The sequence below is a fragment of the Punica granatum genome, unplaced genomic scaffold, assembly GCF_007655135.1.
Source record: "Punica granatum isolate Tunisia-2019 unplaced genomic scaffold, ASM765513v2 Contig00397, whole genome shotgun sequence".
NCBI classification, from domain to species: domain Eukaryota; kingdom Viridiplantae; phylum Streptophyta; class Magnoliopsida; order Myrtales; family Lythraceae; genus Punica; species Punica granatum.
The window spans coordinates 1-72,089 of NW_022204314.1; the positions used below are offsets into that span (position 1 = coordinate 1).

Sequence of the window (72,089 nt, forward strand, 5' to 3'; positions counted from 1 at the left end):
CCAAATTGGGTTTCCCTGAGTCTAGTGGAGTTTCGCCCCTTAATGGGCTTCACTGGGCCATCATGGCTCATCAGGGGACGAGTCCAAAACCCAGTCCTTAACACTTCCCCCCTACTCGGACCATGCTTCGTGCGTGCATGAGGATAAGATCGCCACGCATCCCAATTTGGATTGCGGGTCATGCGCCACAACAAACACAAAGCCACCGCGCGACCCTATGTTGGATCGAGTTCATATCACCATTTGATTAGAGATCGGTCCATGTCACAAACAAAGACGCCCCTAGCCGTCAGATCAAAGCTATGATAAAATCCTTAGTTGTTTGATTACGTGACACTTTGGCTTCGCGGCTATCGGAGTAGTAATGATGATAACTGATGTCATCACATAGCCTTAGCCGAGCGGACCTGCCAGCTTCCGAGGCCTATAAATACCACTGTCTCAACACTGCATTCTTACTTGCAATCATACACTAAAGCTCTGCTGATTTACCTTCTCTCTCTATCTCTACAGAAATCATCATTTTCTTCTTCAACCCTGCTTCTTCATCAGCCCGAATAGCCAGAGTCAACCCTCGAGAAACATTGGCAACGTCTTCACCAACATCGATGCTATGGGACTTCCACGCCCAGGGGTGGAGGTAGGAATGTCATTGAAGTTGACCAGATCATCAAAGACGAGTTCGTGAGGGCCGTCACCGAGGGCTTCGTTTTACGCCGAAAACCACTAGTTCCCTGAACCTCATGAGAAGCCCGATCAAGCCCGTCCAGGGGAGATCATGATCTGGCTTGACCACATCTATGCCAGGCTCCACTTTCTGCTTTAACAAGATATGGTGGACTTGTGCAAGGTGTATATGATCGCTCCCACCCTTCTCTATTCTAACGCGTGGAGGATCTAGTTATGTTTATACCTTTGTTAGCACTCCGTTTTGATCCACCGATTCAAGGAGAGAATATCGACAGCGATCCTGACTATAACCTAGAAACCATAACAGAAGAAGACCCAGCAAACCTCGGGTTACTATTCACAGCCGGGTCAGTAGGGGCAACTAGAGGATCCTGGGACATCACTACAGAGAATACCCCAGGGTTTCCATGAAGATAACAAAAAGGAACCGGAGAGGCCAGACAATCATCCGATCCTAGGTTAGCAGTAGCCATCCGACCCGGGACATTGCTACAGCACTATTCATCGCCAGCTCGTCGGGCCATCAGAAGGTATCCAACATAGGACTTTAAAAATCCCTTATGGTGCCAAACTGATGAATATCACATCCGAGCACATTTTGAAAATCATCTGCTCGAGCTGGGGCACTCTCGAGTATTCGTAGACGACCTTTCTAGCGAGACTCTCGAGATACCCACTCAATAACAAATCAAGGACACCTGATGACAGGTCTAGCCATACATAGGGATTATCAGGACCATGGAATAGACTTTAGACTGTTCTCCGGAAATCATTCAAGTCTCCCGAGTGGGTCGAGAGTTGATAAAGGGGCCTATTTCAATGCAAATCTCAAATTGGAGGCCTGCTCGATATAATCTCAATATTTGAAATTAGGCTTGGGTGATCTTACGAACCTCAAGGACCAGGAAGATTATGCCTGATCACACTGCGCAAGTCATTCAGGTCTCTCGAGCGCCTTTCAATATAAAAGGGGCCCCTTTCAGGCGGATTCATGCGCGAGAGCTCGTTTGGCGAAATATTGACCCTCGGGGTCAGCACCAATTAATCCCAGCAACCCCAAGGGCCAGAGAGATTATTATAATTCGGACTGCACAAATAATCTAGGTTTCTCAAGTGACTCCATAAGGGTCTCAAACGTCGCCAGACCAACTTTTGGGATCCGTTTCAACAAATGAAGAATACAACGATCTCCGGGCACATCGACACTCTTGGAAATAGTGATAAAAACTTCGATTGCAAATCCTTAGGATGTCTTTGGTTCCTGATTTGTGACAGAGGTCACGGAGCCAATCCTTCCGCCCAAACGACAGAGCATATCAAAACGACCAATGCATAACGCAGACACGCGAATGGTCGACAGAAACGGTTAACTTTGCTCCGATCACCCGAATCGGGCAAAACCGACTCCCAAGCCTTCGGGCCATTAGGTCATCCACTTAGGCAAAATATGTCAATACTGGGCTCGTCGAAATGCTCTCTTAGCGTACATCAATAATGCGTCGTCCATTCGAGTTACAAAACTCGAATGCACAATGACCGAGATCCGGGCTTTTCCGACTATCCTTGAAAACCTAGTGGGACCCGCGATTACACCCCCATGGTCGGCCTACCCCCCCCAATTTATTTTTTATTGTAAATCTTCCCCCTACAAATTTTTTATTCAAACTAGTCCTCTACTTTAATATTGGGGTTTTTACCTAAATGGTCAATGGTTTGTCCGTTTTGTCAAATCTATCATAAGCTTTTTTTTTGTCAAATCCATCCCATGGTTTACTTTTTGCATCAAATCTATCCCGGCGTTATCTTTCCCGTCAACATCTAACGGCTGTGCTGACGTGGCACGTGGAGAGATAGTGGGCCACACTTGCCACGTAGGCGCTACGTCAGCACAGCCGTTAGATGTCGACGGAAAAGATAACGCCGGGATAAATTTAATGCAAAAAGTAAACTAGACGATAGATTTGACAAAAAAAATACATAGAATAGATTGACAAAACGGGCAAACTACGGGCCATTTTAGGTAAATACCCCCTTTAATATTTTAGTACCATTTCCATCTCTTTCTTCCATCAAATTCTATAAAACATGGATCTAGGTCCCCTTGCCCCAATCATTTATTGTGGCTGGCCACCCTCAGATCACCATCAACTTTCACTAATCTTCTCATAATCTTGCTTAGTTTGCTCATTAGTCCACCTATACAAGCTTAAGTACATGACATCTTAATCACTTCTTCTCTCTTCCAACCTCTCTCAAGTCTTTCTCACTCTTAAAACTCTCTCGGCTTCTTCAAAACCCTGGTTGTCCAACCATATATAGTAGTAGCCCAGAACAAGCGAGAGCAAGGCCAATTTTGCCGGAAAATCATTCGATTTTCCGGCGATCACCCCGACTTAACCAAGCCTTAAACAAACTACATACCCCTTGTTTTCGGTCTCTTGAGTCCATTGGTATTGTTAGCTTCTCCATTTGAGGTCTCCTTGCCACCGTTCCAGCTACTACCAGATTTGGGTCTCCAAGCACTTCTCGGTTTCCTGGTGACATCCCAACTTCCACGACTAAGGAGAGTCGTGCCAACAACTTTTGACCGGTCACTCACGATCCTCACTCGCCCCATGACAAGGAGGTCATGTCCCGAGAGCCGTCCCACTAAGCAAAGCCACCCAAGCTCCCCTTTCATCTTCTCGAGTCTATTCTTCTCTTTCCCGGTTTCTCTGTTATAGGCAGGTCAGCCAAGGACTTGGCTTGTAGAGCGCCGCCCCCAGCCCTCATTGTGGGTCCTTCAGCCATCTCGAACCATCGTGCCAAACCCTTGGAATCGCTCCTAGCAGCTTGGCCAACTCCTCCAACCTACAGCCACCTAAGGCCTTCTCGGGTCCAGTCGGGCACCCGACCTCTCCTTGGCACTTCCACGAAACCAGGAAGCTTCTTTCACATCTCGAGGTGTAAGTGTAACCCTCTTCGACTTAGAGGTGCTAGCATATTTAGTTTTCGAAGTCTTGTTGGGTGATAAGGCGGTCCCCGACTGATTTCATGCACGTTACCGTTTGATATGTTATTAGATCAGTTACATATCTATTTAATGTGGTGTATTATACGCTAGCATGACGGGAAAAGATTAAAGTCGGGGCCAAGAAGAACGTCAAGGCTCGGGAAAGCCATGAGTTGACTCTCGACCACACCCTAGAGGAGGTGGTCGAGAGCCCTCACGGCTCCGTCGAGCCCAAAACCGCCTCCTCGTCCTCGATTCTAGTTCTGTGTTACTCATTTGTTTTCGTGCGTTGTGCTGCGCAGCGCGTTTTATCGATTCCGTCAAATATCATGTTTATTATACTTAGGTGATTGCATGTGTTTTCCCGAGATCATGGCAACTCTGACTTTGTAAATGCTTGTTATTGTCGTATTTGATGTTTGATGCATGCAAAACACGATTGAAATTGAGGCGAGAAGGCTACATGAGACCCGAGGCTGGTCAAGTGGCCTCTCGGCCATTCCTAAGAGGAAGTGTTCGAGGGTCCTTGACATATCTCGGGTCAAGTGTCGGCCTCCCCTTCCTAATTGAAATTCATTTCGGATTGTATGTAATCTTGCTTTCTCGTCCCGACACTAATTTATGATTAATCACACTTTTTAAAGCATTAATACAAAGTAACTTGCATGGATTTGTGTATTTGGGACCGTCTCGGGCCCACAAGGGTCCCAGGGTGTTTTGGCCATCATTGATCGGGCCCTCTTGGCCTTAAAGGACCCGATCCTGTCCTCGTGTCACGAGTCGTTTCCTTTAATTAAAACGATTGGGTATTAGGATTCTATTAAGGTGATCAACTCATGATTGATCTAAAGGTACAAAACCCAAAAATCTAAAGCATTCGGCAAATTTTACTTAGTTTAATTTATTTCACACACGGGGCAATCAGGATGTTCCAGTTGGCTAATTAATCAACTTGACTTTCTAATAAGTTGCACGAACCGACCAATAATCTATAATCGCATTGACGGTTAATGAATTGATGGCCACGCCCTTTTAACTCACATTTTCACAAAAGCACTGAGGCACGTTAAATGCGTAGCATGAACATCTGGGGAGCACTTGTGTGTCTTGACTCAAGTTTGGGCCCGATATGAGACGGCTCGAGTCGGGATGCATGAGTTCTTCTTAAACCACTTCCAGGAAGAGCGACAGGTTTCTTGTCTCTTTCGGGGTCCTCGCGACCCCGATGGGTCTAAGGGATCGGTCGACACCAGCTACTGACTTTCGATACTCCGTGTCACGTAGTCTTGACTTTTCGTACACACACACACGCACACACATTTTTCTGGTTCAAGGGCATGACCACCGGTTCATGATCCGTCGACATCTTAGGTGTTAGGATGATCGAAACATGCCTAATGAGGAAATAGACGGGCGCCTGTCTAGGTGCGGTTATCACCCGTCTTACCTTCCCTTTCTTGTCTACATGTTTCCGTCACCCTAGTTTAGATTCGGACGCTTAGGGAATTAGACTAGAGTCATGAGTGGGGACAGCTCGCAAAGGTTGTCTGATCCCTCATGGGACATGTGCTAAGACCTTGGCACCCTGTGGTGTTTCGCGCCCCCATTTCCCTAAGTTAGTGCTTAGAATGGGTTAAAACACAAAAAAATAGATTAACTTCTAGCTCGGCATAATCCAAACATGGGGAAAACAGATGGGACAAAACATCATGTATTAGGTCTTGGACAAAATATATTCTTTATCATTAAATGTTGTCCCCTAGTGTCGTAAAACAGAACAAACATAAAATCAACTCACATATTCGAGACTTGACTACGAACATCATGTCTGTCAAGTCCTTTAATCGGTCGAATGCTACATGTCCTCATAGGGGGGCCCTTGGCCAATTTTCACCATGCACGTTCGTTTTTTTTTGTCTCTATTTAGGATAGAAATGTGTTTGCCACTCAACCCCGGTTCATAACTTTGATAAACCATGTAAAATCGGTAATAACACACACTTGTCAGTTTTTCATCTGTTTTTATCGGTTTATATCTGTTTTCTTCTATCTTCTTGTGGGATGACCCCGATACCTTAGGATACAATATATACAGGGTCCAACACCCCCACCACCGAGTGGTGCGACTTGAGTGCGGCATGGGGTTTAACTTGAGTCATCGATTTGATCCGTAGTAGTGTCCGAGGAGGAGGACGATTCGGATCGAGTCGCGTGAAAAAGGAGCTAGACAATCACCTGGGAGCTCGACAGTTCCTGTGGACATCTCGAGGACTATTTGGTTATCCTAGGGATCGCTAGTTGGGTCGAACTCGACCTCCGGCTCTCACGAGATCACATAGCCTTAATTTCGGTTTCGGTCTTTCCAAATACACGGTGAGCATGAGTAGAATATTAGCCATCGATCATGGTCCATTTGTTATAATTTTGTATTTATTTGAGAGTACAGTGTAAAGACATTTATTTGTACATTCATTCATGTAATGACCCCGGTCAACGAGTGAATGGCTTGAGAGCCTGAACTAGTCGAGTCGGCTTATGGGTCCTTGAGACTAACAGACCACACGAGTCACGAGCCCGGTCCACGAGGCGAACTGGCTATCATGGCTCGGTTAGCCGAGACTCAAGGACGATGGACCGAAATTACGACCTTCATCCCTATTCATTCTTCGAATACTTAAGAAATTGGCATCCAGCTCGGATCGAATCCAAGAATTGGGCAAAAAGCAGAAAGCCTCCAATTTTTATTGATAATCCAAAGACAACTTTCCTTAGCCCTATGGCTTACAAAGTTTAAATAGGGTTTTTAAAAAAAAACTAAATCGCACAAAAAGAAATAAACTTTCCTGAATTTGCAAAACACCCAATAATAATAAAATGCTCATTTGAGGCCATAAACGATGAAATTCGCCTTAAATCTCGTCTTTTCATAGCCTTAAGCTATGAGTTTTGCTCCGGATGCCGTTTCCCTCAAGACAGGGTCATCAGAACCTATTTTTCTCGAGATACCGATTTGCCACGTCTCTCTGCCGCATCACCAGCCTTACTATTTGTGGGTTCACCCTAGAATTCGCTTGGCTTCTTGTCAAAACCATTCTTGCAGCCTTTGTATCCTAAAACACGAACAAGAACTGGCAAAAGCTAAACTTTTCACACGATTCCCACAAACGGCGCCAATGTTATGGACCTTTGATTTGAGTTAAACCCACATGCAAATCTCGTACTCTCGTACTACCTGCACAAAGGGGAAGATCGGGGTGGTGGCTTGATTTCCCTCTCCAACACTCAAGTTAACTATTTTACGAGAGCAGTAGTACATCAATTATAGATGATGAACATGCCTCAATATTTATAGATGATCATAAAGATACCCGTTATCTTATTTAATTTGATTCCTGGTATTTTTTGGCCAAGAAGAATTAAAGGGACAGTTGAGGTTGAGAATTCAATAGAAATAAGAGAGAAAGGGAGGAAAAAGAGGGAGTTGGGTGACTGGATAATAAATTTACTTAAGTGAAATTACTAATTTGTCCTAAATTTAGGGGCCGTAATTAATTAGATGCAATGAGTTATTGATAATATCAGAAAGCGAAAGTCAGACAAAGAGTCTCATCTCTGACTTTATATATTAGTATAGATGAGACATTCGTTGTTATAAGACATTATTGTTCATATGATTATTTGTTATTTGGATACCTATAATATTATATAGAGTCGATATGATAAAGTATTTATATATATTTTTTGATAAAGAGGAGTGTCCAACTTTCACCTTGTCAATCTTCGTGGCCTCACTCGAACACTCTATAGTCGGACCACAATGGCTATGTAAGTTTTTTATTTCAGTGTGCATCATGGTATCCAGAAACCCAATAGGCCCCAATTTGTCCAGTTCGAGCCAAATCAACCACAAAGGTCAGCCCACATCGGCTATGTAAGTTGTTCAATATGGAGCATACTCTTGAGGTCCGACAAAAGTCGCCCTGTTGGACCACCTAACCAATCTTATTGGTTTAAGATAAGGCTTTTTTTTTTAATAGTTCACAGGAAGGATTCATGAGTTTAGTATAGTGAAATATAAATTTTAATATCTAATAATGGGCTACGGGTAGTCCCATAAGTATCAAACTTGGAACCTCTTGGTTATCGGATGAGAGTGTGCGATAGTGCGTTGTATCCTCTTTCATATATAAGGCATTTGTCAAGTAATAAGATTAAAGAAATTATAAAATCTTTCCTTAAAATAAATAATCAATGCAAATTTTGTCATGCAAACTTGTGACTAATGCGAGTTGTCTATTAATAAGTATCAAATCTAAAATCTTACTTAAAGTAAAGAGGTGTCGTCGAATTACCCGAACCAATCCAAATCGATAAAGATTGCTTTCTAATGATGCTCTAAGTATCAATATTTTTAAAAATATGCCTAATCATGTTGAATTTTCAAAGTCCAGTTTGATCCCTGAGCTAATTTAGGATATAAATAACCAATATGGGAAATTGCGTAGAGCTCGTACTAATTTTTCGGTGAAAGATTCACAGTATATTGGGGAAATCGCAATCGCATGATAGAGAATTTTTCTAGAGTTAAATGCACCTTATCTCCCAACCTATGATGAGAGTTTGGATTTGTCCCCTGACCTTTAAATTTTTGCAGAACACCTCCCGACGTTATCGGAAAATAAGCAAGATGCCCCCTCAAATCAATTTCCGATCAAAATTCCGGCAATAAAAAAAGCACTTGCCACTCACATGTCAAGTAGCTGCGACCCATCTCCCAGCGGCCATGGTCTCCTCTCCCCGACGGTCTCCTACCAGGCTCCAGTGTAGACAGCGGCGACCCATCTCCCTGAGGCGACCCATTTTCCTATTCAATATGCTGAATTTGTCCTATTTCCCCCTTTCAATCTGCGATTTGATGTAATCGTTATGCAATTCAATTGTTTTCTGTTTTCCGAAACCCGACGGACATTGGAGTTTTATTATTTCCCACGAGTTCCGTTTCTTATCAAATCCGAACATGGATCAAACAACTTCTGCTCCATTTCGGGGTAGCAGAAAATGGGGAATTGTTGTTGTGTTATTTAAGAATTAATTATTCTCACTGCGTTGCTATCTCTGTGCAGGACAAAGTATGAGGAACGAGCAAGAAATGGTGGTGTGAGACAATTTTACCTTTTTATTTTGACATGTAAGTGGATGTGCTCTTTTTTTTTGTTGGAATTTTGATCGGAAATTGGTTGAGGGGGCATCTTGTTTATTTTCCAGTAAGGTCGGGAGGCATTCTTCAAAAATTTGAAGGTGAGGGGGCAAACCCAAACTCTCCTTACAGGTCGGGAGGTAAAGTGCATTTAACTCATTTTTCTACCATCCAAAATTATGATTGGCTACCAACAATGGTTAGTTCAAGTGGTTCGATATTTATTTTCCTTAAATAAGGTTTCGGATTCGATTCTTGTGGAATTGAAAAATTTCTTGATTGAGAGAATTTTACCCCTTAATAGGCAGATCCGGCTCGAACTGGATTAATTGGGGCCTATTAAATTTCCTAATACCATAGTACACACCAAAAAAATTATGACTTGCTATACGTACGCATTGCTAATGATGTGCTTAATAAATCGTTCTGCTATTTGCTGTAATTCTATCGATGTATTCTCTCTACGCTCTATGAAGATGTAAAATTATCAAAGAACTTCTGAATAAGAACTATTACTAAATAATTAAAGATTTTTCATTTCCGGATCATCTTAAAGAGGACCTTTTCAAATGCACTCTACATTCCAATGCTTTTTCTAAAAAAAAAAAAGATCTGAATGATCATATTGACTTTTCAAAGGTCAGTTTGATCACTAAGCAAGCCAATTTAGTATATAAATACCCACACAACATGGGAAACTGCGGAAGAGCTCATAGTAACTTAAGTGTGGGGGGGAAAACAAAAATGGTGAGGGCTCCATGCTGTTGGAGGAAGGGACTAAAGAAGGGTCCATGGACTGCAGAGGAAGACGAGATCTTAAGATCCTTCATCAAAAAACACGGCCATGGCAACTGGAGGGCCCTGCCAAAGCATGCCGGTAATAATAGTTATAACTAACACTAATAAAGCGTTCATATGTATGTTCAAACTAAAATATCTTTCACTAGACGTTGGCTATAAATAATTTTGTTAATATCATGCCAAGTAAATAGTTCCACTCAACTAGTCATTAACAATGAAGATCGAGATATATTTATAACTTGAATGAATCAAACCCGCAAGTACAAACCTTTTAGAATTGCCATATTGTTGCTTGCTCAACAGGTTTTCTAAAATCTGTCTCTTCCAGTCTGTAAAAAAGCTGTCATTATACTTTCTAAATTGAAATTTTCTAGGTCTCCTAAGATGTGGGAAGAGCTGCCGGCTCCGATGGACAAACTACTTGCGGCCCGATGTCAAGAGAGGAAACTTCACTAAAGAAGAAGAGGAAACCATTATCAAGCTGCATGCCTCACTCGGAAATAAGTAATTCATTGCTCATATCATTAATTTCTTTTCTGAATTATAAAGCTAATTATGCATTAACCCTAGCTCTCTCTCTTTGGTTACAAACGAAGTATATAAAGTTAAAAAGGAATAGACAAAGAAGACAAAGGAATATCAGGAACTTTACTAGTAAGAATCAAAGCCAGGATCTCTTCGTTCTGGATTGAGATCGGTGTCACTGCACCAACCTTTTTTCTCTGTTCTCTATTTTCTCTCTCTGTTATTTTCGGTTACAAAGAAGTGTCCATTGGTTTAGTACAAGAAAATAAAAATCAAATAACTAATAAAAGAGTATGGATACGATAACCGAACATGACATTTTTTTATTGAGAGGCGAGGGCATGCGCCATTATCCTACGCCGTCTTTCTCTCTCTATTTTCTCTTTGATTACAAAATGACCATTGAAACATCATAAATACGAGGAAAGTTGTTCTTCTTGTGTGTCTTCAAAAAATCTACTCTGTCGCCTTCTCCGCAGCCACGTTGATTGCAAGAACCTTTCCAAATAAATTCACTAAGCCGACATGAATCACTGTATTTGAATTGGTCAGCAGTAGAATACACTTTTGAAAGTGTATAGGAGCCTTTTTTTTTTTCTTTTGTGAGCTGGGACAGGAGCCCCTTTTTTATTTTTTATTTTTTTATTTTTTTCGGGTTATAAGGGAGGCCGTGAGTCTAGTATAGTATAGGAGCCCAATTTTTGCGCTAAAAGCTTTTCCCATAACTTCGACTAATCATTATATACACTTGGTCAGTCGTTGAATTAACTTGGATGGTGGGATAAAATTATCACTTAGATGTAGTTTCATGATATAGATAGCTTACAACAGATGTTACTCGAAGTAACCACATTTTCCTTTTTCGATGATCAGCGAAACTTGTTTTTCTTATTCTCCTCGAGCACAAAAACTTAAACAAGACTCCTTAGGAACATCAAAGACATCTTCAAATATAACACTCTGGTCACTGTTTTGTTTTACTGATCTAACAGCACGTATGAATTCGTCTTATCCGACAAGAATATAAACGAGCATCGAGTTCAACATTGCTAAATTTATATCTTATCAAATTAGAATAAATCTTCTAGGTGAACCATCGTCCATCAGTAGGAACATGTTATATATGTGTATAAAGTTACAGAAATCATAAGATAGAGTTTAAAGCCAGCGGTCCTATATAATCCGTTGATAACCTGTGCCTGCATGCATGCACGCACATAAAGGTTAGAGCCACCACGAAAAGGATTTTTTTAGCTATGCATGGGTTGATCATGTTAGTCTGCTTATAGATCGTTCATGACGGTGTCTCATTTGCTTTAACTTAGGTGGTCACTCATCGCATCACATTTGCCGGGCCGCACGGATAATGAAGTAAAGAATATGTGGCACACCCGCCTGAAAAAAAGAGTCCTCAACTTGAAAGAACACCGACCTGATGGCAGCAATATATCCATTCCCTCAGAGGAGCAATCTCAAGAGCCATCAAACTGGGGATCTCCTCCCCCACCGGGATTCGAAGTTGGGAGTACGAACACTGTTCAAGTTCATGACTACCCAATATTCTCCCCCCAGCATGCACTAGAATTCAACGTTGAGAGTACAAGTACTGTTCAAGTTCCTGATTATTCAATATTCTCCCCCCAGCATTCTTACTCTGGAATTTCACGCGTTCTTACTGGCGGAGCTAATGACTACAAAGCAGAAACTGTTGGGACAAATATCGATCTTATTGACTCACTGGGACCCTTTCCCGAGCTCGATGGAAGTTTCTGGTCAGATTCAGTTTCAGCTGATTATTCAATGGTGCAGTGGGAATTTGCTTTTTATGGTGGAGACATATTGCAACTCCCAGGTGAAGTTGATTCTTTCACCAAAGCTAACAATGATCAAATGGGAATATGGCGCGACGACGACCCTAATCATTTGGTTTTGAATGATGGACTCGACTTCTGGTACGACCTTTTCGTCCATTCTGAGGGATTTGGATCATCATCAAACTTTTAGGTCCGGCCTACTGGTTGTTCAAAGGCTCTATTTAAAATAAAAATGACGTGTGTATACTGTATGTATTCTACCAAACTTCTGATCTTAAAGAGAATAGATCCTCCAGAGGGATGGTCAAACTGAAAAAGATTTAATGATGTAATAGTTTTGACGAAGACTTGGAAGAAATTTTTTATCTAAGTTGACTGAGACGAAGCAGGTGAGGATGTACGTAGTCAAGTATGGGAAACTTAGAGAGTAAAAAAACAATGGAATAATAATTTAACATAAAATCATTGTGTTTCTTTATATGAAAATGACAGAAACTATTGATTGTTGATATTTTATGCTATAGGGGGAAGTTCCATTTTGTAATTCGTCATCACTGGGTATTCAAAAGTCCATTGGGACTCGATTAAATCCAAATCAAACTGGGTTGATCACTAAAGAAGAAAATTCTTTTAGCGTGAATTTTCTCCATTAACAAATGCTCAAACCCAAGAAATTGTTTAAGAGAAACAAGTGCCGAATCACTTGAATCAACCCACCTTATTTCTAAAAGTTAAACTTTATAATTGCATAAACTATTAAAATCTAAACTTTAGAATTGCAAATAAACTATTAAAATCTCTCATATTTTTAATAAGGAAAATATTGAATATAAATAATAAAAAATACCAATACAATATCTCTTCCATATCTCAAAAAATAAAAATGAAAGATTATTATATCTTTCATGATCTCTTCTATATCTCTTCTATCATCTATTTAAAAAAAACGAAAAATTTTATAAGGTTAAGAAAATCGAGATTTTTTTAAAATAAGAGTCCTTGAGTCTCGATAAAGACACTAGATTCACGTGTAAAGCGCGTGTGGAGGGCTAGTATAGTATAAATCTGAAAACTGGTTCAATATTAATACGTCCTTACAAGTTCTGTCATAGGCAATGATTTCAAAAGCACTCTCAGTACGTTTACATTAAACATATTGAAGTTCTTAGGGTCATTTAACATCTTTGCCCGAGTCCTGAAATATAATTTTAGCATTAATCCCAAATTACATTAACCTCCGATATCTGAAACTGGATATGAGCCAGAGAAGATCATCAATTCTGCTGGAATGGAGCCATTGGGTATGCCTACCATTTGGAAATGGTGAGCTTGTAGTCTTGGATGACGACTTGTTACAGCAACCCCAACAATACGTATTGTTCAATTGTGTTGAGAAAATATCGTACGGAAGATATTGCTCTCACAATTTCGAAAGATTGAGTATTAAATGTAATTTTAGATCTTGTTGAGAGTTTAGAATCCCATGTAAAAAAGTTAAGAAGAATCCAATAAATTTATAAGAGATTGGGTACGACAATATACTAGATCGAGCATTTAGATTGGAGATGAGCTCAATCGCTTATAAGATCAGCGAAAATTTTACGTGGTATCACAGCAGGTTATATTTTAGCACGCACATGTGGTCTCACATTACGCCAAGTCTAGTTTGAAGGCAGCTAAAAGTACGCCTTATGTTTGTCAGGCTTGAGAATGGCTCGATCCAATTTCGAGGCAGCCGAAAGTGTGCTTCTAAGCAGGCCCGACTGTGGAACTCGTGGTTCATTTAGTTATTCTCCCCTCTCCCAAGCATGAAAGAGGATGCCTAGTGCGTGGCCAGTTGTTGAGAGCTGGTGTTTAAGGGGACATGGCACGTGATTGATTATACGTTGCCACGTAAGGGCATGTGTCAAGAGATTAGAATTCAACGTAGAAAAGTTAAGGAGAATCCAATCGGTTTATAAGAGATTGGGTACCACAACCTACTAGCACGAGTTTTTGGGTTAGAGGTGGACCCAATTGTTTATAATCCAGTAAAAATTTTACACATCCCAACAAATACGCTTCCTAAAACTCGAAATTGTGCTTCTTATTTGCGGTAAGTTACTAGAGGACTATCATTTTGTTGTCAATTTTATGACTGAACTTTGGTACAGTTTCATGTAGGGAGAATCCAATGTTGAGCTAGTAAGTTTTCAAAATAGTCAATTGAGTTCAATAAATTTTAGGTGGAGTTTTGATAAATCAATTGCTTAAAAATGATGCACTTAATTTATTAATAAAAGAAATCTATAAGGGGGCGTTTGATTTCAGAGTTAAAGTAACTTTAATTTTGATTTTGATTTTGATTTTGATTGTGAAAAAAGACAAATGAGATGGTATTATAAATTTGACTTGGGAAACGTGTGTTTTTGTTATTTAGTTGGTAGAGTTAAAATCAAAATCACGATTCTAAAATCAAACCCAAATTTCAAACGGGGCCTAAGAATCAAAGTGAATTGATTCAAGTGATCTGGTGCTTGTTTCTCTTGTGCAAGGTCTTGAGCTCGAGTCTTGCTAATGGAGAAAATCCATATTGGGATAATTTTACTCCCTTAATGGGCAGACCCGACTCGATTGGATTAGTCAGGGCCCAATTGGATTTCCGAATATCATGGTTCAACCGAAAAAAAAGAAATCTATATGAAGGTGGGAGGAACGATAAGAATGAGGAAATAGTTGGCGAGGGGTTAAGGAGATCCATAAGTGAAAAATGACTTATTTTATTAATTCAAATTTTTTTACTTATTCATTAATTGATTTTTTACTTAATGAGTAAATAGTTTAAATCCTCAATTCTCATCTTTCTCCCATTCATTTTTCATTATAATTAATTTATAATGAACTTTTAAGCATTTATTTGATTAAATTACAATAAACACATTCAGTTTTGCTAAATTAGTCATAAAATATCTAGTTCGTTATATATTTTTGGTTTAAACCGTTAGTGAGTATTATGGACGATGACGTGGACAATTATGACATCAAACTTTTTCAAACTATAATTCTAATGCTTGCTTAGATATATTAAAACTACCAGAATCCAATAAGTTTGCTCAAATAGTCAATCTAGTCCTATGAATTTCAATTTGGTTCACCCAGTCCTATAACGTCTAGTAAGATATATACTTTTAGTCCAAATTGTTACCCGACCCCATCGATGAAACATGGACTCTAAGAAGGCTCGTGTTTGCAAACCTTCTTTTGAGGTCTTAGAAGTCTTGGGTTGACTCACGAGCCCTGGGTTGGATTTGCCTGGGGCTCGTGAGATCCAACGCAGGTTCACGAGCATGAGTTTTCTTATAGGTCGTACATCACTAGCAATGTGAAATCTGAACACGTCAAGGCTATGTATGGCCTTTTCAACACAAGAACTATAACACTTCAAATTTTTTTCGATATGAACCATGATATCCGAAAACCTCATTGAGCCACGGCTAATCTAATCGAGCCAGGTCAACCCATTAAGGGGTAAATGTTTGTCAGTATAGATTTTTTACATCTACAAGGATTCGAATCTGAGACCTTACTTAAACAAAACAAGTACTGAACTGTTTGAATCAACTCATGTTGGTCAACACCCTGAATTTTTATTATAGAATAGATGTAATTGGAGCAATTAGCGTGTGTTTATTAGGAATGAGTCTTATTTAATGGAAATTTAGCCTTTTTCATTATATACTGATTTTTCAAGTCTGTTCTGTATTCGGAAGTCTAACAAATTCTGACTAATCTAGTTCGAGAAGGGTCAGTACAGCAAGAGGTAAAACTCTCTTGATTAAGGTTTTTTCCCTTCATAAAACTTGAATTGATGACTTTATTAAAAGGAACAAGCATGAAACCGTTTGAATCAATCCTTATTGATTATTTTCTATACATTTTAATGGCCATAAATATCTCAATTGTTATTTGATTTCCTTTAATAAATATCTCTCTTAACCACAACCTTATTGTGCTCCTTTTAAAAAGGACTAGGCAACATGCAAGCGCTTCTCCCTAGGTCCAAAAATTACTTTAAATGATTTATTAGATATATGTAATTTCTAGTTGAATGGGGTCTACATAAAGATATAAGGAGAAATTCAAAATTTTCTACTCGTAGAACTAGATCCCAAAAATTACTAGTCGAATAGGAGTAGACAAAGTGTACCTAGACTTTTTCAAATCATCAACCGAGCGCTCCAAGCGTGATTCCTCTACAAGTATCCACACTGACTTCGTGGATGAGTCTTTGAGGTCGGCGGTACTAACGGCCAACTCTCGAAGGAAATAGGTCTTTGAGATTGACGGTGCTAGAGGCCAACTCTCAAAGGAAACGCCAATGCGACTCCGATACTTATAAGACTAATGGACTTTTTTGAATCGAACAGTTGGATCTGAATTTTTTGTACACAAATACACATATATACACAAACATACACGCACACATATGTATGTCATACACATATATATCCATCCATACATTCTCCAGCCTTGTCCATGTGCTATATAGAAGCCACTGGAAAGGCTTAAGAATATGTGCCTTGGAGGCCATTTGCATCCCATGCAAAATGCCAAGTGTAGCCTTGCAAGAATGTGCCACGTGGCTCTTGATTCGAACTCCGTGCGTCTTTGTGTCGTGCATAACATGTATCGAATCAAGTCCATTAAATCTAATAAATCGGGTCTAATTAATCAATAAATTTAATCTCATTACATATTCAATTAATCGACTCGCTCCTTAACCCGTATAGTCTTTGTTACACCACTTATTCTTTCAAGATTATCCTGTCGATTTAGTTATCGTGTGTGACCCTGTATGTTCCCCATTACGTTGATAGTAATATCGAAATCTCTATTTCAATAGTACAAACAGTGAGCGATATCTAGCAATGCATTACTGCTATTCAAGTAATCGGAAAGTTAATTGTTCGACGAACCTTGTGACCTATGTTACCATCCAATATAATCAATTTGTCCTCTATATCTCTATTGGGCCTAAGGCATGGTCGATGTTATCCTTGTATGGTTCAATATCCATTTCTTGGTTTACCGGGTAAGTCTATCAGAACAAATGAGCTCGATATCCCTATATCGACTCATTTGGGTATGCATATACTTTTAGACTTTACCTATCAAGTGGCCGTGAGATATCGCTCTCGTTACGTAGGAGGGACAAATTCTATCTTGGTCACTCACATTCCTCTCCATGCTCTGTGGCAATACCCAATAACTATCTTTATAACCAGCCTGTTACGGTGGTGTTTGACAGCATCAAAGTATATGACATTACATGTAGGAAATCATGGTGACTTTAAGTCAAAGGACCACTGCACCATAATCACTGTGAGTCCCAAGATTGTCAGAATCGCGATTCTATCTATAATCGGTCGAGCGTCGTGAAATCGTGAATTGTAGAATCGAATAGTGAATCGTAAGATTGTACCTGTAATTAAAAAAAACAACATATATATATATTATACTTTCCTGAGTAGAAAAAATCAATCATTGTTTATTCTAATAAAGACCACATACCAACAAAACCACAATAAGTCATAAAAGTACAAGATATCGTTATAAATTATCGAAATTCAAGGTCCAAATCATAACTCAAATTCTTGAAATAAAAAGTTAACAACATAAGTCATAACATAGAATGAACAAACAAATCAAATCTCATCCCAATCTTCATCATCATCAACACATCATCATACAAAGTATCAAAATCATCTTCTTCCGGAAGCTTCAAGTCATCAATCGTGGCATGTTCTTGTGTGTGCATATTCTCTGCATCTTCATCGCCAATTTGAATCTCTCCACCTTCTTCATCACCATCATCACCACATGTACAAATCACATTTCTTATTTATTAACAAATACCAGGAAGTGTTTCGTAGCAATGCCCTAGTGCACCCTTTAGGCACACTCAAACTATAAGTTTTAACTATTTTTAGCTCACATATTATCAGAAAAAGGGACAGTATTTGAAAAGTGGGCAGTAATTTAAGATATTTACTTCTTGCATTCTCAAGTGGATATGATTCCTTTATTATAGATCCGATGTAACAAAAAACTGAGGCATTGCATCTCATATGTTGCAATTGACAAAAGCTACAATGGGATACAAAGTATATGGGAAGCATTTAATTCATCCTATTGGTTTTGGCTCAATTACTCAAAAATAAAGAGACAGAATTTGGAGTGGGCCTTGCAAAGCAAACTTCTAGTTTTTTTACAAGTGGCAAGCGCTTGTTATAGGACCGACGATCGGCTGGATTCCTAAATCGACCAAAGAGAGTACAAAGAAAGCATGAGAGACAGAGATAGAGTACATAATTAAGCATGAAGAAGGTACCCAGTTCGCTGGTCGAAGCTCGGAGAAGGAAGGTACCCGATACCCTCCTTGCCACTTGGTCAAAGCTCGGCCTAGTCGAAGCTCGGAGAAGCTACTTGGTCCAAGAAGGAACCTGATCAAAGAAGCCAAAGGTACCTGGTTGGAGGATTTAGGGCAAAGTCATCGAAGGTACTTGGACTAGAAGAATGGGGAAAAGTCGACCAGAAGAAAAGAAAGAAGAAAGGGTGAAAAGGCGACTGGAAGAAAGAAAGAAGTGGGGGGGGGGGGGGGGGGGGGGGAGGGGGGCTGGGCTTCAACCCGATTGGGCTGGACTTGGAATCGCAGAATCAGCCTGATTCTGTGATTCTGCGATTCTTGGCCCGATTCGTCACCGATTCTAGCTCCTTGATTCGACACATGAAATTTGAATTGGTGCCCCCCTTCGAATGGTAGAATCGTACGATTCTACCATTCGAATCGTGATTCAAACAACCATGATGATACCTACTAATGACAGCCACGTAACGATCCATGTAGCAGTCTCATGGCGGGTTAGTTCAGTACACATTATTTATAATGTATACCTGCGGTGTGACTCGATGTCTCCACATCCATGACCCGTGAGACTTGGTCATCCATCGGCACCCATACTAGTCTAACCGCATTATCGTCATCCTAATTAACAATAATACTTTGACTAGAGACATTTGGGAATAGTGTTCAATAATTATAAGATCTCACAATCAAGTCAAATTTAATGCCTATTGAACCAACCATTCTAAGACTATTGTGAAAAATAATGTATATACAGCGCAATCTACACAATAACAAAATGTCTCATGTTATTAATAAATACAAGTCATATTACAAAACTAATGACAGATTGCCTCTAGGCCATGCACCAATTCCCAACAATTTTCCACTTGTACTAGAGCCAATCTGACATCTCCTTAATGCCTAATGACCTAGTATGAGCCTCATACTTGCGCTGTACAAGAGGCTTCATAAGTGGATCTATGAGATTATCGTCTGTCGGTATTCTGCATATCTCCTCTATTTGCAATCTCGTGGATGAGATGGAAGCGCCTTAGTATATATTTGGATTGCTGGTGAGATCTGGGTTCCTTAGCCTGCGCAATGGCTCTATTATTGTCACAATCGAGATCCACTGGGTCTATAATGCAAGGAACCACAACAAGTTATGTTAGGAGCTTCTTGATCCAAACGACCTCTTTTGTGGCGTTAGAGGTAGCAATATACTCGACCTCTATGGTAGAGTCGATTACGGTTTCCCATTTTGAACTTTTCTAACTCACAAGTACATATCCCGACTACGATCTTGAATCATCTTTATCGGAGTGGAAGCTAGCATTGATGTAACATCTTACAATGGGCTCTTCTTTACCTCATTATACCAAGAATGTCTCCTTAGTCCTTCGTAAGTACTTAAGAATGTTCTTTACTACGATCTAGTGTTACTCACCAGGATCTACCTGGTACCGACTTATCATGCTTAAAGCGTACGAGATATCAGGTCGAGTGCATAGCATAGCATACATGATGGATCCAATAGCTGATGCATATGGAATCTTGCTCATGTGGTCCCTCTCGTCCTAAGTAGAAGGACTTTGAGCCATCGAAAGGCTTATGCCATGCAATATAGGCAGCGATCCTTTTTTAGAATCATGTATGCTAAAGCGCCTAAACACTTTGTCTATGTATGCACTCTGACTTAGGCCAAGCAGTCTTCTGGATCTATCTCTATAGATTCTGATACCTAACATCTAGGTAGCTTCACCTAAGTCCTCATACCACTGCGCTCCCACCAACTTTCTTGTAGACACAAGGTTCATCTTCGTTCTTAATGAAGTCAAACGCTTTGACTGCATCATCAAAATGAAGATTCAAGCTCGTAGAAGCTTGCTTCAGTCCATAGATAGATTGTTGCAGCTCGCAAACCTTTTTGGCACTCTGCGGATCGAGAAAACCCTAAGGTTATGTCCTATACACATCCTCGAGGAGCTTCTCATTCATAAAAGCAGTTTTGACATCCATCTGCCAGATCTCATAATCATAGTAAGTTGCAATTGCAAGCAAAATCCTAATAGATTTAAGCATGGCCACTCGGGAAAAGGTTTCTTCATAGTCAACACTATGAATTTTCTGAAACCTTTGCCACTAAGCGACCCTTAAAGGTTATCACATTACCATCCATGTTAGTCTTCTTCATAAAGACCCACTTGCACCCGATGGGTTTTACCCCTTCTGGTGGATCAACTAAAGTCCGTACTTGGTTAGTGTACATGGACTCCACCTCAAATCTCGTGGCTTCTCGCCTTTTCTTGGAGTCTGGGCCTGTCATGGCTTCCGCATAGGTTGTAGGCTCATCTTTATCTACGAGCAATACATCATTATCCTGAGTCACGAGAAATCCAAATCTCTCGGGCTCACTATGTATCCTACCAGACCTATGAGGTTCCTGTGTCACTTGTGCAGAAAACAGTGCCATAACACCTTGTGATACTTATTCTGCAATCTCATCCATCGACTGTACAATATCATTTTATAGTAGAACCTTCTCAAGTTCTAATTTCCTCCCACTAGTTCCTTTGAAGAGAAACTCTCTCTTAAAGAATACGGTAGTTCGAGCGACAAACACTTTGCCCTTGGCGAGTTTATAGAAATAGTATCATCGAGTCTCCTTAGGATACCCCACAAAGTAACATTTGTTCGACTTATGGCTAAGCTTATCCGAAGACAATCTCTTCACATAAGCTTCGCAACTCTATATCTTTCGAAAAGACATATTGGAACGCCTCTTGTACCACATCTCATATGGTGTCTTTTTAACTGATTTAGACGGAGCATAGTTAAGTATGCACGTTGCAGTCTGCAGAGCATATCCCCAGAAGGAGTCGGGTAACTCTGCATGACTCATCAAAGATCGAACCATATTTAATACGTTCGATTCCACCTCCCAACTATACCATTCCACTGTGGGGTTCTGGGTGGAGTCAATTGAGTTAGAATTTCACATTGTCTAAGATAGTCGGCAAACTCATAGCTCAAATATACACCTCCTCGATCCAATCGAAGAACTTTATGGGCCGTTTGGATTCAGGGTTAAAGTTACAAAACTTTAACTTTGATTTTGATTGTGGAAAAGGACAAATGAGATGAGATTATAAATTTGACTTGGGAAATGTGTGTTTTTATTGTGTAGTGTGTTGAGTTAAAGTTAAAGTTAAAATTTTTTACTTGGAAAATGTGTGTTTTTGTTGTGTAGTGTGTTAAGTTAAAGTTAAAGTTAAAATTAAAAAATTTTAACTTGCAATCCAAACATGCCTTTAATGCTCTTACCTAACTGATTTTCAAAGGATTCGAATTTATGTTTCATCAAATACACATATCCAAATCTACTAAAATCATCAGTAAATGTAATGAAGTTGAGATACCCACCTCTATCAAGCTTGTTCATTGGTCCACATACATCGATATGTGTGAGAGCCAGAAGATCACTTGCTCACTCACTCTTTTCAGTAAAAGGGCTTTAGTCATTTTCCCCATTAAGCAAGGTTTGCATGTCTTGATCGATTCTAAATCAAACGAATCTCGTAATCCATCCTTATGGAGTCTGCAGAGAAGACTCTCGCTGATATGGCCTAAATGACAATGCAAGAGGTAAGTTAGGTTTGAGTCATTCGACTGGAGCCATTTGATTTCCAAGTTATAAATGGACAAGTTAAGATCAAGAACATACAAACCATTACTCATATGTGCACTGCCAAAATATACATCATTCATGTCCATAGAACAACATTTGTTCTTAATAGCGAAACAAATTCCTTTTTTATCCAAACAAGAAACATATATTATGTTTCTCCTGATAGTAGGCACATAATAACAGTCGTCAAGATCTAGTACAAGCCCAGTAGACAAAGACAGATGATAAGTCCCTATAGCTAATGCATCAACCCTTGTTCCATTTCCTACTTGTAGGTCCACCTCGCCTTTCGCCAACGTTCTACTGTTCCTTAGGTCCTGTACATTTCCACAAATTTGAGCATCACACCCGGTATTTAATACCCAAGATGTAAAAGTAGTAGATACATTAATCTTTATAACACGAATAGCTGAAGTGGAAGTCTTACTTCCCTTCGTCTTCCTCAACTCCTCTTGGCATACCTTACAATTCTGCTTCCAGTGGCTAGTGTTGCCACTGTGGAAGCAGTAATCATCCTTTGCCACCATGGCTTTGGGCTTCAAGACACTGAAGTCATACTTGGATGCGCCCTTAGCCTTCTTACCTTTCTTCTTGTCCTTGCCCTTTTTCTTGGTCATTTGGACCATTAGAACAGGCATCCCCTTGTTGATATTTTGTTCAACTGTTTTCAACATGCTAAGCAGTTTAGGGAATAGTTTGTTGTACTCGTTCATGTTGTAGTTCATAAAGAACTGATTGTAACTCCCGAGCAAAGACAGTAGGATTAAGTCTGTGGCCAACTCTTGACTAAGAGAAAATTCCAATCGTCCCAGAGTCTCCACGTACCCAATCATCTTGAGTACATGAGGACCTACTGAGCTGCCCTCAATCAACCTTTCTTGAAAAAAGCCTTCGAGACCTTGAACCTCTCATGCTGGGCTTGCTCTTGATAGAGTAGCTTCAGATGTACGATTATATAGCACGCCCCCATGTTCTGGTGTTGCTTCTAAAGCTTCAAATCCATGGTGGCCAGCATGAGACATTCGACGTTCACGGCATCATCTTGATGCTTCTTATAAGCATCTCTCTCAGCTCGGGTGGCCTTGTCAGGTGGTGGGACAGGAAGAGGTTACTCTAAGACATATAACTTTTTCTTCTATGTGAAAACAATTCTGAAGTTCCGGTACCAATCCAGGAAATTATTTCCAGACAGTTTGTCCTTTTCAAGGACTGATCATAAATAGAAGGCACTAGCAGCGTTCACAGTCGGGAAAACTACCATAGAAATACGCATAATAAGTATTCTGAGATAACAATATTTAATGAGGATTTTATTAAATATTACTCAAACTATTTTTATCAAGTCAATGACCCTCACCATTGATTTGGAAACTCTTATTCTCATAGTGGTCCAAGATCCATATTTCACTAAGTTCTGAGTCAGCGATGGTTGATTTTCCCAGAACTGGCTATTTAGGTAGGAAATCTCTTTTCCCAATTGCATAACATGCAACTCTTGATTAGTTGGGTGAATAACTCCTTATTTCGATCTACCTTGTAGATTGATTTCCAACTCCTTGCCTCTGAACTCTTAATCCGGCTTGCTCAGTTAAGTCCGATCCAACTGTAAACACCATGCCTTACCAGAATAGTTGGGGCATCCTGCAAGGGCAAGGTCTACACACTCATCGATCTTGGTCTTGTGAGGGTTACACGGTGAAAGGTTATTGACTTAATATTTTGAGGGATTTTATCAATATTTAATCGATCTCACCATATGATATTACGTAACCATTACATAATAGTCCATACGTACAACTATTATACTAACACAACTAGGACCTAGTCTAGGTCTAACAGTCATGCACCGCAACTATCAAGTATAATCACAGAAGTACCAAGCATAAAATCCTATTTCATGCTTCTATCTACTCAAATTCTAACTAGCTAGGCTCTGATACCAATTGCTAGTTTCACGGGGCTACAGAAAAGTAGAAGAAGGAGAAATTCAAAATTTCCTACCTGTGAAACTAGACCTTAAGACCTATTAGAAGAATAGGAGTAGACAAAGTGTACCTGGAATTTTTCAAATCGTCAACCGAGCGTCCCAAGCATGATGCCTCTACAAGTATCCACATCGATTTCATTGACTGGTCCTTTAGATCAACGGTGCTAGCAGCCAACTCTTAAAGGAAATGCCGGTGCAACTCAAATACTTATAAGACTAATTGACTTCTTTGAATCGAACAGTTCGATCCAAACTCTCGTACACACATACACATATATACACAAACATGCACGCACACATATACATGTCATACACACATATATATCCATCCATACATTCTGCAGCCTTGTCCATGGGCTATATATAAGTCATTGGAAAGGCGTAGGAATACATGCAACAATAATATCAAGAAATTATTATTTCGAAAACTAGCTTATTTTAAATGAATATAATATCTTAAGACAATGGATTTGAAGTGTTAATGGGTTTTTGAAGAATAAACACCTAGGTATAAAATAAGAACTATTATTATCTTTAATTGATCTTATTATCTATAATCAATAATCTATATCTATTATACATATACATATATATATATATATATAACTATTATAAAAGTGCGAAACTCATTGAGGTGCTTTTCTACACAATTCTGTTTTTACCCTTCAATGTGTATAGACTTATTTCAGTTCTTGCTGCACACATTCAATGTAACTAGACCAATTTTAAATATTCAATGTATTTAGACAACTTTAGATTTATTTTTTTCCGATAACGTGTAATTCATTTAATGTATTTAGACTAACTCTTACCATTCAACGTATAGACTAATTTTAGTTCTATTTCTAGGCTTTCAACATATCAATACAAAAATTCTTAATTTTCATTATATTATTTACGTTCCTTGATTAGTAAAAGAGTAACTCAAAGATGTGCATTTTCACACCTAAAGATACATATTTTTATTATTTACTATATATATAAAAAAAATTAGTTTAAAGGTATATATTTTTCATAAGTAGATACTTGCTTGCATTTATAAATTAATTTTAACACTAAGAGTCATGTCCTATCATTATATCTATATTTCTATAATATCTATTACTCTATCATTATATCTATATATAATATGAACCTTATTCGTGTGTTTTCACACATAGAGCACCAAATTGTGTCATTTTGCTTTCAAGAAGACAGTTAAAAAAAATTGATACCCTTTAAATTGTTTTCTCATATCGCCTACATGTTCATGCCCACCCCTCTCCAGCGTTAGGCCAAACGACATTATTCCCTACCCACCATCAAAGGGTCAAACATTCTACCTTTCTGTGAATGCGCATCTAACTTGGTACATTCTCCCATCCTTTAACTTGGCACTTTGCTCGTCTCTTATTTCGCCTTTCTCCACCTCTCTCTTCGTGATTCATTCTCTTCCATTTTATGTTGACTCTACAATATGTGTTTTGCCAATTCTCCCCACCTCTCTCAGATGCTCGGTGTTGTTGATTACGCTTGCGCACCCAAGCATTGGTTATTCCTGAACATCCTGCTAAGATCGCTTATTGGTGCCGATTGCGTTCACCCGATCAAATATTTCATATTCATCCACTCCCACTGAATTTGCAAGGTAAATTTCCTCATGCCAGTAGTGCTCTGCCCTCTCTGTCATTCATATTGGTGCTTAAATTGGCTGTGGCAAGCATCAACAAAGTCCTATTTTTTTGCTGTACGTCGTCTTCCGTTAATCAGAAAAGATTTTCTTCTATTTGCCTCATGTCCTCATTAATAATGATTGTTGTTCCTCTCCAATGTCCCTGCATTTTGTGCCCGCCAAGTGTTCGATGGATTTCTTCCTCCTCCTCCTCCTTTTTTTTTTTTTTTTTTGCCTAAGTGATCTTGTGGCCGTACAGTAGAGGGGCGGCTTAAGCTAACGAGGCAAATATATATATTTCCATAGATTTTAGTACATGAAGTAACCTACAAAAGATCTGCATCAATACGAAGAACAGCTCCATATATGTCCACACTGAGAGGAATAACAATATTTGTAGTATTTTGTCAAACACTTTTTTAAAATAACCATCATGCTTTTGTAAAAGAATATATCCATATTCTTTTCTGATGTACTCTCATATCTATCTATTATAGATAGAGCCTTCTTATAGTAAACTTCATGCTTTATAGACTATGAATAAAGCATATGATGCACTATTTGTCAAGCACTCGTGTGATCATAACCGAAATTAGTTTAGCGTTCTAAAATTGTATGTTGATTGCTTTTCGTTTGACTTAATATGTTAAGATAAGAACCACCCAACATGTTTATTTCAGTAGCCAACACATTGTAGGAGGGGCTTAATTGAACTGAAGACCTGGATGTTCGACCAATGGATTGATCGATGATCACGATCTATCAGTCTATGTCTTTCAGGCTTAGAGAGTGCAGGCCTCCACTATACAAGCCTCCTCAAATGGATTAAGGAATGCAATTACAGGAGAGTGCATGCATCAAATATCATTCTAACGATCCGTAGCAGTCCAGTTACCAATTTACGCATCTGTCGACATTACTTTCCTATTGTTCATTCCACACATATTTTTAGACATTAATTTCGATTATTTAATGCTTCTCACAACTCGTTTTGCATGAGGTTTATTATTTATGCAACGAAACCATAGATAGGCAGAGCAACTTTGCGATTTCATATATCCTCCTTTTTAATTACTTTTCCATTAGATTCCGCCTATTGAAATTACGATAATCAGCTTGGTTCTTTTTTTTTTCTTTTTCTTTTTTTAAGCTAAGGTTGTTGAGTATGTCTCATATTAGAACTCAAAGACCCGAAGACCGGAGCAGTAGCAAGATCGGACGAAAAAAGAGAGGGGCGAGATCTCAGATTCCGCTGAGATTATATTTCCTATTTTATAGGGATTTCGTTATATTTCTTAATTTTTAAATAGGGAAATTATATCTGGGGGATGTTAGATATATTTCTATTAATATCTTCAGAATATTTCACGTGGGGAATATCCTAGGGTTATATTAGGATATCTTTGAGATATTATGTATTGTATCTATTTAAAGAGGAGAGGATCTTGTATCAAGATAACACGTTGTGTGAGAATCACGGGTAATCTTCTTTGAAATGATCGGGTCTACTCCATTGGAGTCTCTAGGGTTTCGTAGATTGAAAGAGTGGTGAGAACTGAGAAGATGGTGAGGCTCTTCTTGGGTTGGATCTTCTAACAGGGGCTGAGAAACATGAGTGTGATCTCGTTGTTGTAATTTTCGATTTATCTATCTAGTGAAATCTCTTACTTTGTCCATGGAAGTTTCTCTCGCCTTGAGGGTTTTACCACGTATATCCCGGTATTGATTGTTCTCTCTTCTCGATCTAAATTCCTCGAATTCGGCTTCTTCCACAACAAATTGGTATCAAAGCAACAGTCTCGGAGTGGGTGAAGATGCTAGGAGCAAAGTTCTAGGTGGAGAAGTTTGATGGATCGAACGACGTCGGGCTATGGAAGATCAAGAAGAAGCCTTTGTTAGTGCAGCACGGTCTTGCAGGAGAACTAGAAGGAGAGAAGAAGATGCCGTGACCCTATCACCGGAAGGAGAGGAAGACAATGAAGTCGAAGGCTTTGAGCGCTATCCACTTAAGCCTGTCAAATAAAGTTCTACAGGGGGTATACGATTAAGACTCGTCATAGAAAGTGTGGGTGAAGCTAGAGTCGCTATAGCAGCAAAAGTCCCTAACGAGCAAGTTGTACTTGAAGCAGTGATAGTACCAGTTGAAGATGAGTCAGGGACCCCCATTGGTGATCACATGGACCCCTTTAATCAGGTCATGATGGATCTCGCAAATGTTGAGGTCAAGATTGAAGACGATGATCAGGCTTTATTGTTGTTATGTTCTCTCCCGAAAGCATAAAAGAGTTTCGCAGATACTATGCTATATAGTAGAACAAACATCACCTTGGAAGATGTCAAGGCATCATTGAACTCGAAGGAGTTGCAGAAGAAGGTGACGGAGCACCATGGAGGCAACAGTGAAGGCCGAGTAGCAGGGGGTAGATCGAGCAAGAAGGGGTCTCGTGGCAGGAGCAAGTCAAGGGGCAGAAAGTCGATTTGCTGGAACTATAACGAGGAAAGCCATCTCAAGAAGGACTATCCAAGACGAAGAAGCAAGCAAGGCGCTCTCTTAGGGAATGCGGTAGTAGTAGAGGTAAACTACGAAGGAGGAGATATGCTTACAGCAATAGGTGCCGGCAATACAAGTACCAAATTTTTCACTGCATCTGGCACGTCAGATATCACGTGGATTCTTAACTTGGGATGCACTATTCATGTTTGCTATGACAAGGCATTGTTTTCTACTTATCGGTCCATAGAAGGTCGAAAAGTCTGTATGGCTAATGGTGACACATATGATGTTGTCGGGATGGGTGAAGTGCGAATCAACTTGTTTAATTGTAGTGAGATGTTGTTGGTTGGTGTTAGGCATGTTTCGAGTGTCAGCACCCCATTTTGGCCCACCAGTTTGTACAATGTCTATCATCAACAGTTTAGGCCACGACTTGAGCATCAATATGTAAGAAGGCTCAACAAAGCAGTAAATTGTTATTCATTTTCAAATCAACAGAAACATGCAGATGATTCAAGCACATGATAGAAGAGCCCAAACAACATCCAAAACGGCATTTTAAGAATCCAACACCGACAATGTTATTTTCTACTGGTTCACTCGACCATTAGAATATAGTCAATATTGGGCTTCAAAAATCCCTCACGCTGCTAAACAGATGAAAAGGTCTTCAAACACATTTTGCATATCATCTGCTCTATACAGAGCAATTTTCTAAATACAGACAACTTTTCAGTGGAAGTCCAAAAATACTTGTTCATCCGAGAAAAGTTAATGCTCGATATCAGACATAGTCATATCCTGCAGTTCTACAGATCATGAACATCGCTTCAGATTGCTACTCGAAAGTCACACAGATTCCTCGAATGACTCCCGAGTGACAAAAGAAGCATACCTTTCAACGGAAATGCACAACTGAAAACTGGTCTGACGAAATATCGGCAAACAAAGTTAGCCATGCATTGCCTCGAAAACTACAGTGGACAAGCGCAATTGGGCAAATCAAACTGCAGAATCCTTTTCAGTTTCTCGAATGACCTCCGAAGAGCATAAAAGACCGTTTTCAACGGAAATTCATAATCAGAGGTCCTTTTGACAGAAACTTGGCGTCAAAAGTTTGGCCAACATAGTGCTACTCATCCCAAGGCTCAGTGTGAAATCCTCAGATGGAATTGCACAATCTATCTAGGCCCCAAAATAGTGCTTTTAGGTCTCAGATGTAGTTTTTCAATCTTTCGAGGTTTGTTCTCAACAAACAAAGATTGCAAAGATCTCCGAATCACCCAAGCAACTCAGAAAGCAATCTAAGAAATCTAGTTGCGGACTCCTAGGACGTCTCCGGCTTCACATTTGCAATACTGGCTTATTGGTCAATTATTCAGTCTGATTGACAATGCATATCAAAATGACTAATGCGGAATGCAGACACGAGATACGATCTCAGAAACGACTAACTTTGCTTTAATCGCCTGAAATGAGCAAAACCGGCTTTCGATCCTCAAAACCACCAGAGTTTTTTTCTATGCAAAATGGATGATTTTAGGCTCATTTGAATTGTTTTTTACTCACATCGACAATTCGATGTTCATTTAAGCCACGAGCCTCGAACACGCGATCAATCGAGACCCGAACTTCGTCCCGACTCTCCTTCACGACCCATGGGACCCACGGATCAGCCCTAGCATTTTCTGTCCCTCCATGGCTGACTTCTCCAAGAAGCAAATCAATTTGCATTTGTCTTCCCCATCAAACCAAGTTGGACAACTTGTCTTCCTCTTCAAAATATCTTTCAATCAACCAAGACAACACTTCATCCTCATTAATGCCTTCCTATCTTCTTCCAATCAATTCCCCACCTTAATTTCCCTTAAGCTAACCGCCCCTTCAATAAGCATGCCCATAATCACACTTTGTTTGGCTAATTACTTCATTAGCATTACCTATATAAGCCCTAAGCTTCATCAAGCTAATCACTCATCTTCCATGCAATCTCTCTAGCATTTCTCCCTCTACAAATCCTCTCAAATTCCCCAAGAAAACCGCAGCCAATACCAAGCCATAGCTCAGCCATTTCCAAGCAAAAATCCTTAAAACTTAAGTTAGAGATCATGGTGATCACTATTCCGACTTAAATCCGAACGTGACCAAACATCATATCACATATATTTTGGACCCCCTAAGTTCATTCCGAGCTTAGATTTTCAGTTTGAAGCTTGCAGGCCATAAAATCAAGCCATCACAGAATCAGATTCCTTTTTATGTCCAGTCGGGTCAAGCTTCTGGACAGTTTCCTTTTCTTTGCAGATTGGGGTCAAACCGAAGCTCTTTTCATCGAACGACCACCACAATCATCTCCGAGGGTATCTTATGCGTCGGGAACCATCGACCTTGCAACAAAAGTCCACCGGGAGCCACCTATAGAGCCGTTTCTTTCCGGACTGCCAGTCAGGTCTATTTTCAGCTTACTGACTTGACTTTGCTCTCGATTTTCGGAAAATCTACGAGCGCACTCCTCACGAAACCACCGCAGGCATGATCCTTAGCCTCTTAAGAATCGGGAGCCACCGACGTTGCAGCAAAATACCATCGGGAGTCTCCGAGAGAGCCGTTTCTTTCCAGACTGCCCAGTCGAGTCTATTTTCTGCTTACTGACCTAAATTTGCTCTTGATTTCCAGAAAATCTACGAGTGTACTCCTCCCGAAACCATTGCAGGGGCGTTAAGCATCCTCTTGGCTTTCCAGAACATTCGAGCACTCTCTGAAAAGCCACCCGAGCTGTCCGAACCGACCCGTTTTCTCTCAGGTGCCGGTTGGGTCTGTCTTTGCTCCGGTCGGGTCAGAGAGCCTATTTCGGGTCTGTACAAGCCAAAATAGCTCGAAACTCGATCCAGCAGTGGTTTAACCCGATTTTTACGGTCCCATCCCGCATCCCGGGACTAGATATAACCATTCCCGACTTAGAGGAGTTATGACTTTTACATTTGCTTTGCGTTTGTGAGGTTATAAGGCGGTTCAAGAACCAGTTTACTTGCAAGGTTCCATTTTTATGCAATTTCCATATTATGTCATGCACGTTTATCATCGTATTATGTGTTAACATGTCGGGAAATGTTTAAATCGATGTCGGGGAGACCGTTTTAAACTGGAACGACCAAGGGAACTCACGGTTTCCTTTTGAGGAAAGGTGACTGCAAGCCTTTTTTGGTTCTTCGGATTATAACTGGTTTCCTTGCCCCGACTTAAGTCGTTTCCCAAATTTCTATGTTTTTCCCGCATCCATGAGATCGGTATCGTTTTATCGATTGCATAAATAACATGTTTGTGCATGCTTGTACGTTTAAATGTGTTATTTAAATCATGGCGGTACCGACTTTGCAAATACATGTCATTTATCGTGTTTAATGTTTGAGCATGCGAGAAATAGTTGAAATTGGGTTAAAGAGACCGCTTGAAATCCGAAACAGGTCAAGGGAGCTCACGGCTATCCCCAAGAGAAAAGAGCCGAGAGGTCTTTGACCTCATTTGGGTCAAGAACGGCCTCTTTATATCGATGAAATCCATTTCTCGGATTTTGTGCAATCGTAATTTCAATATCATTGCAAATCCCGCATTAAAATCCCTTTTAGAATGTTGTTTTGCAAGCAAAAATGCATTGATTCATGTATCAAGGACTTTTCCCAGTTCATTTGAGTTTCAAGGGTATTTTGGTCATTTTGACCAAATTATCCTCGACCTTCCTGGACCCGTCTTGGTCGCCGTGTTACGAATCTTTTTCATTAAATTAAACTTTTTTGGGTATTCAAACTCCATTCAGTGGATCAATTCATGATCGGTCTGATTGTCTTTAACTTGTACATTTACTGTATTCGGCAATAATCCTTAAACTGTAATTCCACAAATGGGTTAATCGAGACGCTTACACGATTAAATCCACTTGGCACTGATAAACTTGCATGAATTGGTCATTAACTGATAACTTGCGTTGATAAGTTGTCAAATGACATTAATGCCCTTTTCAAAATTTGCATTTTCAAAATCCTGAAACGCGCGGTCCGATGTAGCTCGGACGTCTAGAAAGGTTTTGTGTGTCTCAACTTGAGTTTTTACCTAATTTCAGGTAACTCAGGTCAGGATACAGAAGATCTTTTTAGATCACTTTTGAGCAGATCGAATGGTTCTTTGGCTTTTTGGGGGTTCTTGCACAACCCTGGAAGATCCAGACACCGGTTACAAGCCGAGGTGGCCTACACTGCGTTGTTTCCCGTTTCTGAAAACAATTTTCAAATAAAGGGCAATATTATCTTTTCACAAATTAGTGACACTCCTGGGGTTAGCTTGATCAGGATAAGAATAGGCTACATGTTTAGGTACAAGTTCATCTGTAAAGCCTTTTCTTATTCAACTGATGAGTTTCTATCATCCTATCGTAGATTCAGGTAACTAGAACGGTTATCTCTGTCATGAAACATACAAAAATCCTGATTAATCATTCACTCGACCTAACCAAACATTAGACAATGGTTAGGTGGAACTCTAGGTTCCAAATCTAAAGTCAAAACACGAGTTTACCAAATTCAGTGAAATTGCAGTGTCACAATACAGAATAACTTTAAAAGTAATCCACACGCAAAGGACTTCACTATAGACACCGTGTCGGTCAGGTCCTCAAAACAAAGCCGAGTGCAAAATGCTTTGCACACGTTTGCCTGCTTAGCATAGGACATTTGCATGCCAAAACACTCAAGGTTAATAATCTATTAACTCATGTACACTTGGCACTAACAAACACACTGTCTGCTATCTGCATGCTGTTTCTTACTTTTCTGCGCTTGTTTGTCCATGCGAGTCGAGCCCGACCCATAGGACGCATTGCAATTAGGGTCCAACACCCTAATCATCGATCACAAGGTCCAATGCTCTATCCATTGAGAGCGCATGTTGAATTTCAGTTTTCGATTTTTCCTTAAACTCACGGCGAGTTGGAGCGGAACAATAACAGAAAGCGAACTTACTGGGATTCGACCATTTGTTATATGTAATTTTTATTTATTGTTTTTGAGAGCATTGTAAGGATTTTACTTTGTACATTCATTCTGTAAGAATCCCAATCGATGAGCGAACGGTCCGAGAGTCGAACTAATCGAATCGGTCCAATGCTTGCCCAGACAAGAGTAATCCCAAGATCTCGCTGTTCCGGTTCATGCAGGAATTCAACCATCATGGTTTGATGAACTGTAACGTAAGATAGTGAACCGATTCCCCGTCATACGGGCCTACTTCTCTCTCGGCTTCTCAACCGACATCGTTTGGTTCATTGAATTTTCGGTGTCAAAACATATAAGTCGAGCGCAACTTAATTCACGCGGTAAATGAAATAAAACTACAAGCCTAGCGAGCTACGGTACCGAAAGGGCGTGCGGGATATAGGCCCGCATGTGACGTGAACCCCCTAATTCGGACTCTCCAGTTCTGCACAGACCAATGCCTTAGCAAAACTAGGTATTTCATTACGCCTAGACCCGGGCAACTCACCGGCCCTCGACTCTCGGGTTGTAAATAGGTAGTGGCGACTCCTTCTTACGTGTGTCCGTCACGCATCCCCCGGGAAGGTGGACACTCCCAAGCCGGGCAATTCGGTTGCGCGCATGGGGGCCCCGACGAGAACCACATTCGGGTCCATACACCGGGATTAAAGAAAAATCCGATTTTGTTGGGCACCCTTGACAAGCTTGGCTATAAGTACAGGTGCTAAGGTGAAGCAGTAAGAATCTCAAAGGGTGCTACCATAGTGATGAAGGGACTGTTGCATAAGGGCATGTACATTCTACAAGGATGGGCTTCAAAGACATTATTTCGAGTGTCCGGCTCTTGAGAAAAAGTACTTAAAGTCACTCAAGGATGGCGGTGACTTTGCTGCAAACACGTGGTAAGGCCTCGAAATTCCTTATCAGTAATGTGGCTTTTGATGTTCTTACTTTGATCAAATAGATTAAGGGCACATGCCAAGAATAGGTGAAAAGCCTAGGAGGAATGTGGAGCTTAGGGTAAAAGTTCCTATAGCTCAAATTGGCGTAGAGATTATTCATGATTTATTTGAATAGAGGTTGAAATCTCTACGGTGGAATAGCTTGCCAGCAGAAGACAGGTGAAGTGAGCAATTCAGAACACGGGAACGTTGTGGGCATACGAAGTTGGTGGTATCATGTGATGTTGAAGTTAGAAATATGACTTGTCAAAAGGTCAACTTTGGAGGGTGCACCATAGGGAAGCTGAGGAAGCCCGACACCTGGAAGGAGTCCAAGGGTGGCTTGGACTTGAGTGATCGCACAAGATGAGGTGGAGCCTTGGAAGGGCTGTGACAAAGCAGGTTGAATCTAGATCGATGCGGACTTGGGAGAACACGAGCCAAGGTGGTGATTTCGTACTTAGTGGAGAACCCGAAGATCCGAAGACTGAAGTGGTAACGAGATCCGACGAAAAAAGGAAGGGTGAGATCTCAGATTCTCCTGAGATTATTTCCTCTTTTATAGGTATTTTATTGTATCCTTCAGATCTTTAAATAGGAAAATTATCTTTGGAGGATATTAGAGATATTTCTATAATATTTTTAGAATATTTCAAATGGGGAAATATCCTAAGATTATATTAAAATATCTTTTAGATATTGTATTTATTTAAATGGGAGATGGTCTTGTATCAAAACAACACGTTGTGTGAGAATCACGGGTAATCTTTTTGGGAATTCTCGGGTTTACTCTCTTGGAAGGGTTTCATAGAGTGAGAGAGTGGTGAGAACTGAGAAGATGGCGAGGCTCTTCTCAAGTTGGATCTTGTAACGGGTGCTTGGAAACATGAGTGTAATCTCCAGGTTGTAATTTTAGGTTTATAGATCTAGTGAAATCTCTTGTTTTGTCCGTGAAAGTCTCCCTCACCTTGAGAGTTTTACAATGTATATTCCGATGTTGATTGTTCTCTCTTCTCTGTCTAAAGAATTGGCAATAGACTCATGTGCTTAGCATGAACATCTAACAAGGGTTGTGGACTTTTGTTCATTAGCAGCTCCACTCTCATTGGGCTTTCAAATGAAACTAGCACTCCTTCAACAATCATAGTCGACGACGAAACCAAATCGTTACTATGAGAAGGTCTTATTGCTATAGACTACTTAGATATGGACAATGCCAACTTGTTGATGTGACTTATTTGTTGAATGACTTTAAATGGGGTAGAATATTACCGTCTATAAAGCTAGAAAGAGATGAATTTTAATTATCTTTCTATCTTGGGGCTCTGAGAAAACAATGTTATGACATGAAAATCCGAAATTGTGGTAAATGTTCTTGGGTTTGGAATTTGCGTTTTACAATATGCTTGGATTATGATACAATCTTACTTGCTTAAGTTATTGGTCTCTCAGTGCCACAATTCGTCGTATTTATCAATCATGCATGAAGCCATGGAAGTAAGGATGAACCATCACACCATTTTAGTCACATGCTCATTTGACGCCCATTAATTATGTCATGTTATAATTATTTATTGATGCCTACAGGTTTGTGATCGCTCTATAGGGTCAAAATCTATCTGAATAAAATATTTGTTTGTTATCTGCTTCGCTCCTTGCTGACGGTTTTTCAATCCCGTAAGTACATGACCGTAACAAGTGATATAGTAATGAGTAGAATATTGTTCTCACGAAGGCTTGCCTTAATATTATACTAACATTTGAAATTATCACAACCTAACTGAAGTCAAGAAAATTAAAAATTGATTTTTATAATATTAAAGCAAATAAAGATAACCAAAAATCAATTGGTGAGATGACCTAGAATTACAATTTCCCCCACACTTCACTAATTCGATGTACTCCCTCCTTCCCTAATTCGATTGAGATTGAATCTAGTAACCTCAATTTCACAAGTATTTCCTAGGTATCTTCCGAATTCTTTAGGAGAAATACCTAACTCAACCAATCCCCTGTATTCCTACAAAAATTTCAATTAAGCTAAACCCATTAAACTCCAACTTGAATGGCTACCTAAGGTGTGTAAGTATATTCTTATCTTACTAACCAATCAATTCGATTCCTCGATATTGAACGTAGATAATTGTATCATTGTTCTAAACCTGAAATCTGTTTTCCAAGTTCATCCACATTAACAATTCATAACAACTATTGATCAGGCAATTGCTAGCAATAAGTACAAGATATAATAAATAGATCAAGATCGAAAACAAATTAAATCAAAAGAAAATAAATAAATTAATCATGCACGCGTTGAATTACGATCCCAGCATATTAAATCAGCCCGTAAGGAGTGAGGAACACATGTAAGAATTCATCATAGACATTGAAATTAGAGAAATTAATAAGGAATTTGAAATAAATAGCTCAATTGTGCCACAAAATTAAAACACTCAAGCAAATACTCCCTCTCTCGTATGTGTGCTTTGTCTTACGCTGTCTACGCATAGAAATTGCGCCCGCCTCAGTATATATATCCATCAAAGGGCTTTGGTCCCAAAATCCAAAACTAAAACTCTAAGGAAAATATATTATTATATATTTTATATTCCTAAAATCAAGCAAAGGAACTTTCTACTATAATTCTCTTCCAAAAGTGAATGTTCAAGATATTCCGTCCTTGAAAATCCGATTTCCTTGAGTCCGCACATTTTCGGAAGCTCTAATAGTAACTTGGGCTCCAAGTTGAGACAAGTCTTGCAGCCCTTGATGAATAGGCCAAGCTCAACCCGTCTAAGTGATCCACATGCTCCATTGACGAAGTTCATGCCTCGATACCGAAAGCTTGGGCACTCCCAAGTCTGCAAGTATCTATCCAGAAAAAGAACTCGATTCAGTGGCACAAAACACATAGAAAAACTTGAATAACCACTTAAAAGAGAGATAAAAACACTAGACAATCTAAAACATAAAAAAAAAAAACTAAAAGTGACCTAAAAACTACAAAAGACTCGACCATTTCAAGGTCTTAACATTGATTTATAGCCTAAAAAGTACCTAGATTGACTCGATTCTATCTAGTTATCAACTTTCAAACCTGAAATTTTGCTAGTATTCGACCAAAATAAAATAAAAGCAAAGAAAACAATCAAGCATTCCTCAGCCATCTCGAATCAAACTTGACATGCAAAGACCTCTTTAATGTTCTCAATAGTGACAACATTTACCTTGATAGTTCAATTCATGCCTTCACCTAACCCACAATCAAGAGAAATCATATCAACCATCCTCCACCAAAACAAAACATTTTATTTTTATGAAAAACATCTCGTGTAGTGATATGAAGTCGATATCAACAAATCAAAAGTTTAAGCAAAACATGGTTTATAATGATTCATAGAAATTTGTCTATCATCCTCTATCCACTACATCTAAGGACCAAAATACTTTCAGGACAAAAACATAAAAATCAAAACTTTTTTTTTATCGATGGCAACCCATGTAACAAGTTTTTGATCAATGGCTCCTAGTCCAGATGGCCAAGGCATTAGGTGATGAAGCACCCATCGGATCAAATACTCGAGTTAACGAAATCAGTTTTTTTCACGGTAGCTTTTTCAATTTTTATTTTTTTATTTTTTTCTTTTACTTCATATACTAAATTTAGCTTCCAAAATTTTCATTTTTTAATCCCAATGGAGACCCATATAGCGAGCTTTCAATCAATGACTCTCGAATCAGTTGGTTCAAGGCGTTGGGCGATAAGGCACCCGGCGGATCTAATTGCTCAAGTCTCCCATAGGATTCAATAAAATTATTTAATTCTTTTTATTCACCGCATTTTTACCTAATGTGGAACCTTTCGACGCGAATACAGGCATGGCAAATGAAGGCGCCTGGTACTCAGCCCATCCTGGTAGTTTTCAAGGTTTTATTTTTAATAATATGCGATATAAATATAGCATAGTATATAACATAAACAACTCTCATTCAACGCCCCTAGATGAAAATCTCCTTTGTGTTCACTTCCATATTAAATCCAGAACAGACCTTACTGCACATTACTACGCATGCTTTATGAAAAATAAAGACTTGTCTCAACCAAAAACACACCAAAACACGAGACCATAAGTTTTTGAAAACCAAATAGTTAGAAGTTTCAGTTTCGGATAGTTAAAAATGACAAAAATTTTGATCATGAGATAAGATCCAAAAATCCTCTTTCCACCAGAAATAATGCAAATAACTATATATCCAATTTTCATCAAGTTAAATTGAGGAACAACAATACTAGACGCGATTCTACTCCTAAAAGTCAAGCACGCAAAGCAAGGCAAAACACCCCCAAACCTAAAAAAAACATTGCCCTCAATGTTTGAACCATCATGAATTAGCAGGACAATGTAAAGGGAGAGAAAGTATGCTAGTTCGTTGAATTGTGTGATTATTCTTCTTAGAATTCCTCGACCTTCCTCTTCTTTTCATCATCTCCCTCTTCTTAATTCTTGATTAGAAACAAAGATAACTCAAGCCTGACTTCACTCCTACGCTCAACATACGAGTCTCGTCAAAGGCACCTTTTTATGATCAGAGTGTAATAATCAGAGTATCTTTATAGAATGCATAATCGCAAGAGATTTAAAAGACACTTCTCTGTTCCTAACTATCATTATCCCCTTCGTGATAAAATATGAACAAAACAAGTTTTTCAAAATCAAGACTATAACAACTAAGGATGGAGAATTAAAATGTCCCAAGAACATCTCCCAATATCATCCTCACGTTCCCCATATTAATGCGTCATTCCTTGTCACTTCATTACGTTAAGCTTTAGTATCTACTCTCTCATATATGTGAATTAGATCATCAACTACAACTACTCAAAATCCTCCTAGCAAACCTCTTGACCAGGATATGGAATTCTCCTAAATGCACCCCAATAAATTCCAGCTAAGTCACAGTTCCTCAAACTAAAGTTATAAAACCAATTCATGCCACAATTCAATCTAACCTGCCACAAACACCGCATCGTATTTAATCTCCTAAAAATGATTCCACGGCCAAGGCAAATTGCTTCCTAACTCAAGACAATTGCAATTTCAGTTCAATCACAATCTAAAGAATTCAAGCACTGAACACTAACTTGATCCCACCAATATCAACTAATTAAAGTTTGTTTGGAATCGTGTTAGAGCCGTGGAAAATCAAGGAAAGCTACTGGTCAGGCTAAGCGACAATCGGGAACAAGTGTTCAAGCTGATCACGGTAGTGTACTGCAGAGACTTGGTGGGATGGTGTCGGGCTAAGTAGAGCAGTGGTGAGCGAAGCGGTACTGGCTAGTCGTTACAGACTATCATCGAAAATGACAATTGGCCAAGTTTGCCCTTGGTTGTAGGGGGTCTCTGATTTGAGCTCGTCTAGGACGTCATCACCGAGGCAGTGCTCATCAGATCAAATAGAAGTCAAAGCTTACTGCCGATGGTCAAGCGCAAACCAAAGATTGGTGTCGAGCTTGTGCGGGTTTCTGCGAAAAAGAAAGAGAACGAAGAGAAGTAAAGACAGAGAGAAGACGGCGGTATTTAATTCAGGAAAAAGACGAAGAGAAAAGAAAGGATGAAAAGAATCTGCGAAGACTCGAACTTCCTGATATGTTTACTTTCGAGTTTTTTTTTTTTTTAAGTGAGTAGTAGCAGCCGAGGATCTTCAAACCAAAGGCCTAGGCTCTGCCATCTTAGTACTTTTTTTAAACAACCAAATTTACAAAACAAAAGAGAAAAGAAAAAAATACTAAAAAAATGGTGAAAATAAAAGAAAAGGACTCTTAAATTTAGCACGGTATATAACTACCGACATAAGGTGAACAAAATAAAAATAGTCATAGAATACTCCATTGAATCGATGTAAGCGTTCCTCTTGAATTGTACGATACCATAACTTACTCAACTGCCACTTTAGCTCATTCCTTGGTCTACATACTCTTTCGTTCAATTCTTGATAGTGTGTGTGCAATAACAATCCATGCAAATCAGCTCAATCATTAAATTGTTTATTTCTTGGTGAAGGCATGACATTTCTAATCAATTTGGGTAATTGAAAAAAATGGAAGTCCATCTCGATTTGGCACTCTTGGCAAACGTGGTGTAGGTTCTTGTCATTTCAGGATTCCAAGAAAATCCACATCTTCTAATTCTTTTATGGGAAGCAACAAATCCTCTGCTGGATCTTCCAGATCGCTTGCATCGTCAGGTGACATGGTATCGGGTCCCTCTCGATTTTCTTTCTCCGTCAATGGGGTGTCTTCCTCGGGTTCAACAGTGCCAACACTTGTGATCTTGTATTGCTCAAATTGTTGCTCCCACTGTATCGTGATCATGGTGGCTTTTTTGATACTTCCTTCCTTCAAGTCGAAATTCATGTCTCTCAGCAACACTTCAAGGAATTGGTTGCGAAGGATAGAGGCAATGAGCTCCCCTTGTCTCTCGATTCTCCGACCCGCAGCTTCAATTTCTACTAGAGCCGCTTGTGATTGTAAATGCATTTCTCCACACCCGGCTCTTCTTCTCGTGCTAGAACTATTGTCGCATTTCAAAACCAAACGGATTCAGCCATGTCACTGGTTGATCTTGCCACGAGAAGTTGGATAAATTCCACCAATCCGCATAACCCTTGACGATATGTCTTTCCATCAGGCTCTCCATCGATGGTTCATCATCATCGAACCACATCTTGTTAAGGTACCTACAAAAATACAAGAAAGAAAATTAGATTACGGTCGAAAATATAAAATAAAATATGATCGATAACTAAGTTGCTCAGTATCGAAAGTAGTAGAAATTTTAGAAAGCAAGTCCCTGGCAATGGCACCAAAAACTTGTTTGACAGTTTTTCAACCCTGCAAGCAAGTTTGTCAGAATCGCGATTCTACCTAGAATCGGTCGAGGGTTGTGGAATCGTGAATCGTACAATGAGAGAGATGAGGAGGGAGAGAGAGGGGGCATACAACTTTGAGTTGAAACTAGAATCGTAGAATCGGTCCGATTCTACGATTCTGCGATTCGAATCGCAATTCAGCCACGATTCTACCTTCCCGATTCATGCCATGGAATCGGAATCGCTAGCCACCCTTTGAATCGTAGAATTGTAAGATTCTACGATTCGAATCACGATTCTAACAACCATGCCTGCAAGATGGGCCGTAACAAATAGTACAGTATTGTTCTCACAAAGATTTGACTTAAAATTCTACTAACATTCAAAATTATCACAACCTAGTTAAAGTCAAGAAAATTTAAAATCGGTTTTATGCAAATAAAGATAACCAAAAATGAATTGGTGAGACGACCTGGAATTACAATTTCTCCCACATTTAACTAATTCGATCTACTCCCCTCTTTCCCTAATTTGATTAAGACTCATATCTACTAACCTCAATTTCACAAGTATTTCCTAAGTATTTTTCAAATTGCTTATGAGAAATATCTAACTCAACCAATCCCCTATATTTCTACGGAAATTGCAATTAAGCTAAACTCATTTAGCTCTAACTTGAATTGGCTATCTAAGGTGTGTAAGTATATTTCTTTCTTACCACTAATCAACTCGATTCCTCGAAATTGAACTTAGGTTATTCTATCATCGTTCTAAACCTGAAATCCGTTTTCCAAGTTCAGTCGAATTAACAATTCATAACAATTGTTGATCAAGCAATTGCAAGCATTAAGTATGAGATAGAATAAATAGATCAAGATAGAAAACAAATTAAATCTAGAGAAAATAAACAAATTAACTATGCACGGGTTCAATTGACATTCTAGCATATCAAATCAGCCCAGAAGGAATGAGTAACACCTGCAAGAATTCAATATTGACATTGAAATTAAAGAATTTGAAATAAATAGCACAATTGTGCCACAAAATCCAAACATTCAAGCAAATACTCCCTCTAATGTACGCGTGCTTTGTCGTTTGCCGTCCACACTTAGAAATTACGCCCACCTCAGTATATATATCCATCAAAGGCCTTTGGTCCCAAAATCCAAAACTAAATCTCTAACTAAGGAAAATATATTATTATATATTATATATTCCTAAAATCAAGCAAAAGCAACTTTCTACTATAATTATCTTCCAAAAGTGAATATTCAAGATATTCCCTCCTTGAAAATTTGATTTCCTCGAGTCTGCACGTTTTCGGGAGCTCTAATAGTAACTTGGGCTCCAAGTTGAGACAAGTCTTGTAGCTCTTGATGAATAGGTCAAGTTCGGCCCATCTAGGTGATTCACATGCTCCATTGAAAAAGTTCATGCCTCGATCCCGAACTCTTGAGCACTTCCAAGTCCGCAAATATCTATCTTGAAATAGAACTCGATTCACTAGCAAAAAATTAATAGGAAAACTCGAATAACCACTTAAAAGAGAGATAAAAACAGTAGACAATCTGAAAAAAAAAACTAAAAATGACCTAAAAGCTAACAAAAGACTCGAATAACTCAAGTTCCCAACATCGATTTATAGCCCAAAGGTACCTAGATTGACTCGATTCTATCGAGTTATCAGTCGTTTGCCTCATCTTTGGCCTCATGTGTTGAGAGGGGATGGAAAGAGGGGAAATACATGTTCTTTCAGAGCGTAGCTACGAAATACTTTTTCAATTTTTTAGCATAAATAGAAATTGTTATGCACAAATATTCAATAAATCACCGGTCTACTCCCATCTACGAGTCTTCGGCTCTTTATGTTGTGCTCCCATTCGATCCGGAGTCATGGACAAATTTCTAAGAGCTGGGCCCATTTCTGTGCCCGGGACACGTCGGGCCACAAGGTGGTTAATTGACCAAGAGATGGATTTATTTTTGTTTTTTTCTCTCTACATTCACATTGAACTGACTACAAGCTCCACACTCGAACTTTAAAATAACACATGAGCCGCACTTTTTGCTGCCTCAAAAGCTGGACTGGACTTAGTGTGGTGTGAGTTCACACGGACGTGTAAATCCTAAGCCACTCTAATACCATGTAAAATTTCACTGAACCTATAAATGGTTGGATCTATCTGTAATCTAAAAGCTCAAGTTGATAAGTTGTGATATGCGATATCTTATTTAATCCATCAAATTCTTAAATTTTCATGTGAAATATAAACTCTGAACAAGTGCAGCCAGCCAAACGTAGCCAAATTATTTATACATGCAGTCTCATGCAACTGCCAATTAATCTCCATAAATTGTTGATTAATGGCATGGAATAAAAATGGGAGTTACATGAGATTAAATCTCCTGTAACAAACAATTCAATGTCGGTCAACTCCACATTTAATCCATAAGAGAAAATCGGGTCCGAATTCATGTTGGATCAATCGGCTCTGTTCCTCATGGGCGAACCAAATGTTTACAATTATATATACGGTATATAACAATAACAATTATAATAACTAGCAAAGGGGCACGTACGATGCTGTGGGTCTCCAAAAAAGATCTTAATTAATAATATTTTCATATGATCGAAGTGAGAAAAATGATATTTGTGATATTGGAAAGTATAAAATATTATCAAATTGACATCAATTTACTTATTATAAAATTGATATAAACTCTAATTTTGAAATTGACTTAGTCTAATAAACATATAGACATTAAGGAAAACATGAGAAACTTAATTAGATAACATGATAAGAAAGTACAAAATTGCAAAAGTTTATATGAAATATTAAATATAGAGATATAATTAATTTTATAAATATTAATTCTTGATTTCTAGATATAACTATACCATATCTAGTTGTATTACACATAAAATTGTCATTATATTTATTAGCATACAATTCTACTTAATTCTTTTGCATTAAGTATCTCATATTTTTTTATATGTAATTATTGTATCTTGTCTTACTACAATATATTTCATTTGATCCCGATACCTTTTGACACATGATATTATGCTAGAACATACTCAAATATTATGAGGATTCTTTATTTTTTGTGTAGAATTATGAGAATTTTTTTATTTAGTAATAAAAACCAAAAAATATATGGGGTGCATTATAACTTTTGAAACTATGCATCATATCATTATAATACAATAAACCTATAAATACTAAATATTATAATTTTTATAACTTTTATTAAGTTCAAATTTAATTGAAAACTCATCATTGAGAACCCCGTTAATTTTTAGTGGTGTTTGAAATTCATTTAAAGTATCTTACGACCACGACCACCCAAGAGGATTGTCAATAGGTTGAAGTAACATTGCATTTCACCGAAAATTGGCGGCGACTTAACATATAAATTCTATATTTAGGTAAATAAATTATTAAAATAAATATATATATATATATATATATACGACTTAGATGAGATTTTATAAATTAATATAAAAAATAAAATAAAAAAGCAAAAATTTATTAGCTTGACATGTGTCACATTCAAGCAAAAGTTTTAGTTTTATTTACTCAGGAAACACTCGCGCTTCACTGCGAGAAAGAGAAAACAACTATCCTAGATACAATTATATTTTCATGCTAATTCATTATATAATAATTTAATAGAAAAAATTAAATTTCATTGTTAGATTAATCATCTTTAAAAAAATTCAATAAGAGTTTGTTCAAGCGGTCCGACACTCGTTTTCCTTAAAAAGTCTCGGATTCAAGTAGTGTAAATAGAAAAATCATAATTGGGTGAATTTTCCCCCTTTAGTGGGCTTGACCCTGCTCGAATTGGATTAGCCGAGACCTATTGGACTTTCGGATACCATGACATACGTACAAAAAGAAATAATGTAGCAGATAATGTTATGGCTGCTTATTACATAATCATATTTTAGAAGTTATCAAAGAATAGCAAGTGTAAAAAAATAAATGAAAATATTAGTATAAATATCATATAAAAAGCAAAACGATTGACAGAGTATAATTTGCTCTTAGGTAAATTAAAACAATTAATAATGACTTATGAAAAGATATTTTGCATATTTAAAATTAGAAAAAGTCAAGAAATCATATTTTTCTAACTCTTACATATTATGTAACAATTAAACGATGCATATTTAAATACATGACAACTCCTTTAAAGAAATGACTTTTCTTTGGCCTGCGAGCCGATTTTAGGGCATGTAAGCCTAGTTTGTTTAGGCTTGCCCGCCTTGTAGTTTTTCAACTTGATCATGAAAAATAAAATATTGTGTCTGATAATGAATAGAAAACCAATATAAGAAACAAGAAAATTTTAAAAATATGGAATATAAGAATATATCTATAGATTTATATAAAAAGAATTTTTATCATTTTAATTAATTGACCTTTTATTAAAATTCACTATAAAAATGTGGGGTAGAAAAATAAAAAATGAAGGTTGGGTGGATTAAATGTCAATTGGTACTTATATTTGAACTAAGAAGAAAATTTTACTTATTGCAATTGCACTTCGAATCTATGCGAAATAGAGAGCATTCTCTTTTTCCGTTTGACTGTGATATTAAGTAAAAAATAATCACATGCATATACATTTTGAAATTAAAAATAATAATAATAATAATAAGTGATGGAAACTTAATGACATGATATATGGTCTATTGAAAAAGACATGCCCATTTTGATTGTATCAAAGAAGCATATTACAAAGTTATATATGTATATATATATATATATATATATTTGATAAGTAAGGGTCATTTGATTTAAGAAGGATAAAAAAGGAAAAGTTTAAGTTTATTGAAACTTTTGGAAATAAAAGAAATTGGTGATGATTGAATGATAAATGAAAAACTTGATGGACGGGGCAATCTAATGAAGTCATAGAGTAATTTTAATTTATTGTTTGTTATGTTTGTTATTGTTATTATAATATTATATTTATTATAAATAAAAAAAAAAGTCAAAATAATAAAGGCAGAATTTTGATAGGTTGACACATGTCCATAATATACAAAAGTTCTAGTTGTATTAGATTAGCTAGCTAGATAGATAGATAGTAGATAGACGACGACGATAATAATAATAATGACAATAATAAAAATAATAATAATAACAATATGATAATAGTAATAATAATAACAATGATGATGATGATGATGATGATAAAAATAAAAATAATAATTTTTGTATTGATATACTCTGTGATTTCTGTGAGGAAGAAGAAAAATGCTAAAGCCACTTATTTGACTCCTAATCGAATTTGGGAGAGGGCACTGATTGCACATGAATGCCACGAAACGAATTTGGGAGAGCGCATAGATTGCACATGAATGTATTGGGCTGAGCCACAATGGACTATGGCCCATGATGTTTTGTGGAAACTAGATGCTTTTTTGTAAAGTAGTTTCATATTGCTTCATAATTAGGGAAACGCATTAATCATGTCTAAGAAAATAGAAATTTAAATAAAAAAGCACATGCAATCTCACTGTTCATAGTCGAACCTGAAATATGTCAGTTTTAGTCAACACAAGAGTATGTTTCGTTTATATGGTGAACCTTGACAAATCCTTCAGGCAGCACTATATAATAGGGGAAGTTTATTTGGTCGTCTTTAAGAGATCGGTTTCAATATATTTCAATAATTAGATCCACCTGTTATGATGAGATTAATAATAGGCAAAATCAATCCCAGTGGCCCACGAGAGATCATAATCTGTCTCAAAATGACGATAAATTTTTTGAAAATATCAATTCAAATATATAAAAATTGAAAAGCATAATCAAAAAGCGTCACGACTCTCTCAAGATATCGAATGTAAAATCAAAGAATGGGATGCCCTTTACATCACTATTGGGGGTGGTGGTCCCTTCGTTATCCTTGCGACCGACTTTTGGTTGTGAGAGGAATATTGTTATGACGCAACACACCATCCCTTCTTCCTTTCCTCCTCTTCCCCTTTTACCTTCCTTTTCCCTCTCTTTCAAAACCTAAATCTCTTACTGTACATTTGATTTCAGAATTAAAATAACTTTAATTTTGATTGTGGAAAATGACAAAATATTGTGTAGTGTAGTGTGTTAAAGTTAAAGTTAAAATTTTTAACTTGAAAATGTATATTTTTGTTATGTAGTGGATTGAGTTAAAGTTAAAGTTCAAATTTTTATAATTTTAACCTCGAAAAGAAACGGGCCAAAATATTCCCTTCTCTTTAAAGTGACGATTGCAGAAAAAGGGAATTAGTACGGTCAGAAATCAAGCGGTTTTGAATTTGATTTTTATTAATGAAATTTATCATGCCCTTTGATTCCCATTTTTCTTTTCTTTTTTAAATACATTGATTCCCATTAGTAATCCAAAAAAAGGGAAAAAAATCATGATTACGAGTTCGTTCAATTTTGTCCCACAACAAAGCACTTTGACTTATATTACAATCGCATACCCCTCCAATTTGCTAAATCAATAGTCTAATATTTCCCTAGTAGTAACATATCCTTCACCTTATTAAATTGACACGGATTAAAGTAAAATATGAGGACTGAATCAAACCATATATGTGCTTTGCTAGAACAGGGGAAAAAAAAACAAAGATATTGTTGATAATAAAATCAATAAATAATGAATAATTGCGTCATTGATTGTATATATACTTACAGGTGGTCAATCTTTAGAATCATCATTCAACCGTATATTCGTTTATACTGAAATTGACTAAAGAGGAAGAATTGTCGTGCTAAATTAATCCAGGAAAGAAGTATAACAAAAGAGTAAATTGAGGTTTTTAGGGAAACAATAGAAAAATTGTATAATGCTCTACACATCATTAGTATCTGCGTAATTAAAAATGATGAAGTTACAAAGAAAGAATATATATATACAAGTGAATATATATAGTAAAACAAGATTTTGTGAGAGAATCATAGTAAGACAACGAATCAATGAAGAAATGCCAATACAAATCTACTACCCCGTGATTATGCACCAATTAGGTGTTGGATTTGGTCTATTGTGCTTCCAAGATACATTGCGCCCAAGAGCTTCATTTTTCTTTTTCCCTTTTATAACGGCCGAATTTAACGATGCTTTTTGAATAGTTTCTGAAGATAGGTGATAAAACTGAAAATTTTCGAAAATATCACCTGTTTTTATGCAATTTATTTATTTTGGAGTACTAAAACGCATGTGGAAGATTACACACATTGTTTGGAAAATGATTGAGAATATATCGAGAGTGAATCTAGTATGGGACACTAAATAATGTTTTATAGTGGGACATTAATTCTATCAATTAGATATTTCAACATGAAGTCTTGGCCACTCATGATTTCCATATTTTACCCCTCAAATTGTATTCCTTCAATTATTCATTTAGCGGTTTTTGCCCACAATAATTTGTACTCGTCCCTCATTCATCCGACACATGGCCCAATCACATCATCACACGTGTGCACACGCGAGACAAAATGTAATCAAGTAATGGGCAAAACCCGACCCTAATTAATCGAACTAATACCGAACAAATAGTCTGATTTTTTACAAATCCGATTTGATCTTATTTACTCAACCGGTTTATTCGGTTTTTCATTGGTTCATTCTATTGCTTTCAATTCCGATCACCATATTCAATCATCATCTAGCAATTGATACGAAGGTTTCAGCATTTCCGATCATCAAATTGTTTCCACAAAAAACCGGTTTTCACATTTCTTGGTACCTAGTTGAAAATTTTGTCCATCGAAATTGAAACTTCAACTCACTCATTAATTTCACGATGCTTTCAATGTGGAAACAGTCTCATGCCGGACGTCCCGCCGTTGCGACGAGAAACGATGGCTAGTTCCTATCAACATGTTTTGCTTCACTTCATCAAACTACGCCATGGCTTAAGGCTTCCCGTACTATTCTTGGAGAGTTCGTCGAAGGTTAGCCATGTTGATCTTTCTCATTTTTTTTCCCGGCCTCCGATCATTTTTTCATTTTGGCAACGATAATTTCCCTATGTTATTTCCTGATATTGAGGGATATTTTGCATTTTTTTTGGTAAGTTTATATTTTCCAAGGATACTTTGTTCGTTAATTGAGTTAATTTTTCTTTCTTAAACCGTTTCGTATTATTGGTTCAAACTAATTGTCTTGTCTGTTAGAGCTCATTTGTGCTATAAATAGTCTTAGGAATATAAATTCTTTTAAGAGGGAAAACAAAAGTATCAATGAAGAAGACCCCGATAAAAAAACTAAGAAGTTCATATATTTATATATGGCATAAATCAATTTTATAATTCGCTTAAGCAAATCTATTTAAAGGGATAACTGCGAGTAATTGTTAAAGACCTCGAGCAATAATGATTTTGGTCGATTGAATGACTTGCCAAGGCCGACCTTCATGTTACTATTCTTACTTATAGTATCAGTTGTTGATGAATGCAGCAATGACGACGACCATTTGATAGAAATAAATATTTGGAATATAGCTAACTTTTATTTTGTTTATTTATATTGGCACAAGCTAATTATAATATCTACCATAGCTCATTTGTGCAATAAATAGTCTTAAGGATAAAAATTTCTTTAAGAGTAAAAATAAAAGCATCAACAAAGATGATCTTAATGAAAAACTAATAAGTTCATATATTTATATATTGGCCTAAACCAATTCTATAATCTGCTTAAGTAAATTTAACTAAAGGAATAACAATGATTAATTGTTCAAGACTTCAAGCAATACTGATTTTGGTTGATTGAATTACTTGCCAAGGGTAGCGTTCATATTCTATTCTTGTTTATATTCTCAATTGTTAATGAATGTAGCAATGATGACGATCATCTGATAGAAACAAATATTTGGAACAAAATTAACTTTTATTTTGTTTCTTTATAATTGACTCAAGCTAATTGTCATGCCTGCCAGAGCTCATATATGCTATAAATAGCCTTAAGAATATAAGTTTCTTTAGGAGGAAAAATAAAAGCATCAGTAAAGAGGACTCTCATTAAAAACTAATAAGTTTGTATATTTATATATTGGCCTTGGCCAATTCTGTAATTTGCTTCGGCAAATCAAACTAAAAGGATAATAGCGAGTTATTTTACGATTAGAGGTAAATTGAGAGGTAAATGGAGATAAGAGGAATTGTGTTCTTCATATTTTTTTAACCTATTTTCCTAAATTTAATTTACTTTTTTAATTCCATAATTTTGGGATAGTGATCCCTATAAAAGCTAACATTCCAATTTTTAGAAAGTTAAATTAGGGAAGTTATTTTTTTCTCGAATTTTTTTTTCGAACAACTAAAAAGAAAAGGCAACTGTTTGTTCACCGAAAACTGCCATTGACGACGACGTTCATCATCTTTAAAATATTTCAACCTTATTGGAACAATCTCATTTTCTTTTCACAATCTCGTTGCCATTTCATAAATTTGCGTTCCGCCATACTGTGTTCATCCAATTGCAAAACAAGACAACCACTAGCACGTAGGAGCATGGTCGGACATAAATCGTTCATAAAACTTAATCATAAGTTGACTAAATTCATTCGTTTGATTCACTTGATTATGTATTGTTTCATTCGGTTGTAATTCTACAAATGAAAACCTAAGTCTGTCTTTCTATTTTTCGGCGATAATGGCTACCATTATCGAACGATGCTGCTTTAGAGAAATAACTAAATATTTAAACTGAGCCTACAAATTAGACTGATAAATCCAAGCCAATTTAATTATGAACGGTTTTGTGTTAAACTAGTCTTCTTAAAAAACTGTTCGTTTAAAAAAAGATGGGTCAGGTTTGTCGTGGTGGTAGGAACAGTTAAAGGGTCGGGTAGTAATTATGACACGTGTTGGTATCTACATGCGACACATCATTCATACAACATATTTGATTGTTTTGAAATGTGACACAATCATATTGTAACAAGATTTTAAAAACTATGAGTTAAAATGTAAATTTTAGTATTTTAAAGATGAAAAAAGTATATGTCCCATGGCCATGGTTGAACTTTTTCATATATCCAATACTAACACATACGATATAGTATGTTTCCAATCATAGTTTGTTACGTAGAGTCAGAATATTTATTCTTTTGCATTTATTTGTTATTTAATTGAAAATTGTACATGTTATCTTAATGCGTTAGTCCTATCTAATAACTTTCTTGCTTTTATTCTTTTGTTTCTACTCTCTCTTTGAAAAAGGTTAAGCACTTTTCATGGGAATATAAAAAGAACATGAATAATGGTGAAATATGTAAAAGCCTATCGCATAACAGCGATGTGATTATTTATGCTTCCAAATCATTACATTAACCTTTTTATGTGGATAATTTTTTTCTATGTGCATCATTTGTTATTAAAAAATGTATAGATTTCAATTAATCTAAGTTTGAGTCAAATTTCCCCTTAAGAGCAAGATAATTTTTGGTTATTATATGAGATGAGACGAGACAAGATAAGAATCAAAAAATAATATTTTCTCTCGAAAACTCATTGGGTCAATAAGGGGTGTTCGGGTTCGGGTACTTCGTTTTTTTCATGATATCCAGACCTTACCCTGTAAAGAGCATGTTTCAAGATTTTGGAACCGAATCCTACTTGGAACCTGTATTATACCGCAGGTTTCAAGTATCTTGTTAGAACCTGTAAATTCTTTTGTCTCGCTAAATAAAATCGAAAATATCTCATTCATAATCACTAATAACGCAAAACAGAATGTTGATATAGATTTAGATTAATCCACAATACATCAACAACAAAAAGTAGTATGTCTCATCAATCCATTCACAAAACTAAATATCCGTAATATGATCAGGTCTCATCGAGAACACATCGAGGTCGTCGAACCAAAACTGTCGACAATAAGTAATGCGAAACTTCTACCGAGAGAGAGACAAAGAGGAGAATATGGTAAAGTAAAAGGGAAAAATATATTTATATAATTAGAGAAAATTATTATTGGATTCAGGTTGTGATTTCGGTTCGGGATAACCTATTTGTAGGAATCGAAATCGGAATCGATTTTCACTGATTTTTTATTTTAATACCTGGATCCTATCATATTTTTAATATAAACTACTTGGATTCTAACCTAATAGGTATGTTCCGATCTGAGTCCGAGTATATTTGATATCCATGTGTACCAAAAAAAAATAATAATAGTCATTTTTCGTACGTCGGCGGCCACATTTTTCCCTTCTTTCCCTTCCATACGCTCCATCTTTGTCCTCTCCTTTCCTTCAACCTTCTCCTCTCTCTCTCTCTCTCTCTCCATCCACTCTGCAGGTCTTGGTTACCGGAAGAGCAGCAGCCATGTCTTTCCGAGGGGTAAGTGAAGCTTCTACCTCTGCTTGATTGCTTCCGTACCTTCTGAACCAGTAATTTGATCAATCGCCAGTTTCTTAGGTTGCTGTTGCAGTCTCAATTTCTGGTTTGATGCAACACTTGCCACTGCAAATTCCTTTGATCATGCCTTGGACTGTAAACCCTTAATGCTACTCACTTCGATGTCCTCTGAACTGTGATTAATTCTTCTGGTTACTCTTGAAATCTCCACTCATCCCCGATTTCAGCATTAAAACCTCTCTGGGTATTTTGGGAAGTTGTCCCGTTCATGCGATCGACCGGGAAAGGTCATCTAGAAAGTAGAAAGTTGGGATTTTGTTGCCCCTTTTTCTGATCTAATCGTTTTCCGGTGTGTCGAAGTCTTGTTTCGGTTCGATCGAGAATAAGTTAGGACTTGAGTGGAGCAATAACCTTGATAGCCGGACGGATCGCTTATATTGTCAGGCTAATGCTCAATCTGGGATGGGTGTGGCGGACCACTGCAAGAGCGCGTATCTGGAGCTGCAGAGGAAGAAGGTGCACCGCTACATAATCTTCAAAATCGACGAGAAGAAGAAAGAGGTCGTGGTGGAGAAGACCGGGGGTCCGGCTGAGAGCTACGAGGACTTTACCTCCTCTTTGCCCGAGAATGACTGCCGATATGCTGTCTACGACTTTGATTTTGTTACCTCCGAGAACTGTAAGAAGAGCAAGATCTTCTTCATCGCGTGGTTAGCATCATTCCTGCTAATCTCTTGTTTCGCAATCTGTTTGAGCACTACCTGATAATCACTTACAACACCCAATAGTTTGTTTCGCTTATCCGGGTATTCTACGACAAAAGATTGCTGCTTAATGACATCTGTGGCATTGCTCACAAGAAATTATCTATTAATTATCAATATGTCCTTATTATTGTGAGATTTATTGGGACATATCTTGAGCAGCCAAGACTTCAGCCCATCTTAATATAGTTGTAGAGACTGTCAGCATGGGGTCAACAGCTGCTCCACGACATTAACAAATGACCTTACTCTGACCAAATCCTAGCCTTTCTCCATTCGTATATCATTTGCCCCCTCTCTTTGCCCTTGTTGGAAGTTGATTTGAGCTGGTCATGATTGAGGTATTACTGTTATTTGCTTGCTAATCTATTCTCGTAGATCCTATGGATTTAATATTTCCAGGCATTTATTGATCAAAGAAATTGATGTGTTCACTTGCTGGAAACCCATTATAAAGCACAAGAAATCTAGCTTCTTGGCCTCTCGCTTTTTGTTGTTTGTATGACAATTTCTCTGTTTAGCTTTTCCTGCTTTTAGTTCGTCTGATGTTGAAATTGCTGCTGAGTTCATTTTTGTATCTTCCTTAGGTCCCCGGCCGTGTCTCGAATTCGAGCCAAAATGCTGTATGCAACATCAAAGGACCGTTTCAGGAGGGAGCTTGAGGGGATCCACTATGAGATCCAGGCAACTGACCCTACTGAGATGGACCTCGAAGTGCTCCAAGACCGTGCGCACTAGAAATGCACTTTGTGAAAGACTAAACATATGCTGATCAAGTGTAGTATCTCTCTCTATCCCTCTAGTTGAAGAAAAAAGATATGCTCTACATATCTCCGTAAATAATTGACCCACCTGCGAAGGCTGACTACGGTTCTTCCTGCTGAGAATGCCCTGGGTTTCAGGGAATATCAGCCCTTCCCGTGATGATGCTTCTCAGGTGGAATTTGATATGGCTTATTGTTGCTGAGTGATGAGAACTCGCATTGTATGTTATAAATGTTATGAAATGGTGTTCCATCTATAGTGACTTTTAGTTTTTGATAGAGGTCTTCTCTTAGATTCATTTTTGGGCGATTTGATTGACTAGGATGCTTTGCATCTTCTGTGGCACGACATTCTGTGGGATCATTGAGCATCTTTGGATCTAGGCATTTTTGGGTATTAGTTTAGTTGGAAGGGTTTATTCTTCCCGGTAGGATGCTCAGAATTGAAAAATACCCTCAATGTAGCTGTTGCTTTGTGCAGGTTTACTGTTGTTTTCACATATCAAGCGAAAATGGGTCTTGCAAAAGATTCTTTTTGCAATAATCAGTTGTAGTTATTGATGGCTATGCCTTCCATGCAATTGATGGAGCGGATTAGTGATTGCCAGTATCATTTCGCTTTTCTTTTGGATCCATCTCATGGTAGAATTTCCCATAGTCTTGTCCTATACCACCTGTTGCATGCTGAGATGTCCACTGATCGAATGGTCAACATCTTAGATCATGTCTATGCAACTTCAGCTACTGCAGTTATGTCTCGTATTATATTTTTGCCTTAGGTCAAGTCCAGGATGGGGTTAGTTCGACATGCCAATTTATAAGGTATACCTTTCTCCATTTGCTTTTTGATAATTAAATGTTGCTAGCTGAACGTGTAAGGTATACATACCATTCTCCATTTGCTTTGTGATAATTAAATGTTACTAGTTGAACATGGTTGGTTCAAGCAACGGACCGTCTTTCTTGCAAGTCTTTAGCATTTTCATGCCTCGGAAGTCCATGAGAAGTTCGACTTCTCATTAGAGCCGATGACTGTAAGTGAGAGCCCAACTGGAAGTTCCTTACTGTTCCTGAATTGATCTCAAAGCACCTTAATAATTCTGCAGATGCTTATCGATTTCTAATTCACAAGTAGTGGTTGAGCTAGGGCACAGAACGCCTGCTCCCTTGTTCAAGATCTGCTATTTCCGTATTAGTCATCTTGGACATTGCGTTTGAAAATTATGATTACGATGAGGCCTCCTTTTCTAGACTGATGATGAGGAATCGGTATGGAGTGCATCACCATGCTGTATTACCGGCAAAATATATCGTGGCATCAACGCAGATCGACTAGACACGAGGTTCCCCAAAGCTCCTTTTTCTAAGAAAGATCAGTATTTGTTATTGTTGACACCTGATTTCAAAATTTTCCAAAGTTTGTAGTAATTAAGACTCGATTACTGAATTTGAATAAAAAGCCCATTGTGATATTGGAACCAGTTGGTCTGTCCAGCCCGCCTTGTGAAACTATATAAGAGCCATTAAAGGGCCAATACGGTTTGAATGCCATTGGACACGTTATTTATTACCAAAAAAAAAAAAAAAAGAATTGCAGCACATGGAACTCATTGCACGCTTGTTTTCTCTCCAATGCACTTGTAAAACAAGTCCATCAACAAATTAAATACCATCTGGAGGTGATGCCGATCTCTTCCATTTTCAAGACAGTTTTGTATTGTGTTAAGGAGGTCACATTCTATCCATTGTATTGTATTGTATATGATGCAGATTACACCTTCCCCAAATCTGAACTCGAATCCCGCTAGTTCCAACTTTGAGTAGGTTAGCTCACCAATGGATAAAATTCTCCCAATCGCGAATTTCCTGAATTCAAAAGACTTGAACATGAGGAGAGTGAATTTTCTCCATTCATAATACTCGAATTTGAAACTTAATTAAGAGAACATGTATCGAACCACTTGACACAACCCACGTTAGTAATTTTTTTTATTTAAATATAAAATAGTATTTCAATTGATCACCAATTTGACTACTTTTTATTTGTAAAGCTAGATGTGTCATTTTTTTTCTTCGTTGAAGCGCAAGGTTACGCCAGCATATTGAGTGAAGAAACCTCACTTGGGTATTGACTTGACTGTGACCAAGGTATGCTTTTAATGAACTTTGAACACAGCACTGCAAGTACGTCACTAAAAAAATTATCGAGGCTATTTAAGGTCTATTATATTGTGATCATGGTTTTTTAATTAAAAATATTAAAAATTCAAGTGAAGTTTAGCTGAAGAAATGTTAGATTTTATACATGATATTAATTCCTATAATTTTTTAGAAAATCTTAATTAAGATATCATAATTTCTACCATTTGTAAGTTTGTGGTTATGTCAATTGTAGTAGAGTTAGTTATCATTAAAACACTTTTTCTCCACGGTCAGCTTGTGCTTCTGGATCTTCTCCATAGCTTGGGTAATTCTTGTTCATCCTCATGTGCCCAAGCCGTGAAGAATAGAGAACAAAAAAGAACAGTTCATTTGAGTGCTTGGACGAGCTCATGATCACCACATGGATTTATTTCTATGAAGTGAAGAAAGCATGTTTACATGATACGACACTTTTATCTGACTAGAAGTCTTTCTTGTTTACATTGATAAAGGAAAGATGCTACCAATCAAGGAATTTCCTTTCAACCAATATCAGAATAAACGAATACGGAAGGAAGTCCCTTTATATATTGGGCAAAAAGTTCAGTTTTCTGATGCAATATCTTTGTTTTTGAGTCAGGCATAAACAAGTTTGCCCAGCTTTTTCGAATAACCAGAGTTATCAGAGTAAGTTACTCTAAGCTGTTGTTACATTGCCTTGGGCCAAGAATATTTGCAGGGCTACGTACCTGACCGCAGGCTCTGCAGACAAAATTCTCTCTACCTGATATCTTCTTCTTAAATATCTGGTTCGATAAAGAAACAGAGATGAAGATCAGAGCCAACACGAAAACCTCATCCATGACTGGAGATTGTTGATTTGAAAGCTACTTCTACCATAAATATGAAAAAGGAGTAGCTGAAGAATTGAAGACGAGTTATTTCTTCAAATTCATTCCATCACCCAATACATTTACTTACTTTGCTTTCACTTTGGGCAGAAAATAATTCTTGACAACCGGAGCTTCCTCCTGCCAAACAAACTTCAGTTTAACCTTAATTCTGATCACCCCATGAATAACAAAATAATCATCAAAAATTCACTTACATCCATTTTGCCCGCGAAATGTTCTCCATAGAATTGTAAGCCTTGTCAGGCTGAGTTGAACTGGTAATTTGCTTGAAGGCCTCTTGTTATGCTCTACGTTCTCGGAACCAAAGCCTAAATGTGGGCCCACAAGCCCACCTTCCTTCCGCGCAGGTCCAGCCTTCTTCTTCTTTGTTAACTCCATCTTTTCATCTAAAAGACACATAGGGAAAATCAGCCAAATGTTAGAAAACAAAGAAAGAGATCAGAAGCACATCACGTGAAAGATACAGTCCATGCTTCAAGTTAAACCAGAATTCCCACTAAAGTTACCACGACAAATTTACTAAGCTTCATTTAAAACAAATTATCATCTACAAATTCCAAATATGCTTAAAACTTGTTTGACATCAGCATCACACTGATGTGACAAAAAATAATCTTAAACCAACATATATTGCGAGTACCAAGTTTGCCATGGTTCAAAGGTGCAACTGGATATACAGAAGTACAAAGATCATTTGGAGATCATAAATATAACTGTACCAAATCCATGGAAAATAACACAGATCTAAAGTTAGAACCATCTAGTTCACTAATGGGTAGCAAGAACTGGCTCATCGAATGGCTTCATTTGTACATCCATTTAGCCGCAAGGAGGTCCATCCAGCGGTCTGTTTCACGGACCCACTGGCCGGTAACCTTATTTCAAAACCACAAGAAGTAAGAACATTGGAGATTACCATCCATTAGCATCTTGCATAGCTCAGCTGCTTCAGCAGCCTTGTCCTCAATCCTTCTCCTGAGCCTAAGTTTGGGATAGATATCTCCTTATCTTAATTCTCTTCACACCCTCAAATCGGTCATGCTAGGGTTCCTTAATCAATGCTTCACCTTCGCATTCCTCTGCATCAAGCAAGTTCTCCAGATCGCCAGCGAAAGAGTCCAATTCACTATTTGACTCAGAGTCATTGGCACCTTCCTCAATGGCTGTGAGAGACTGAACTTGCCGGTCCCAAATCTCCTGGCATCTTTCCCTTGTCTGCTGCTGAAGCTGAACAAATGACATTCTTTGGCCTCGTGCATATTTGTTGATGGTCGTTGGGTCAACCTTGACCCCAGAGACTGCTTGTTCACTGGAAGTTCGCGTATCATTGTGATTCGATGCCACCTTGTCCGTTTTGCGATTATTTCATCAGAAACATTGAACTTTTGCAAGACCTGTTAAGTGGAAAGAAGCTATGAGGACAGAAGTATGACAGACAATTATCCAAGAGATTGAGGAAAAAAACACAAATAAGCAAAATAAACAAAAAATCACTTACTACAAGAGAATCTGTGGAAATAAGGTTAAATTTCCTATTGCACTAATCTATGTATGATTTAAATTTTGATCTTAAACCTTAGAAGATCTAAGGCCCATGACATGACTTCAGTATCTTCCGAATTCTTATTCAACCCAAACCCACAAGTTTTCAACCCGACAATCCTCCAGAACCATATTCATAAGATAGTATGGAGCATTTCAAACATAAGGACCTTTCTCTAGGGAGAGTCAAAGAAATTGTGGCAATACCTCCCCCGCAGCTTCCATGCTCAGTCTACGTAGATCAGCATCTGTGCCAATAACTGCGGTGCTCTTAACTGTAGCTTTTTTCTGTCATTGCATTAGAAACTGGTGCCTTGGAAGTACTACGAACATAGCTAGAGCCAAGGCCCCAACCTGAAGGGTCACCGATACCGGAAATTTTCAAGCGCTCGAGATTTTCTTTTACCTAAGGGAAAAGCACAACCTTAACATCAGGTCATTGATCATGTAATGTTATATCCAAGACCTCCAGTAATATTCGAATGCTACACCAAATTGTTCCAGGAACAACTACCCTCAAACATACAGACGCATAATGATGCAAAACAAAATCAATGCTTTACTTCATCCAAAGGAACAAAAAAAAAAAAAGTAATGAAAGATTTAAAAACCAAAATGCCATTGACGCACAAATCATAAAATATCAAATGGATGAAATTACATCATCTGCCGAGGAGCAAGCAATCTTCTGCACGCAGTCTCAAGGGAAATAATCTTCTTCTCCTGAATTTTCAAAAGTTGGCGATAGATTTTCATGAAAATGGATAATACTAGCTTTACATGCATTGCTTCTGGTTCTACAATTTTCGATTATCACGTCTGGGATTATCAAGAATACATGGAAGAAATGCTTGGTATTGCACTTCAAAAGAGACTCTACAGGTGGCCAAAATATGTGTGTGTGTATGTATATACATATGTATATGAGACTCTTCAGGGTAACTTCTCTTTTCAACTGCACTTCAACACTTCCTTTCACTTCTTTTTCCTCATTATTTGAAGGAAAGAAAGGCGGGGGGAGGGAATTAATAAAGAAGGACAACGAATACAGTTCTTCCGGTTTCTCACCAGACAGACCAATCTTATAAAAGTAAAACAAGAAGTCACCTGGTTTGTGCAGGCAACAAAATCGGTACTTAAGGTCCAAGGAGTGATCTGCCGTTCCCTCTCACCATGTGACGCAGCAGCTAAAGCTATTGCCTCATTTGGAAGCTGACTCATCGCTGACGCAATGCCAGTGGGATTCATCAGTCTTGTGATTCCTAAATGCTTCAGTCTGTAAAGGCCTGCTTGCATACTTTCATAGGCACAAACCCATAGATGGAAGAGAGCCAATAAACAAATAAACCATGAGATAAACACAACGAACCTCACTCTCTAAACTGACTTGACTGCTCCGAAGATAATGAGTACTGGCAAATCAAATGATAAAATAACTCAAATCTTCCGTGCATGAGTTGCTCAAGGGATGAACTTTGGCTCATAGTGCATAGGACACATACTTTCTCTGGTGGCACGTGTTTCCTCAATACTTCTTCCGATGGGATGTTGACATTTGATCTCAACTTCCAGATCCATTGTCCAGTGGGTCCCCTCTGTCACATATCATATAATATACACATACATGCATAAGGAAATGCTTTTACTAAAGCAGAGGATCGTATAAGCAACCAGGAAAGCGAAAGCAAACTTTAAAGGTAAATAACATTTGTCCGCAGGTCAGCTATTAATCCAAACAAAGGCAATAATGCACTGTTCTTCATCAGCAAAAATGGAAGAATACCATAAGATCTGCAAATCCATTCTTTTTCAACCTATTCCGGTGAAAGGCTTCAGAGAGATGCGGGAAATGTGAAACTAACTCATCCGCAAGAATGCATGGAGTCAAGTTGTGCTTTTTCAGAGCACGGAACTCACTGAACATATGCACCACAACCTTGTTTAGGAGATAATATCGAAGTTCCTTACTCCCAGGGGACATAACTTCCATCAGAGGCTCCTGGAATTTTTCTCGGGGGAAAGGAAAAAGGAGGATACAATCGACCGTAATTGAATCAAACTTCAGCAAAAAGATGCATCTAGAAAGACTATAGCCAAGAACAAACCTGCTGGCCAACCACATTGATATTGTCAATGCGCCTTATCGAAAGCTTTTGTTTTGCTGAACGAATGAAAAGATAGTCTGTCGAGGACACCTTATGAGGAAACACTGGCGATCTGAACATGTTAGTTTCAAGGGATGATTGAGTTGAACCAGGTATTATCTCTCCAAGAAAAGGGGATTTATCAGCAGGATCAAGTGCTAGAAGAGACCCTCTTCTGTTTTCGTTGGGCAATAGATTGCTAGTTTGATCATTTGGGGCTGTTTTCTGATAGTACGGGCAAAATCTTTGCAACCATCCCAATGTTGCTCAACAGCAAGGGCCTTTCCTCACAATACCTGCAATTCCATTTTATTGAAGCTTGTTAATTGATTACAACTGGAATAGCAAGGTTCAAGCAGTACATGGAAAAGCAACCACTAATAATTTATAGAGATGTCAACTATCATCAAGTAGAACATTCTAGCACATGGTGGGAACAAAGAAGGAATAGAATCGTTAAAACTTAACTTTCAAGTCACTTACTCCATTAGAAAGATATTACCATCTTTCATAGAGAGCTCTAATTTCTTCTTAAATGCGCCAGGAGGACGCAATGATTTGTTCTCACTAGGAATATTTCTGCCGTGGGTAACAAATGGATTTTTGTACATACTACATGTAATAAGGAATTTAGTTGCACATTTTGGGCCAAAAGAGACTTGTCATCCTCAAGTTCCTTTCCTCGATAGAAAATCTTCCCCGGGTGAGGTGGCTTGAAATCTTCGAGACAAGGAACAGCATGAAGCTTTTGGAATATGAAGAATGACGTTTGATATTTAATAGAAAGTCAAATTATGTTTACCTAGCTTCTTTGAAGCTTTCGCCTCCATAAAAGAGATCGTTTCTTCAGTGTCAACATGAAGTTTACTTCCTTTGCCTCCAAAACTCTTCGCTACGATTGTTTTTGGGCCGACAGATAAACAGCGGGCCAATTGTCTGGCCAAGTCATACATGTTGGCATGTATAATAGGTATTTAAGCACATATTTGCCGTGGGGATTCTGTAATTTTTAATTACACATTTGTACATACTTGTACATGTATATACATATCCGTGACAACCACCCACTAGGGTAAACAATTGGACTTTGAGAATAAAAGTGTTCGAAACCAATAGGAGCCCAAGAGGATACCGAAAGGGTGAGTTATTAGATTACAAGTTATTAGTTCTTTGGTTCAAAGACCAATTCAAGTTTGAATCCTTATGAGGTTGGTATCTTGTCCCCTTAGGTGATCGTGGCTCACCAGTCAATAAACGATGTAGTGGCAACTCCAATCATAACGGGTCTCAAGTAACACAGACTCACAAAAATTCCAAGTAGGGGCAGAGGTGTAAAAACCATGCATGCGCGACAGCTTGGCAAAATAATTTTTTTATTTTTTATTTTCTGGAAATATAAGTAGATGAATGCCCATTTCTCGACTTAACTAGCGAATATTAAAAGCATTGAGGGGAATATAAGTTGCTGAATGAGACCAAAATAGAGTGTGTATATATATAAACAAAGCACAAATCGAATTCTCACGCCGTCACATCATCAAAAAATAAAAAATCTTGCTCTTTCACTTTGCTACGTTATCACTTATGAATTAAGGAAACAGTTATATTTATCATAAATTATGCAGTAAAATACACAGATTATATGCATATAGCTCAATAGAATTACATGTATATATATGCATTGCAAGATTATATATATAATCTTTGTATGTGACGTTTATATATATATATATATATTATATATGTGGTTTGCATTTATATGAATATATAGATGCTATTTAAATTGTATGAAAATATAAGTAGATTATATATGTTATCAATATATATATATATATATAAGCAAATAATTCGTCTCTTTCGCGCAGCCACCTCCCAAAGTTGAAACGTAAGAAGTCACATCATCAAATTACAGTTTCTTGCCAAGGCACATCAATCCATCTCGCAAAGTCACGTCATTCTTTTAATATGTAAATATTATATATGGTGAAAAAATTTGATATTCAATGAAATATATAATGAAATCTATGTATTGTTAACTTTTGATGACATAAAATTTGAATTGTTGAAATAAACATATGCTTTTGATACAATGGAACAACAAAACGTAATAAAATTATTTTATTAATATTCTTTTGATGGTATATATAACCGGCCAAATTATCACATTTCTTATTAAGAGGGAAAAAAATATTTCATTATTAGCTTTATTAGGAAGGCAATGAAAGTTTTTTTTTTAATTATAGAAATGGGGCAATAAAACGACAACCACAACATATTAGTAACATTCTTTTGATAGTATACATAACAAGCCAACCAACTTTCTTATATATATTTGATTTAGGGTAAACTACAAAAAAAAACTCAAATTTTGTAAAATGTCTCAATTTTGTCCTAAATTTTGTTTTGTAACAAAAAAAACCATAAGTTTTCTAAAATGTCTAAAAAATGACATCCGTTATAATTTCCGTCAATTTTTGCTGCTGATGGTGGGTCCCTTTAACAGTCCACGTAGGTTACACGTAGGTAGTGGGTTCCTTTAACAGTCCAAGTAGGTCACACGTAGGCAAAAATTGACGGAAGTTATAACGGAGGTCATTTTTGAGACATTTTAGAAAACTTATGGTTTTTGTTGTTACAAAACAAAATTTAGGACAAAACTGAGACATTTTACAAAACTTGGGTTTTTTTTGTAATTTTCCCTTTGATTTATATGAAATATATAATAGAAATTAAAGATAACACATAATCTTGCATTATAAGAATACATATATGTTTTTTTTGGTGTGAATCCCGGTACTTAGAAGCTCAATTGAGCTCTGACTAATACAGTCGAGCAGGGTCGGCCCACTAAAGGGTAAAGCTCTCCCAGCATGAATTTTCTACATTCACAATGACATGAACCTGATACCTTACTTAAGCAAAACAAACGTCGAACCGTTTGAACCAACCCACGTTGGTAAATACATATATGTTTTGATACGATGAAATATGTATTGTAATTTTTATTTTGGCAGGTATATATAATATATATAGTTGTTTGATATATTATAGGAACATATACATATATAGTTGAAGATATATATTATACATATAAAGTTGCATTATATATTGGAGTTCTACATATAGACGTCGTTTACACGGAACTTTTATCATTATATTTTCATTTGCAAAGACGTATTGGTGTCCTTGCGGACTTTATATGAATATTGAGTTGCATACTCATCCACTACCAACATCAATCGATCTATGTCAATTTGATCTTTTCAAAAAGAATTCATTAGGTTTTCTCTTCGCTTACTGTATTACGATTTTCTACTTGGAGAAATTTATTTTCTACGGTTGACATATTTGCTCGCATATTTTCAGACACTTCATCTTTTCACCCATTTGTATAAGAATTTTTTATTTTTTTATCGAAATATTTGCTCACATATTTTTATTCAATTCTATTCTTTTCAAGCATGTTTCAATTTTTTTAATGAGATTTTAATTCGTTCATATATTTATAACATTTTTCTCGATCAAATAATTAACAGATTCTTTGTTCATTCCCATTCAACTAGTTGTTACCAAAAACCACTCTTAGATCACAGCCACCCGTGTTTCCAGACGGGGAAAGATAAGATCTAGATCACAAAACAAAAAACATCATTCTATGGCATCATCATAAGCAGTCCTCAATTATTTCATGACTAGTTTGCTTGCCTCTCTCACTAGTTATGCATAGAAACAACAATCTGGAGCAGCAGTACTGTCCTCCCCATCAACGACCGGAATCTAACCCCAAGAGCACTCCTAGTGGACAGAGGCCATGTGGCAGATCAAGTCAATGACATTATTGTTGTAGCCCCTTTCATGGTCATACCAAGAGACAAGCTCCACAAAGTTCTCGCTCAAAGCAATTCCAGCCTTGGCATCAAAGATGCTTGACCTGTTGTCACCTTTGAAACTGTAGAATGAGAAGCTCAAAAGTTTATTTTGATTAAACTCTGGTAACATGTACATATAGCTAAATGAAATGGGAAAATAGGAAAGTCTTCTAAGATATCTAAATGTCTATTATACATGAATCGAATTAGGCTAGCTAAGATTATATACAAACTAGTTCCACTAATCTTGGCAACACAATATATTCCCGTAATACTCCCCCTCAAGTTGGAGCATGAGGATCTCGAATGCCCAACTTGCTCAAGAGAAAGCGGAACCGGTCTCGCCCTAAAGCTTTTGTGAAGATATCTGCAAGCTGCAGCCTTGTCGAAATGTGTGAGATTTTGATCACGTAAGACCGAATATGTTCACGAACGAAGTGACAATCTATCTCTATGTGCTTCGTTCGCTCGTGAAATACTGGATTAGTTGCAATATGTAAAGCAGTCTGATTATCGTAAAATAGTCGAGTAGGCACAGAATAATTGATCCCAAGAGAATTAAGTAAGCTTCGGAGCCATAAAACTTCGCTAACTGCCCCTGCCATAGCTTGAAATTCCGCTTCAGCCGAAGAGCAAGACACTGTTGATTGCTTCTTTATCTTCTAGGAAATGGGACACGCTCCTAATGTTACAAAATATCTCGTGATTGAACGACGTGTCATAGGACAACTAGCCCAGTCTGAATCACAATATACTTTGAGTTCCAATGAGCTCGGTCGAAGAAAAATTCCTTGCCCTGGCGATTGTTTCAAATAACGAAGTACCCGCATTGCGGCATCCCAGTGGTCTTGACGTGGATCCTGCATGAATTGAGACAAGATATGTACCGGGTAACAGAGTTTTCGGTCGTGTAATCGTCAGATAAATCAGACGACCAACTAGTCGTCGATACCTACTGGGATCATTAAGAAGAGTTCCTAAATCCGCTGTCAACCGATGATGTTGTTCCATTGGAAATGTAGATGGTCGTGCACCAAGCATCTCGCATTCCTTGAGTATCTCGAGTACATACTTCCTCTGATTAAGAAATAACCCGGACTCCATTTTGGCCACCTCAATCCCAAGAAAATATCTCGCCGGTCCTAAATCTTTTATGCGAAAACACTGATCAAGATATCGCTTGAAACATGTATATTGCTCTCGATTATTCCCAACCACAAGAATATCATCAACATAAACTAAGGCCGCAAGGAAGACGTTGCCACCATTAAATATGAAATGTGAATGATCCGCTCTCAACTGCCAAAACCCATAGTGTCGCATGGAATCTGCAAGTTTGGCATACCAATTGCGTGAAGCTTGCCTCAATCCGTAAAGTGACTCCTTGAGACGACAAACCACACCCGGCTTCTGAGAAGAATATCCAGGTGATAGGTGCATGTAAACTTCCTCGTCAAGATCCTCATGCAAAATTACATTATTAACATCCATCTGGTGTATCTCCCACCCCTTTGCCACAGCCACAGCTAGAAGACACCTTACCTTGACTAATTTTGCCACCGGTGCGAATGTCTCATTAAAATCAACTCCCTCCACCTGAGTGAATCCCTTCGCAACAAGTTGCGCCATGTATCTCTCTATGCTCCCATCTGCTCGTCGTTTAATTTTGTAGACCCACTTGCAATCAATCAGTCGTTTTCCCATAGGCAAATGTTCAATGGTCCACGTCCCATTGGACTCCAGTGCTGTAATCTCTTCCGCTATAGCTTGCCTCCATCGTGAATTGGCTACTGCATCATGATAAGAAGAAGGCTCTACCTCTATATCCAAAGCACTTACATACGCAAGATATTTGTTAGAGGCACCAGAATAAGACAAATATTGCTCTATAGAATGTCTCGTACTTGAGGATTTCGATAGAGTAGATGAGTTGGGGGGGTGTATAAGGCAGTGTGAATATGCACTTCAAAATCTTTCAAATACTTCAGTGCAGATTTATGTCGATAGAACGCCGTAATACTCGTTCACCATTCTCCATCTCAATATGAGCCGCCTCAGGCTCAACCTCGTCCACTGTGTCCTGTTCGTCAGAAAAATCCTCTCTCAATTCATTGTTAAATTCTGTCTGGTATAGTCCTCCACCCATTTCCTCTTGATTATCCACCGAACTGTTAAATCTCAACTCCCCCTGACTCCTTGCCTGATGAATAGGCCTCTCAGTATCAAAAAATCGAATGTGACCCATATCTCTCTTGCCCGAATCACCCATCTGCTCAGAAAATGGAAACTCCCTCTCGCAAAACCGTACATCTCGAGACACAAATATTTCATTTTTCTCGAGGTCGTAAACTCTCCAAGCCTTTTTACCGTAGGGATAACCAACGAATATACAGCGACGTGATTGAGGCTTGAATTTATCCTTGTCCCTCGGCCTGTCATGAGCATAGCACAAGCACCCAAACACCCTCAAATTTGAACAATTCGGCGGCCTGTCAAATAATACCTCATGTGGACTTTTACCTCCCAAAATTGGTGTGGGAGTTATGTTAATCAGATACGCCGCTGTCGTAACACATACTCCCAAAAATTCAGTTGGAAGCCCTACTTGAAACATTAAGGCCCGCGCTACATTCAATATGTGCATGTGCTTCCGTTCAACACGTTCATTTTGTTGAGGCGTGTCTATACAAAAGGTTTGGTGGATGATTCCTTCAATGGAAAAATAATTCTGCAAATCCTGAGAAACAAACTCCTTTCCATTGTCACTTCGCACTATTTTTACTATGCGATTAAACTGATTTCTCACCAATTTGCAAAAGTTGGTGAGATGGCGCTGCGTTTCTGATTTTTCCCGCATCAAATATAACCATACTGCTCGACTATAATCATCAATAATTGTCAAAAAATAACGAGCCCCAGAAATAGATGTCACCTTATAAGGCCCCCACAAATCACAGTGAATTAATTGAAACGGCAAAACAGCTTTATTCATACTTAAATCAAAACTTGATCGAGTTTGCTTAGCCCGAAGGCAAACATCACACTCTTTATTTATAGCTGCATTTGATTCCAAACTAGTACCATTGAACTTAATCCGTCGTGATGGACGTCTGAGTCGCATGTGCCACAAATCATCTGTCTCGTCACTGATGACTCTATTAGCCTGCTTCTAAATAGCCACCCCCTTAGAGCTCACCCACTTCAATCGTCTTCCTCGTGGTGTGGTCCTATATCAAGCAAAATTCTATGTAAAATATTACACAACAATCCAAATCCTTAGATAATTGGGATGAGGAAATGATGTTGCAATTGAATTCCGAGACCAATAAAACATCTGAGAGAACAAGAAAACCTATATAAACGCGTCCACTTTTGCAAGCATCAAAAGCTCTTCCATTCGGTATATGGATCTTCGGCTTCTTGGCAGGCACTTGTGTCTCAACAAGGAAATCTGCACGCCCGGTCATATGTCTAGAAGCTTCACTATCAATTATCCAGTCATGCTCATAATTCAGCGAAATGAAATTTTTACCGATATTAGGGGGCATGTTGTCATCATTGGGATCGAGGAAATCAAGCAACTTCTGAAATGCCGACTCTAAAAGGCGTGATAGTCTGTTCAGCTCGGTGCTCGACTGTCCGATCTGGGCCTGATGGCCTTGTAGGCCTCCATGTCTGTGTTGTCCGCTACTGGGTTACCCCAATTGGGCCTGATGGGCCTGCAATCCATTAAATTGACCCATCCCATTATACTGGCCCGTATGACCCAGCCCATTATATTGGCTCGAACTTTGGTCCGGCCCGTGCTGTCCTCCTGCCTTCCCTGTTCCTCATTCTCTTTTTCCCGAAGCCAACTATTCCCTGTTCCTCTTCCTCTTCCACTTGACAGCTTCGATTCTAAATTCGCCGAATAACCGTGCAGTAAACAGCACGAGCTCTTGATGTGACCCACGCGGCCACAATGGAAGCAAGTTTTGCTCGTCACTCCCGAGCCTTTTCCCCCTCCTTGACCACCGTAAGTTTGCCCGCTGCCGCTCCCCTGTTTTGCCGTTATTTTGCTCAAGAATACTGCTCCATCTAGTGCAACATTTTCGTGAGATTGAGCCACGATATTCTGCCTTTCCTCGTGCAGAATCAAGGCATAAACCTTATTCAGGGGATGAGTCGGCTCGTGACTGAGGATATTGGACCTCACAGTCGCGAATTCAGACCCTAGACCCATCAGAAATTGGTGGGTCTTTTCCCTTTGTCTTTGCGCTGCGTATAATCTGATGGCAGAGCATGTGCATGTCAGTATCTCCAGATAATTGTCCAATTCGTCTTGAGTCGTGAATAATATTTTGTCACGGACATCCCTTCTTGCTTCAAATTGCCGATTTATGCTTTCAATTGATAAATTCTTGCTTCGTTTCCCTGCGAATATCATTCCCACAGGTCTTCCCATAATGCCCGAGCCACTGTTGCATAGGCCACATTGGATTAAAGATCTGATTCTAGTGTGTTGAATATCCAGGAAATTACCAAAGACATCCCATTTTGCCCGGTTTGGATCACCCTCCGGTGGCCTTGGCACCGTGCCATCAATCATCCCAATCTTATTCTTCGCCGTCAATGCAGTGAGCATAGCCCTCGACCAGGTGAGATAATTCGTCATTTAGCTTGTAATTGATCAAGCTTACACCTGTGTAATCTGATGGGTTGACGTTATAAACAGAAAATAAATCATGTTCAACACCTTTTCCTGACATCTCTACACCCTTGCCTTCTCCACAACCTTAAAGCAGATTAGGTTTCACGGTCCCAATCCTGCTTTGATACCATGTGAAACTATTGAATAAGAAGCTCAAAAGCTTATTTTGATTAAACTCTGGTAACATGTACATATAGCTGAATGAAATGGGAAAATAGGAAAGTCTTTTAAGATATCTAATTGCCTGTTATACATTAATCGAATTAGGCTAGCTAAGATTATATACAAACTAGTTCCACTAATCTTGGCAACACAATATATTCCCGTAATATCACCCACAAAGTCAGTTGAAACCGGCCATCCTCGGTGTAACCAAGAATTCCCTTCAGTTTTCCCTCAGATTCCTCCTTGATGGCAGCTTTGATCTCATCGTAGGTGGCTTCTTTCTCAAGTCTGACAGTAAGGTCTACCACTGAAACATCAAGGGTGGGAGCACGGAAAGCCATCACAGTCAACTTTCCATTGAGTGACGACAATACTTTCCCGACAACCTCGGCAGCTCCTGGTGCTGCTAGGAATGTTGTTGAATGAGGCAGCTCTGCCGCCTCTCCAATCCTTCATTGATGGTCCATCAAACAGTTCTCTGTGTGGTTATGATGGAGTGGGTAGTGGCCATGAGACCTTCCACGATACCAAACCTATCATGAATAACCTTTACAAGGGGAGCAATGCAGTTGGTTGTGCAGCAAGCATTGGATACAATGTGAAGGTCAGACTCGTGTTCCTTCTCATTGACACCCACAACAAACATAGGAGCATCCTTACTCGGGGCATAAATGACAACCTTCTTGGCGCCATCCTTCAAGTGGTGCCAAATTAGAGCCTAATTAGCATGCCACTACCGATTAATCCTGTGAGGAGCACTAATATTAAGCAAAATAAGCTACATATTAACACGATTAAGCCAATCCTATTGTATTTACACAAAGTTAACTAAACAATCCAATCCTAAATCATCCTATTACCATGATTTTAGACATACGAATAACTATCCGAAATTAGCCTAGGAAGCACGAAAAAACATTAAATGTTTGGTTTTCTCCTAGATTACAAGTAGAGATTACAGAAGGAGAGGGATAGTTTGATCACTACCCGAACTAGAAAGTTTAGATAATAGCCGACCAACATGTGTTAAGTCGGGATTTACCTTTTTTTCGACAAAAGTTTGGGAAATAAGCGCCAAATGGGTCACTGAACTTTCGATTAAGTGATCTCCTTACTAATTTGGCTAGAATCTTGGTTAATTATGTGAATTTTGGGTCATTCTTAACTGAGGCTCCAACACATGGACAGCCAAAAAGGTCCATTCTTCAGCAAATGACCCTCTATTTTTTGCAAATGGGAGTCGGGACCATTTTATAAATAATAAAACATCTGAGGTAAAGATAAAAAAGAATTTCAAAAATTGAGAGCTTCGGATGACACCAACTGGCCATCCAAATGGGGATGGCCCGGACACCCCACCCCCCTAGCGCAGTTAGGAACGACTCCTTCATATGGAGGCAGGCCGTCCTAAAATTCCCAATTTTTAGCAATCTAGTTCAACTTCTTCGAACTGAACTAGTTTCATCGGAAATAATAGCGTGTTTGCCCTCAAACTTGTTAGAAACTTCATTTTCATCATTTTTGGGATTTAAAAGAACATTTGAATGGAGAAAATTTATCTAAAAATATCATCATGTTCAGAAAATAATTTTGGACTGAAAAACACCCAAGGAAGAATATATCTCCCTATGTGAGAATATCAATTTCTCCGTCTTGAACACTTTTCTTACTGAAAAGAAAAGAGTCTTTTCTCGTAAAATATATGAATAATTGGGTTTAGAACTAGGGGTGAAAGTAAACAACACAAGAACCGAGTCAACCCAATGTAATCCGAAAAACCATTGTGAAATTTAGGCGGGTCAAACCCCTCTGAGTGGTTCTTTGGTCAGCAACCGAACCGACCCAACAAACCCGATGGGAACCCGAATCGACCCAAATTTTGAAAAAAAAAAACAGAGAGAGCATTCGTCGGTGTGTAGCTGTTCATTCACTCCTCACTCAAATTCACCTCGCCCTGTGCTCCTCCGCCTCTGTCTCTACCTCCCTCCGATCTGCTCTTCCGCCGCTGCCTCCCCCTCCGCCTCCGACGAGAATGCAAGCCTCCAGGGCTTTACGTCCCTCTGCTCTGCTGTCACACATAAACCCGAAACGAAACCCTCACGGCCTCCTCCGCTTCCCTCTACTCTGCTTGTAGTCTCGGACGCAGACCAAACCCTAATCGCCGTGATTGAAATTGAGGGAAGTTGTATTTTTTTTCATTTGGTGAATTCAATCCTAAGATTGGGAATCCTCCAGATGTACTTGGTGAATGAAATTTTCTGCGTTGATTTCATATGCCAAGGGACAAATCATTGGTTTCTTTTTTTAGAACGTTGTTGGATGCGATGGAAAGAGTACTCTAGGGTGAAGCTGCTCTTGTGTTCATTGATGGATCGGGTTTATTGGGGACCCGATCCAAATTACCCGAACCACGGGCGGCTGGGTTTCATAGCTAGTTTTGTTTGTTTTAGGTGGGGTACATCCCCAACCCGAAACTTGGTGCACCGATCCGAATTCAAAAAACCTGAACCAACCAAACTACTTTCACCCCAATTAGGTACTTAGCAAAAACAATGTAATTTAATAATTCAAAACTGTTGCCCATGAGTATTTGCAACATATATTCTCAGGAAATGAGTATTATAATAAGATTATAATATCAATGCTAAATAAAAG

General features: G+C 38.2%; 2 protein-coding genes, 2 long non-coding RNA genes and 1 pseudogene across 5 annotated transcripts; 3 read left to right on the forward strand and 2 right to left on the reverse strand.

The window, feature by feature from the left end:
• Nucleotides 1–9,618: 9,618 nt before the first annotated feature.
• LOC116190223 (transcription factor MYB30-like) lies at nt 9,619–12,316 on the forward strand. Its single transcript, XM_031519881.1, has 3 exons — nt 9,619–9,756; nt 10,055–10,184; nt 11,531–12,316. Exons 1-3 carry the CDS (start codon nt 9,624–9,626, stop codon nt 12,207–12,209), a joined length of 942 nt encoding a protein of 313 aa, XP_031375741.1. The 5' UTR covers nt 9,619–9,623; the 3' UTR covers nt 12,210–12,316.
• A 12,944-nt stretch (nt 12,317–25,260) lies between these two features.
• Nucleotides 25,261–27,406, forward strand: LOC116190220. The gene is made up of 3 exons (XR_004152622.1): nt 25,261–25,427; nt 25,569–25,706; nt 26,881–27,406. It is a non-coding gene; the product is annotated as an uncharacterized LOC116190220 (long non-coding RNA).
• A 24,856-nt stretch (nt 27,407–52,262) lies between these two features.
• LOC116190225 (actin-depolymerizing factor) lies at nt 52,263–54,249 on the forward strand. 2 transcript variants are annotated; one of them, XM_031519882.1, is made up of 4 exons: nt 52,273–52,422; nt 52,501–52,575; nt 52,885–53,150; nt 53,792–54,249. In XM_031519882.1, exons 1-4 carry the CDS (start codon nt 52,408–52,410, stop codon nt 53,940–53,942), a joined length of 507 nt encoding a protein of 168 aa, XP_031375742.1. In that variant the 5' UTR covers nt 52,273–52,407; the 3' UTR covers nt 53,943–54,249. The 2 variants fall into 2 exon arrangements, with proteins under 2 accessions (XP_031375743.1, XP_031375742.1); XM_031519883.1 differs by lacking the exon at nt 52,501–52,575 and having other exon boundaries at nt 52,263–52,422.
• A 2,446-nt stretch (nt 54,250–56,695) lies between these two features.
• On the reverse strand, nt 56,696–58,414 carry LOC116190224. The gene is made up of 4 exons (XR_004152623.1): nt 57,941–58,414; nt 57,219–57,410; nt 57,092–57,141; nt 56,696–56,916 (listed from the first exon to the last, which is right to left on the reverse strand). It is a non-coding gene; the product is annotated as an uncharacterized LOC116190224 (long non-coding RNA).
• Nucleotides 58,415–64,505: 6,091 nt separating this feature from the next.
• Nucleotides 64,506–71,513, reverse strand: LOC116190222 (annotated as a pseudogene).
• Between the last annotated feature and the right edge of the window lie 576 nt (nt 71,514–72,089).

Bases quoted from the DNA above. Each gene is read 5' to 3' on its own strand.
- LOC116190223 (XM_031519881.1), top strand. From the start codon at position 9,624: ATGGTGAGGGCTCCATGCTGTTGGAGGAAGGGACTAAAGAAGGGTCCA. The intron at 9,757-10,054 runs GTAATAATAGTT...GAAATTTTCTAG, and splicing joins GGCCCTGCCAAAGCATGCCG to GTCTCCTAAGATGTGGGAAG. The intron at 10,185-11,530 runs GTAATTCATTGC...GCTTTAACTTAG, and splicing joins CATGCCTCACTCGGAAATAA to GTGGTCACTCATCGCATCAC.
- LOC116190225 (XM_031519882.1), top strand. The intron at 52,576-52,884 runs GTAAACCCTTAA...TTATATTGTCAG, and splicing joins CTTTGATCATGCCTTGGACT to GCTAATGCTCAATCTGGGAT. The intron at 53,151-53,791 runs GTTAGCATCATT...TATCTTCCTTAG, and splicing joins AAGATCTTCTTCATCGCGTG to GTCCCCGGCCGTGTCTCGAA.